The following is a 72,089-nucleotide window of genomic DNA, read 5'->3' as shown; positions in this document are numbered from 1 at the left end:
TGTGTAAAAACCTATCACAGAGAAGAAAAAGACAAGAAGAGGTGAGGGTTTTCTCTGAAAATATGCAAATTATATTCTCATAAAATTCATAAAAAAAATTTAAAAAAAAAGATAATTATAAACGATCTATCCTTATAGAAGGAGATCGAAACTCGAAAAGGTACAAAGGGTAACCTAAAAGGTAAATACTATTTAATAATTATTAAATATGAATGCAAAAGGTGCATAAAGTGAAATCTTAAGAAGGGAGAAAAGATAATTTAATTAATGAAATTAAATTAACATTTTTCTCTAACACCCCCCCCCCCCCCCTTAAGATGAATAACAATGCAGTTACAAATGATGCAATGCTAAAAGCAAACTTGGGTCCCAGCAACAAGGTCTAATAAGGTACCCAATCACAACCAAATCTCTATGAAATGGAGAAATAGAGAAAACCCAATGGGAAAAACTCTACTCCAAAAAGAGATCGATAAGTATGCACAAATGAAACATGTCATGAGAATCTCTCAAGACCATAAATACAATGAAAGCCTCCATGATAGAAGCTTGAGACTCCATGGCCTCTCTAGAATGGCAAAACTCCTATGCTGATGAACATACCAATGTGGATCCAATCTGAAGGAAACAAAGGTAGTGGACAAGGATGATAAAACCCATGTATGTAAGGTGCAGTTGGAAGTCCTAGTTAATGCTCAAAGGAGAAAACATGAGAATCCTGAAATGGAATCTCCAATGAAGGTGGAATAACAGGTGTGTTGAATCTGTCATCTGAGAGGAGATGTGTGTCCTCTGATATATCTTCAACAACTACAATATATTTCTTGATGACTGGAACTGCAATAGTAGGCAATGTTGAAAAGAAATCATGTGCAAGAGATGGAATCTGAATAGGAGGTGGATGTGTAGAAGTCACAACACTGGTCTTAGGAATAACACATAAGTTCAAGTGACCCGACTTCACCTTAGTAGAATCTCATGAAAAAAGAGAGTTAGTCCTTGATAGTGGAGATGGTGGACCAAAACGAGAAGGAATATAGGTGGGAAGCACGATGAATGGTCCCTGTAGCAATAATATTGTCTATCTCACTATCTCTGATGTGCACTAAATCTTGTGCAAACTCAACTCTCTTCCCTATCCCACTATGTGTATTCTGATAAATAGAGAGAAGGTTAGAGGACAAAGATGGAACACAAAGTACATCATAAAATGTACCATCATCAATGTCAATAGAACCTTTCCCACATACAGTCATGTAATAATGTTATTCCCCATCAAAATGTGTGGAGTAGGAGAAGCCTCAAAAGAAGAGAACAAATCCTAAGAAGATGCCATATGGTGTGAAGACCTAAATCCAATAACCAACCAGAAGAATGAGGGATAATAGTTGTACATAGTGCATGACCCTTTCCCATATCTTTACCATCTGACTGAAATGATGATGATGAAGAAGATCTATGAGAAGTAGAAGCAATATGCATGTTGCTCTTCTAAAGGAGATCTGTCAAATCTAAAACCTATTTGGCACAACCATCTAACTTCTTCTCATAGCAACGTGACTCATCATGATTCGGCTTATTACAATAAGTACATTTCAATCTTTTTGGCTTTGGTTTAGCCCCTTTAGGAGGAGGTGGACATGATGAACTATGAGTGCTAGAATCAATCTGAGACTTTGTAGAATGAGATTTTTGAGTTTTCTTTGTACCTAAAGATGGTTGAGCTACCAATGCATGACTCTGTGAGCCTGTGAGAGAATCCAACTGAGAGAGCTTAGCTTGCTCTCGAGTCAACCGATCACAAAAAAATTCAAAGGATGGCATGGTAAATCTATTACCCAAAGCATCTTTGGTAGAATAGAAGGTAGAAGAAAAAATCTAAAAGTTTCCACGAAGCTTTGAAAGAATCGGGTAGATACACTCAGTGTCAGTCTTCGTTTTCCCACAACCCCACAATAAAGATCTCAGTTGCTTGAATTTCATCAAGAAGTCCTCAATGGAGGGAAAAGGGTCTGGTATAAGAGAGGTAAGCTCCACCTCAATCCAAAGTGCCCTAAACTCATTCACTGTACAAAACAAGCCTTCAAACTTGGTCCACATAGCTAGAGGGGAATTGTACCCATCAAGATGAAACTGTAGATTGTCAGAGACCTGTAAGGAAATCAATCCTATTGTCTCATCCATCTTGTTTCTGTGTTGCATGACCTCAAAAGGCCTCTATAAAACTGGCTACACTCCATCTAAACAAGACCACAAGCCTTTTGACCAGAGAAGTCGTGTCATTAAGGTCGTCCATGTGTGATAATTATGAGGGGTCAAAATTTCTAGAGAAGAAGAGGTCTCGACCATTGTTTTAGAAGGTGTTGAATTATTTTTGAAAAATAGTCTAGTTTACTGATGTAAATAATAGAAACAATAATACAAAAGACCCCCCACAATACAAAAACTAAACCCCGGCTGTTAAAAGGAATGTGTAAATGAGATAAGAGAAAAAATCTACAAACCCCCCTTTAAAATCTAAATAGAGAAATTCTTTTGTGACATGAAAAATATTATGGATATCTGTCAAATCATAACCGCCAAAGTGCTAAATGAAGAACCTCCTTTGAAACCAAGATCAAGATCAATCTACATGAGTGCCCCCAACAACACTACTTGAACAATGAACAAATGACAAAGGAAAAACATCTGTCAATCAAATCGAAGCTATAATAGACAATAATCTACATAGCCCCCCCAAACAATGGATAGATGGTGAACATCAAAAAAACATGTACCATTCAAGGATGCAACTGACACATGAGTTTATACGAGTGACCCTATTGACACTACTCAATCATGCATTAACAAGTTGTTGATTGAAAATATAGGCGTCAATTTTCTATAAATCTAATCAAGTATGGAAGCAAAGGAAGAATTCACACCAAGAGGCATGATAGATCCACAAAAACAATGCATCAAGTAAGAAAATAATGGCAAGATCCATGCAAGGAGAGCATGATCTTGACCTATCTCTAAATCATGTCCAACCTTTGATGCCATAACATTTTGATGTAAGCCTCTTCTTGTGAACCTAAGTAGAATTCGTGGCATCTACTCGAAATAATTGAATGGCATGATAAAGATAGACACTGAAAATTCCATCTTGGAAAACTCGATCTTCAATACCTGCAAACAAAAAAATACATTTCTTTTCTTAGCAGCCTTAGCTATGATACCATGTAAAATTTTTGCTATAGATCTAGTTAGGAATTGAAACAAACATGCAGGGAAAAAATACTGAAGAAATACATAGCTGCCAAGAATAAAATAATGTATTGATTACATTGTATTCTCCATAAAAAATCATTACACTATTGCATGATTTATATAACAAATCAATGCATGAACTTAGGAATATGAAGCTAGTGCTTAACTTTTTGAAGGAGTAATTATGATAAAATTAACCCAGTTGTCTTTGAGTTTAAACATGCAAAGAAGACTAGAGACTATGGCATCATTGTTCAAACTAGAGCTCACTGCTTAAAATGTTGAGTTACAATTAATAACATCAACAACCCCCCTTAATTCTAACTAAGGAATATAGATGAGATAAGAGTGGAAAAAATTTTGAATCGTCGTCATTGCACTTCCAAAAAATGTCAGATCTATTCTGTCAAACCCTTATTCTCCTTTTTCTCCAAATACTGAACAAGCTACAACGAATTTGACTCTAATACCATGGAGGATTTAAGCAATATACATTACAAATCCACAAAGCTCTTGAATACGTACATGTAAGAACCTATCATAGAGAAAAAAAAGACAAGAAGAGGCAAGGGTTTTCTTTGAAAATATGCAAATTGTATTCTCAAAAATGAAAAAAATACAAGATACTTACAAACAATCTCTCCTTATAGAAGAAGATCGAAACCTGAAAAGGGTAACCTAAAAGGTAAATACTATTTGATGATTATTAATTAATTATTAAATATGAATGCAAAAGGTGCATAAAGTGAAATCTTAAGAAGGGAGAAAAGATAATTTAATCAATGAAATTAAATTAACCTTTTTCTCTAATAGTATATACATTGAAATTAATCAATTGGACTAACAAATCATTTTTTTTTCAACTTAACAATTTAGTTTATATATAGAACATGTGGTGATTCTTAGTAGCTTTCAATTTTAACTATGTAAAGGTTGTTATCGAGACACTTTTATCCATGGACATTTTGGATCATGCTCCATCATCCATCATTCAAATGAACAAGAGAAAAGAATATATTATAGAGCCAAGCTTTGACGGATAAAAAAGTACCATTAAATAAATGATAATTTTGACACATCAAATTTTAACTTTAGCTTCTTTCCAAACAAGTGCATTAATTTTGATGAAAATATCTCTTAAGAAAAAAACATTTTAATCTTTACACATTTTCTCAATTTTATTTTTTTTGAATCGGTAAGAGGCCGAAGCCAAGATTAATTATTATGTATTATTATTAATTATTATTTTATTAAGTATGGGTAGATTCAAATCCAAGACCTCTTCGATAAGAGGCTCAGAATTTACCATTGTCTTGTAGGCTCTTGCCTCACATTCTCTCAAATTTGAGACTTTCTTTAGAATAGAAATAAAACAAAGGTCCTAAATTCTTTATATATTAAAAGCTTTTTTTTTTATCAATATTTCCTTGAAAAGTTGGTTTAGACATGAGATGTTTCAAAGTTTTGTACTAGATATTTTGAAGAGATTGTTTAAATTATAGAAAAGTTAATTCATAATGGGAATAATTTATCTTAAATATTTGAACTCTTTGATATTCAAAGAATATCCTTACATATCTAAATATCATATATACATGAAAAGGGGAATGTTAATTTATCAAATTTTCTTTATTCATATATAATTTGTAGTAGTATCAAGTTTTGAAGTCATCTTTTAAACTAGAGTATTATCGTTTATCTATTAAATGAGAAATTGTCAAATCCTTGTCTTTTAAGATCACAAATATTGTACTTATTATCATTAATCAATATCTTTACACTTGAACAATAAAATAAATAATTCAATGTATCAAAAAATGATAAGACAAAGATTAGATAACGAGAGAAAAATCAAGCAAGACATTAGGAAAATACATAAAATAAAAATTGGAAAATATGAATATGTGCTAAAATAGTCTTTGAGGGTTCAAAATATGTTTGAGAAGAAAGAATAGTGAAACTAATGCATACATAATGTCTAAATGCAAGTCAAATATTTCTCTTCCTAAAGTTCAAAAAGCTAATAAAAATTACATCCTAGTTAACCTTGAATTAATGTTATATGACCAAGTCATTAGAATATACATAAAGATAATAAACAAAATTTCTGGGTGCACATCTTAGAAGGTTTTGGACAAAAAAAATTAAAAAAACTTTATAGTGCTTCTTGCAAGAATGTTAAAGATTTGAAAGTTTAAGACAAAAAGGTTCATTCCCTCCAATAATGTATACTTTTTAGAGTTTGATCAATATAAAATTTGAAACAAAAAATATTAAATTTATTCCAACCATACATTTAAGCTTTTAGTTATCTCACTATTACATATTACTCCCTTGCTATAGATATAAAATATTGTGTGAAATTATTCTAATAATTTATTTCCTTCTCCTCATCCGAATAGGCAAGGACTCATGCTCTCACGGAGCTCTTGTCCCAAATAGTTTTCTCTTAGGAACCTGTGTGTAAGCCGCCTTATGTAGAAGGTCCACATTGTACCCTTGTTTTCAAGCCATTTGGTTCGTTTTACATAATCTAGTTATAAATCTCTTCATCCATCTCAAGCTACCTACTCAATATTTGCACATTCAAAGATACACTATTACTTAAAAATCAAAATTGTATAATGTCTGAGAAGCTTAACTGCAACGATGGCGAGAGTTAAATATTTCTTGAATTCAATGAATAAAAAAACCCCTATTTAACACAAATTGAAGATTATTGATTTACACACCCACATAAACTTCTAAGATGGTTATCCAACCATAGCCCATTGATAGTTTGCATCAAGGGGCACGAACCAGTAATCCTCCCCTAGCATAGGAAAAATGGACAAAAATGGTGACACATAGAAATTGGCCTCATTGCTACAAGGATCCACCTTATATGTGTTACTCTCGATTAAACCCTTCTTTCCATTGCTCCATGTCTCATTTAGGACATGAAGTATTCTCCACATTAAGGGTGTAAGTTTATCATGTATTCACATTACTCTTGGGTTGATAGCATGAATGGAGGTGGTCTCATACCAACATCCATAAATAACTCCTTTACTTCTTCCAGGTCACTATTGCTCTCCATTAATTTTTTCATTTCCCATGTTACAAAGTGTTTCCTCTTCTACAAAATTATAGCACAAATTCTTTGCACTCACTACAAAACCCCAACTAGAGGAGTGTGGGAGATAGAAAAGAGAAGAAAGTGTGTTAAATAGAGGGACGCATGTAGAGGAACAAGGGATTGAAAGAAAATGGTAGATAAGAGAATAAATGATAGAGTTAATGTATATGAATACGAAAAGTATGTGTGTCAAATGCAAGCGATGGTGCTAAGAACTAATGTGTATGATGAGTTGCAGGAGTTGGGATTGCAGTTATTGTTGTGATCTAATTGGATACAACTCTTCCACTATAATATTTGATGGTGATAGATATCACAATAATTCAAACCATGATCAGTAAATGGTTTTATGGTGGTTATTTTTAGGTTTTTTTATAATTATTTTCAGGGGACCCATTGTTGTTCGCATGTGACCTCTACAAAGATTTGAAAAAGAGGCATTGTTGACCATGGTAGCTTCAACAAAATACCTCAAAAATTGTGTAAGATAGAGAGATAACGTGGGAGAGTAAAGAAATAATGTGTAGTTGAAAATTGCAGGGATATAATAAATGGATATTGGAAATTGATTCTTGCAGCTCAAGATCAATGTAGAACTCACGGCAAACCATGATCAACAAACAATTTATTGGTAGTTGTTTGTCAATGTGAGACATTCTGGTTGCAATCAATCTCAAAGGGAAAGCCTATTAGCTAATGAATTTAACAAATAATATAATATATTAATTCAAAGTGTTGATAGATACTTTTATTCAAAAATATAAATTAGCATTTTCTCCTAAAGGAGGTGCTTTGTATCTTATTTTGTGTCTTCTATTGCATTTCCTCCTTTTCTGTTGCTTTATTCTCCTTATTCTCCTCCTAGTACTGGGTTAAAGACTTTTTGCTTTAATTCCTAGTATATCGTTTCAAACTGGATAGTTGGCGAGAGACTTTGTCCCTTATTTAGCTATTCGGATTTTATTAAAAAAGGATTGATCATAAGAGACTTTTGGTTCTTATTATCAATCATGTAAATTAAGTTATAATTGATGGCTTAAAGTTGTTCTTATGTCAATTTCTAAGTTACTGGTATTATTGTAGTAGTACATTCCTTTTGTTAATTTATAAATAGTAGTTGTTGCTATAAACTTATCCCTGAATAAAGAGAAATTGATTTAGAGGGCCAACCATTTATTAATTCCAATCAAATCTCTATTGTAGCCACCTATAGTAAGAAGGGTGTCTTCCCCATTACTGAGAGGAGAAATTTATATCACTACAATGTTGTCTAAAGTTTCCATTTTGTAAATTGTAGTCTTAGTGACTTGCACAAAATTTAGCCACGAAGAGTGTTGACATTTCAAATTTTTAAAAAAAAATCAAAAAAAAAATCCTACCTCACAGGATGGCAAGAAACTAGTCTGATGCCATTGTAAAGAACCCAACCAATTCCAACTTCAATTATAGTGGTTTGACATTTTGTCAAACACTTATCATGCAAGCTCTAATACCACCACTATAAGAACCCTAATGGCTCACTTTGTAGCTATGTTAAAGAACATTTTTTAAATTTTTAATTTATTTTTTTGTATTTCCAAATTATATAGAAGTGCTTATGCAAATAACATGAAATGAAACAACTGATAATGCCAACACAACACAAATCTAAGAAGTACAATTATAACATTTGTAAATTATTACAAATAATAATTTATTGACAAATCATTCCTTTATAGTAGTAGAACAATGGAATTCCAATGCCACATGTAATTGTAGACTAGAACTTTAAAGTTGTTGCTGTAGAGATTGACGCTAGGAAAGTTGGCTTGCAAATGACCAAAAATGACTACCCCAAATTGCTAAATGTATGTTCCAACACGCACGTGGATGTATGAATCCAAACGTTCACTCAGCTGATTTAATCGCAACACTCCAATTTGCCTTTTAATGACAGTAATAATAAATACAAATCAAAATGATAGAGACGCCAAGTAGTTACGGAAGATATCTTCAAACAAATTCAGTTTCAACCCTCTTTCTTGGATGCCATTACTAGATCAATTGCATTCAAAATCGATATACATCATCAATTTGGTCACTGCTCCGAATCATAAATTTAACACAAATTGTATTTTTCAATAGGTCAAAGTGCAACTACAATGGAGGAATCAATCCTCTAAAATCCAACGCCAAAACCCTCAAATCCTTCACCAAGTTCATAAAAATGCAAGATAGCAAGAGATGAATAAATCAAAATTAGAGGCTTATTTTTATAACCATTAAAGCCAAAATCTTCTTTAACACACTGACGACTTCAGTACACTTTTAACTTAAATGCAAACTTTGTTTTTGGTTGCATATTTGAATTTGTAATAATATAAAATAATAATCATTTAATCCAAAACTTTTTTTAAAAAAATTGACATATGCTCCATGAATTAATTAAATAAATGATCCTTTCTAATGATGACTCAACACTCAACTCAATGGAGATGTCTTGGGTTCGAATATACTCGAGATTAATACACTAATAATTAATCTCAACACATAATAAGAAAAAGAAGAAGAAGAAGAAAGAATTAATAAATGTTAAGGTTGTAGCTTATGTCGGATTGATTTTATCATGAGATACATTGTTGATGGTAAATCATCTTTAAGATAAATATCTTATATATATATATATATATATATATATATATATATATATATATATATATATATATATATAATATAATATTTATTATATATTATGTATGTAATATTATATATATTATATATATTATGTACATTATATATTATTATATAATAATATATTACATATATGGTTAACATATTAATATTACATATATGCTTAAAGATGAGTTATACATATGGTTATTTATATTATTAATATATTAACTAATGATGATTAACTATAGAGACATGCCTCTTTTCATATTTATGAGTCTTCAAATTTGCATTTGGAAAACATCAATCACATTGGCAATGTTAGTACATTTGCAGAAAATGGTCCATGGCCTAATTGCAAATGCATCAAACCATATTGAAAACCAATTGGCAAGGATTAATAAGGATGTAGTGTGGAACAGATGCCAAGAGATAAATATCATGCGCGTGAAACCAAACCTTTCCACTATTAGATAGGATAAGATGAGAACATACTCTAAATTTTAAAAAGAAAAAGAAATTTAAAACATTGCCTTTCAATGAATAGTAGTGTGATATAGACTAGAGAAGCAATATTGGAAAAATAACAGTGAATAAAATTTGCAAAAGGTGCAGCGTAGATCTGGTCTAGCATCCAAAAATTTGCCAAGACAAATATGATTAAATAATTTGTAAAGGATATAAGTGGAATTGGTCACTATGAATTAATGAGTGGCATTATGGAGCATTGAGAGCACAAAGAAGAATTGTCAAACGACACAAATATGGATCATGGTGAGGAAAAATTCAAGAAGTTTGAGGAGGACACTTTAATTTTTTTTAAGTTATTAGGGAAGATTAATATGTTGGATGGTATTCTTATTATTGGCAATGGGTATAAAACTCAAGCAAGAACACAAGGACCATCCCGAGCAAATTGAATAAAAATAAAATTATGGATATTCATCTACAAGTAGAAGTGATGTTCTTTTCAAAGATATTGAACTAGACCATTTGATGGTTCAAACTGATTGTGTGGGATTGTACATTGCAAGGGAAATAATAAACAATGCTTCATTCCCACTTGAACCACCTTTAGAAAAGAAATGTTACATTCTCTAATATCTATGGACCCTCATGTGCAAATAAGTATTCTCGTCTTTTACATTTATCTACTTGTTGTATCTCTCTCCTATTTGTAATTCTATAATACTAGAAGAGTTATTTGCCTTGATATTTTCCTTTATGCTTGAGGATATTCTTATAGGAAAAGAAGGTTGGTACTTTACATATGCTACCTAATATTGTGCAGACTCAATCTAATGATAGTAGCTCCAAAGACCCTGATGATCAAGATGGATAAAGTGTGGCTCTTGAAGAAAAAATCTTTTGATGATTGAGATTATGAAATTCTTCTACATTAAGAGGGAGTATGACACTTCTTCCAAAGTAATGCAAAAGATCAGAAGATTGATACTCTGAAGGGGTCTAAAAAATACATGTGTGTGACTTCATGGGCCTACCAATGTGTATATTATGAGGAAATAACAACTTATCACTACATGATGATTATACATGAAGTCAAAAGATTGATATTAGATTCAAAGGGAGGTTCAATAGGCATACTTGGGCGAGGAGAGCTTCTAATGAAGTAACTAGAGGACCTGACTTCCTAGAATCATTGTTTAGAGGGAGAATTTTGAGGTGCAATCCTTTGTGAATGATATCTTCTCTATAAGAAGAAGTTCTGAGTGAAATTCCTTGTAATGCATTTTTATATGAGAGGGAATTGAGATGAAAGCCTTTGTACCACACTCTAATTGGGTTCATGGTGGTTACTATTTCACATATGATATATAATGAAAGGTGATGATCTTTCATTGACATATATAAACAAAAGGTAACCATTATAAGATGACAAACTTATAAATGGTAGACCTATTATTATGACAAACTTCATTAAATTGTTGTCCTAGATTGTTGGAAAGCATTATAACGAACAGATAGAACGTAACCATTGTAAGGTGGCGATCTTATAAATGGTAGACCTGTTATCATGGTTCTTTGGGCCAGATTTTGCCAAACACCATGATAACCAACTTGTTATGGTTGTTTGGGCCGAAATTTGCTAAACACCATAGTCACTACTATAGACCACACTTAAGGTGGTGTTTTTAAAATTATGGAACTACTTCAATTGTGTGTTATGAAAGGTGAGAAATTTAGCTTCATAGTGAATTGAATATCATATTGAGATAATATCTCTTCTTATTCTTGAGAGCATAATGTGTACTATAAATCCTCCCTAGCTAAGAGGGAGTGTTAAGGTTGTATCTTCTTTCAGATTGATTTTATCATGAGATACCTTCTTGATGGTAAATCATCTTTAAGATAAATATCTTATATATATTATACATAATATATTATTGTATAATAATATAATCATATATTACATATATTATTAATATATTAACTAATGATGATTAATTATAGAGACATGTCTCCTCTCATATTTATGAGTCTTCAAATCTGCATTTGGAAGACATCAATCACATTGGCAATGTTAGTACATTTGCAAAAAATTATCCATGTTACTCAACAATAAAAACTCTAGGCTTTGACCCATTACCTATAATAATAATTCCCAAAAGAGTTATCCTTTAAATATGTCATCTAAAACAAGAGTCACACCTATGATTTCTCCATGTGGCCAAATGCACTTTCCTAAAAGTCCCTCTCAACCATCACCAAACTTTCCATATATAGTAGGTGCATGAAACTAAGCCCAAATGAAGTCCAATATGAGTCAAACAAAGACCAAACTAGAACATACTGAAATAAGAAGAAGACAAGACCCTCCCATAAATGAGCCTCTACCTCAGAAAACCCTCTATCCACAATAATAGGTTAATCCCTCAAACTTCAATGTTAGCAAAAAATGGGGGCATTACACTAGATATTGTTTTGCTCAAAATTTTGCAAAATTATAATTGGTTTTGTAATCAAGTAATATGATTTTTTCCTATATTCCCTTTACTCATTATCATCTATAAATAGTCCTCTTCTGATGCATTTTGTTGCTAGTTGTATTAGTTAGCACTTTGCATCCTTCATCTTAACCATAACTTGTCCAATACCCATTGAATTGGCAATCCTTTTCCCCATTAGTCCATAATTGTTGAAGCACCTCTTGAGCCTAAGCAAAACCACTGCAACTTTTGTTGCATAAACCGCATTCGCTTGAGGTGATCTACCAACTTTGTTTTTGACCGAATGGCTTAAACATCACACACTAAGGCTTTATAGGCTAAAAGTGTTAAATAGTCAAAGTTGACTTTATTTTCCAAGTTTAATTTCTTGCTTAGTGTATGATGTTTAAGGATGGTTGTCTTTTACTGTAACTTGGTAGTTTCTGGTGAAGCTAGTCTCACAACATTATTGGAATGCAACTAGTCAATATACTTGTCATGAAGAGCAGGGTTCTTTACTTGTTTTCGCACCATAGGACTCACAACTTTTTTTTGAATTTGCCAATGAGAATCTTCTGAAAATCTAGAGAGTAACTTCTGCCACTTACCTGACTATGTCTACGAAAATGTTGACTCCTTGTTAGGTTTATGAATATTATTAGGTGTAACAGGTACATTACTGATTGGAAACAAGGAATACTACAATGATGGATCAAATGTTTCAATAACAAAAAATAGATCTATTTCATACTCCTTATTAGCATTCTTACTCCTTGGCATCTTCTTTATAGCCTTACGTGCAAATGAAATTTTGGTTCACTGCTCCCTGACCACTTGCTAGATGATCCCAATGACCTCAACAATGCATTAGCATCATCACCAAAGGGCCAAGACTCACAAGTGCCCTCTATAATCCTTGAATGTGCTTGTAAAAATATTGTTTATTCCTATTATAAATCAGTTTACTTATGTAATAAAACATAGTTTATTGGTTGAATAATCTGAGTTATACTTGTGTGTTTTTTATACATGCAAGCTTCATTTTTTCCTATATTATTCAGTTATCAATTTTTTGCTGAGACTTTAATTACTATCAAATGTGAGTCAACATTTTACTCACTACATGCTATAGATGTCGATCTATTTCTATGTACCCCAATGATGGATCCCTTCCAAATTCTCATTCAAATAAAAGACATTTTGAGGATGCAGGGCCAAGTCAAAAACATCCCAAGAACATCCTTTTTCCTCATTTCTTTCAAAGAATGGTAGACCTACAACCTAGTAATTGTTCAAAATATTTTAAAGTAAAGAAAACACAAAAGAAAAGTACAAATATTTGATCTAGAATTGATTTTATTCTCTTTCAAGTTAAGAGTAATTTTGGTGGAAAATGAAGGATATACTTATGTCTCCACTTAACTCCTAGCCAACCATATGTATCGGATGCTTGGTATCTACATATTTTTGAAATTTGAGAACATGAATCAACAAATGGGTTCAAATTAGATAATTGATGGTTAGCCATTAGAATGTAGAATTATTTTTTAATCCTTTTGAAATACCCCGTGCCCTCAAGAAAATAGCAATCTAAAATTGGAACATAGAACTAATACTATTGCAAAATCTGATGAGTATTTGTATCACAAGAGTGGATCCTGTGGCAGTGGATATGAAATATTTTGCACTTTTATTTATTAGTTCCTGCCAAGGCAGGATACTATAGCATTCAGTGAAATGTTACTTTCCAATTAAAGTATCCAATCATTTTTTATTTTTTTTTCAAAAACTTTTCACTCTATATAGTTCTAAAATATATTGATATTTTACTAAATTTGAAAACAAAAAAATATTTATTTCCAATCTTATTGGTTGCATCCTTGCTATAGTCACGAGTTAGCTTTTGTTTTTTCACTTCAAATTTTTTTTTTCGGTTGAAACTTTATAGCTACCATTAGTATGATAAGACAACTCACTCAAATGAAATAAATAAGTTTGACAATATGTAAGAATATCTTTTGCTACCATTAATATGATAAGACAACTCACTCAAATGAAATAAATAAGTTTGACAATATGTAAGAATATCTTCTTCATGTTTTGACATATGTTTTCTTGAAAAATTAAATTAAAATACATTTCCCCTTAACTTTGAACCTTTTTGCAATGTAAATATCTAGAAAATCTAGTTTTATAATGTGAATTAGTTTAACAAATAAAGGACTAAAGCTTTATATCATTTTTTTATATCTTTATTTTTTTAATTACAAAAATAAAAAATAACATTTGATAAAAGTCATAAAATAGTAATATAAACATATAAGTGTTAGAATAAAATTCTTTTGTAAAAGTCGCAAATTGAACATTGTAGATTACAATTTAATTTTTCTTAAAGGAGAATGTGAATACTTGAATTATATAAGACTTAAGCTAAACATACATAAGCATTAAGCTATCAATTGACATTCTACTAACATAGCTATATTGCATACATTCTTAATATTTTAATACGTTGATCTTATAAGCTTTCGACAGGAACTTGACGCTATGCGTCCTTGTTATTACTGTGGACAAAGACACAAATCACCAAATACACACAAGACAATAGCAACTAAATATTGCAAATGACAGGGACTCCAACTGCATGCGACTCTCGCTTAAGTATATTTTTTGAATGTTAAATAGAAAATATAAGTATTCAACTTGAAATAATAATAGCATCTCTCTCTTTATCTTTTGATTATATACATGTACATAAAATATTATTAAAATTCCATTGACAACACTTATACTAGTTTTAGTTGTTCAATCTATTTGCAAATCAAGGAAGACCTGTAAAGATTAAATTCTTTAGACATATGTGTATTTTATGACTCATCAATAAAAAGCTTCATAAAAAACTTTGTAGGATAAAGATTAAAGAATAATACATGATTTAAGATTGAAACGTAAGGCCATTAAAAGCCTTCTCAAGGTATTTGGTATTTACTATTCTTCAGATTGTTAGTTTTGTTAGCTTTGGACAGTTGTTCGTCAATTTGCTATTATTTAGCAAGTAATTGTTTTGCTAACTAATTGGTTAGATTAGAAAAAAATATTTGTTAATTAAGACCACTTTTGGAAACAACTAAAACCGACTTGGTTAGGGTTGTTAAGTTGTTTTAATCTCAACCGTCGATTGTAAATCAATCTCGGCCGTTGGTTTACCAACAGTAGTATAAAAGGAGGTTAAGGGGGCATTTGGAGAACATGAAGTTTGAAGAAACATTTGCAGTGCTAGCAAATGAGTTTGTAAGTTTGCAGTGTTAGCAAATAGTCTTACAATGTTAGCAAGGGCACAGTGTTAGCGTGGAAATAGCAGTGGAGAATATCAGCGGGATAAATTAGGAGGTCGGAATTCTGTCAATAAGAGGCAAGGAATTTTGTATCTCTTGATTTGCTGAAGTTTAATATAATTTCTCATCTGTAGAATTGATTTTTCCAAGGACAATTTGTCCGAAATTTTTATGTTCATTGTGTTGCGCATTTCTTTTCGTATTTTATAAGTGAAGTTGCAGTTGTGTTATTTTTCGATATTCGCTGGAAATTTATTTTCAGCAGTTTAATAATCGTTTATGATAGAAGATTAATAATCAGTGATTGCAATAGTTAAATTTTTCACACAGATTAGCAGTGATTGCATAGAAAAGCTGCTTAAACTTTGCAGGAAAAATAATAATAGGTGAATAATATTGAAATCAAAGGCCATTAAATGTCGTCTCAGGGAATGCTTCAGATTAACAGTGTTTGCATAGAAAAGCTGCTTTAGCTACACATACCAGAATATCGTTTCCTTGGCAAAACAAAAAATAAATACAAATAAAGTACAATTATGCTATATAAACCACAATTCCATAATAATCATGTTTATATCTCTCCAAATTGCCAAGTTTGAACAACAACACATAAGAATCCAATTACAGCAATAAGTGTACCAGTACATAGAGCTATCCGAACCCAGAGAAAGGAAGTGAAAGCATTTAACACAATCGCTTTCCATAGCCAGAACCATATAATTGCTGTTAACGAGCCGAAGAAGGCTCCCACTAATACTTGATCATAAGAATGCAGGCCCTCTGATACTCGCAACCATGCCTTCAATGTGAGTAAAACAAACAAGCACAGGACTTATCAGATTTCAATCAGGTACATTTATCTTAAAATCTATTCTTTCTGTTTCCATTTTTTAAGTAGAGAAGGGGATGACTGAGCAACTGTAACAGATATATATGGACAGTTAGATTCCAATAAATGTTACAGAATATGCAACCATCTGTTTCGTAACATGCACATACCGTTTCCTCTTAAGTGAGCTTATATTTGTAATAGAAAAGGAAAATTAAGTGAAATTGTGTGAAACATATATATTCCCACGCGCTTCTTGTAAAGGCACGAACAAAATAATACAAAATAGAAGATTTGTCATAGTGGTTGTACTTTTCCAGCTGTTTGTTTCTACCCTACAAACTCCAAGGGACCGCAAGTCATACATCCTTGACTGGCATAGATTTGTTAGGAAGCAAAATTAGTCATGTATCTAAGTGCTCAACATGCTTGTGGAGACCAGGCAAAATGATGGATACCGAACCTATCTTTCTGTCTATAATCTTATGACATTATTGGGAATACGATTGAGATATCTAGAACCCTCTAAAAAATGAACAGCACAAATAATACCCACAGCAATTTATAATGAGAGCATTGCTATGATGATGGTTGAGAATGCAGCTGACGAAACCTTTACACTATTATAGTGAGAGAACTGTTGCGATGGTTGAAAATAAAAATAACAAAACCTTTGAGTTTCTCTATCTCCCACAAGTCCTACAGAATTGTATACATATCTTGCTTGGCACTCATGTACCTACATCCATGGGAATATAAAGTGATGCTCAGCTGAGAGGATCAGAAAGAAAGAAATGCACTCCTACATAAAGAATTGGCAAACAAAAGGGCTCACCATGCCATCAATGTAGATAAAAATGCGGTGGTTAAAACTGAATCTAACCAATTCCATGCCCCAGATAATGACCTTCAGCCTCATTTTATTAATAATTTACCTTACTGGTAAGCCTTGAGAACATTTAATTAGTGAACTCTACTATTTTGTAATTCGAAACAGCATGCATTTAAAGTAAGAAAATTGTCTGCTTACCAAATATGCACCACAAATTAATATTGCAACAACACACCCAATGTTAAATGCGGTAAGGCCTTGCCAATAAATCCCTGCAACAAAAAGGTCCAGGCAGTCTATCTTTCAGTTCTTCTGATAGCATATAAAGAAGCCACTTATTCTTTTCTACAAAGAAAACTATTTGTATTAAGGATAAGGAGGTCCATTGCAAAAATCCCAAATATACAGTGCTTTTAAAGGGATATTTACAACAGTTTCTATAGTAGAGTAAGGATACTTAAGCATTCATCTAGATGCTACTATCAACAATATATACATGTTCAAAATGCTAGAAAAGTTGTTTATAGATAGCAAAAACAAAACAAAATAAGAGCAATGAGAAATGTGCAAAGTGGTGTAGAACTTCTTCAATTGTTGGGGTCAAGAGGTGGATACTCCTCGGAATTCTAGACTCTAATGTAGCCTTCTCCCGGGTTTATTAAAGGAGAGTTCCATTCAAAGAATGTACAAGAAAAACTCAAAGAATGCATGTGGACAGGATATTGGGGAGGAAAAAAAGAATACTATATTAAACATGTCAATCTCACATGACCATACACAACAGAATTAAATGAGAATGGAAAACAAAAAGAAAGAAATAATGTTAATGACACAGATAATAACTAATTCGCATCAACTTAGATGTGAAACAGGAAGATGGATGATACCTAAAGAAGCATGGGCGGATAGAAGGTGTAAGTGGTGAAGACAGAATGGCATTACATCATGAGCATTCAGCAGTCAGCTGGCAAGGATATTTCAATCAATTACATCGAGACAGTAAACATGAAAATATTGAGCGATCTGATTGAAGAAGAAAAGAAAAGAAAGTTGCAGATTTCCTAATCAAGATACACAGTAGAAGATTCAAGTGGCAGAAGGAAAAAGATATTTAGTGGGCACCATATTTTGGTCTTCTCATGCTTATCTTGTAATGTCCCCCACTTAGCTAGTCTGGATGTATGTTGTTGTTAGCCCGTTTTTTTTATGGTCTCAAGGGCTAACCAGGACTTCAAAAGGGATCCTAAGGTTATTTGGCCTAGACAAATTTAATTACATGCCAAATGGAGTTTGTTTGTTGGGTTTTCAAAAAGACTTACTATTTTTAGTAAGCCAATAGGGGATGCAGTGCCTTCAATTTTCAGTGACAGGATGTGATGCATTTTGTTGAGCTCTTTCCGATGAGCTATTATATGTGGGATTCCGAGTTTATTTGGTATATTATTTTAATGTTTGAAGTTATAACAATAAAGTGACTATTTAAATTAAATATTATAATATTTCATAAAGTCACTTTATTAAAAAATCGAGATCTCCCTTTAGAGTACATACATGGGCTTTTGTAAAAGGGAAAAAAAGTAATATCCCACATTGGCAAGATGGAAGCATAGTTCTAGTGAGGAAGGATTAAAAGAAAGAGGATAGCTCTCTTTCGGGGAGGGCTTGGAAATATCAAAGAAATTGGATAATATTTTGGAGTTATTTCTCAATAGTTTGAAGGACGAAATCCCTTCAAGCTGGAAATCTTGACGCCATTGAAATAGATGGTCTTGAGATTCATTGAACTGGTTTGGGGTAGTGCCTGGTCAGCATCGTTTTGAGGACAACATTCATTTGCAAATTTGGTACCAAACTGGTGAATTCGCAAGTCTGCTTGGAAGCACATTGGAGGTCATAAGTCCATCATTCCTAGTCCAAATCACATGCTTCCGACTTTGTTGCATTGCTAGAGCCTGGGCATTTCAGAACAGGTCATTTTCGGCAGCCATTGTTGAAGCAAAGACAGTTCGAGGGTTGCTAAACTGGACATTCATCATCAAATTTTGATCAACAGCAATTGTATCATTTCCAGGTTCTTCTACACCCGATTATAATAGTTAGATGAATGTATGGGTGTCATAATTGTAAAAGGGTTTGCATATTCAGTCACTGTGTAACAGTCATTGCATTATAAATTCAGTCACTTTTTGTACACAGCTATATGAGGTTTGTATATCTTGAATAGAGGATAAGTGTATGTGACATTCATGATCAGTCCATAAGAACTCTTTACATGGCATATTTGTAGTACTGTTTAAGTGCCAAGATATTTGTCCTTGCTATTCTTCATATCATATTGTCATTTGTTTGGTAGAGAAGCATTTTAACATCTGGACAAGAACTCAGAAATTTCAAATCAGACTTTGCACACCAACTATTTGACAAAATGTCGTTGAATCAAAAACTGAAAAATTCAAGGCAGAATTAGTTGGGTATGTTACAATGGTATCAAAGCTTGTTTATCCTGCCATCCTAGTGGGTACAAACACAATGAACAGGTGGTGATATGACAAATTGGAGTGTTCAACCTTTAACTCATCACTATAATTTAAGAAGAACCAAGGCTCGTCTAAACACAGGACAAGAGGAACAGGGTAATTTAAAGGATCATATTGACACAGGTGAACAGGTTATTGGCAATATGGGAGACAAGAATGCTGGAGATCCTGGAAAGGAAAGATTCTTACAGTTATTAGAGACCTTGGCATAGGGACAGCGATTCGCAGAACAGAGGGCACAGGAACAGAATCAGAGATTGGAGCTTATGATGCAGATGATGGCTCGTCAAATGGGGTTGAATGCTAACATGAGTGGAGGAAATAATCAAAATGGTAATAATCAGAACGGGAATAATCAGGATGGGACACAAAATGGAGGTGAACAAGTTGGGAACAATTTAGGTCATCCACCCCAGCAAGCTAAGACAGTGAGTTCGAGGCTTATGATTCCCACCTTTCCTCCTAGAGCTCCGGAGCAGCTGGTACCAAAGCCCTAGATCACTAATATACAGGATCAGCTGAGGAGAGATTGAGAAGCTGGAGGACCAGACTTTACTACTGCAATTACCTTTAGAGAGTATATGGATGTACGGATGAAACATATGCCACATGGACATGACAGGAACCAAAACTATGAGCTACGGAAGAAAGTAGAGAAACTTCAGTTACCATATTATGATGGCTCGGGCAAGTCTACAACAAGAGCTTGGGTTCAAAAGCTTGACACATACTTTCAATTGAACCCTATGCCTGAAGAAGAAGCTATTAAGTACGCAACAATTCATCTGGATGTTTTAGCACACGAGTAGTGGCATCATGGTATGGTCACTATGGGTCATGCACACATTACCTCATATGTGGAGTTTACGGAGAGACTGATTGAACATTTTGATAGGAAGGATTCAGAACTCCATTTCAAGGAGTTAGCTTAGCTTAAACAGTGGGGATCACTGGAAACATACATTACAAAGTTTCAAAAACTCGCAGTGTTAGTAACAGATGTATCTGAATGGAGGATATTGGTTCTATTTATGGATGGGTTAGCTGATCTGTTGAGAGGATGGATTAAAGCTCTCAACCCTCCCACTTTGCAGGAAGCCATTAAGAAGGCTCGGGACATGGATTCCTCTTCAGCTTCTAAAGAGTAAATTCCAAGCAAAGAATTTCCCTTTGAGGAAAGATAAGGATAGGAAACTATTTCAGAGAGAGGCTCAGCCACCTAAAGAGGAAAGTAAGAGGTTGGATAGTGAGACACTTAATGATCTCAAGAAGAAGAAGCTTTGTTTTCATTGCAGGGAACCTTGGGATTTGTCACATAAGTGTCCATTGAAGGCAAAAGCCAAGCAGATGGAGTACTTTTCCGCCGAAGAGTCAGTGGATGGAGATTCAGAGCAATCATCAGAATCTGATGGAGATGATGATGGTTCTTCGTATGAGGAAGCACGAAATGATACCACGATGGCTCAATTGTCTAGTCTACAGGAAGCCGTCACTTTTAGAGTTAGAGGGACTTTGGATGGACAGAGATTTGTAGCACCCATTGATACAAGGGCAACACATAACTTCACTCATGAGAAGTTTGTGTCACGTAGAAGGTTACATACAAAGGAGCATAGAGGATTTAAGGTGATGGTTGCCAATGGCTTCAAGATTGATTGTATCAAGAAAATCTCCAACTTGCAGCTTCGTTTGGGAGATTATGACATGGTGGGAGATTTCTTTGTGGTCAACATTGGTGATCAGGATATGGTGCTTGGGATGAATTGGATGAAGTCTCTAGAAGAGTTTACATTTAACCTCCAGAAAATGGAAATGAGGTTTGAGGCAAATGGTAAGAAGATAGTGCTCAGAGGTTTGTCAGATGGGAGACTTCAAGTGGTGTCACTCAAGCGAATGCAAAGTTTATTTAGGACTAAGCAACATAAACAAGAGTATCCACCTGATGTACAAAAAATAATAAACAAACATACTAAGGTGTTTGGTGAGATACCTCTAGGGAGACCCCCGAATAAGGGAATCGAGCATGTTATTGAGTTAGAGGAAGGGGCTAAGCCAGTTATCATCACACCTTACCGCCATCCAAAGAGATATAAGGATGAAATAGAAAAAGCAATCAAAGAGTTGATTGACATGGGGCACATACGGCCAAGCAAGAGTCCTTTCGCTTCTTCAGCAGTATTGGTGAAGGAGGATGGTACAATGAGGATGTGCATAGATTATAGGGAGCTGAACAAGAAAACAATCAAGAACCGATACCCCATCTCGCGCATTGATGAGCTTATTGATGAATTGCACGGTGCACGCTACTTCTCTAAGATTGATTTGAGATCCGGCTACCACCAGATACGGGTTAGAGAGGAGGATGTGGAGAAGACAATTTTCAGATGCCACTATGGACATTTTAAGTTTTTGGTCATGCCCTTTGGGTTGACTAATGCCCCCGCCACTTTCCAATCCTATATGAATAGAGTGTTCATAGATCAGTTGAGGAAGTTTGTGTTGATATTCTTTGATGATATACTGATATACAGTAGTACTTGGGAGGAACATCTGAAGCATCTTGATACAGTGCTCAGTATTCTAGAGAGGGAGTCATTATATGCCAAGATGAGTAAATGTGAGTTCGGGATGACAGAGTTGCTCTATCTAGGGCATATTATTAGTGCAGGAGGCGTTCGGGTTGACCCAGACAAGATCAGGGCCATTATGGATTGGCCACCACCGAGGAACACTTCACAATGCAAGGGATTTCTTGGGCTTTGTGGGTTCTACCGCAGATTTGTGAAAGGATTTTCACAGACAACAGCTCCACTTATAGACTCGACACGAAGAGACAGTTTTGAGTGGTCAAAGAGGGCTCAGGATTGTTTTGACACGTTCAAGGAGCTGATGAGTTCATGTCCCATTTTAGCCATTCCAGATTTCACCAAGCCTTTTGAGCTGCAGTGTGATGCCTCGGGAGAAGGCATAGGAGCTGTCCTCATGCAGGACAAACATCCCATTGCATATGAAAGTAGAAAATTACGAGGTGTTGAGAGAACTTACAACATCTATGACAAAGAAATGCTAGCAATCATGCACGCGCTAGCTAAGTTCAGTTAGTACTTAGTAGGAAGCCAAATTCACAGTAAAAACAGATCATAATAGCTTGAAACATTTCCTTGGACAGAAGGATCTTAATGACAGGCAACAGAAATGGGTGAGTAAGTTACAAGCCTATGATTTCGACATAGTTTATGTCAAAGGGAAGAAAAATATTGTCGCTGATGCTTTATCCAGGAGGCCTCATTTGCTTGTTGTTGGGATAGTCATGGATGATTGGAGAGAGATAATATTGGCAGAGTATGCCAAGGATAGCTGGGCATCTAGCGTTATTGAGGGGACTATTCAGGATAGTCGATATACTATTGTAAATGATCTGATCATTTACAAGGGGAGGATTTATTTGGTACCTGGGTCTGCTATGAAGCAAAAGATCTTGAGAGCATTTCATGATTCACCATTAGCCGGACATCCAAGATTCTTTAAGACATATCGACAAGTGAGAGAGCGTTTCAATTGGAAGGGGCTCAAGTCTAAAGTGCTACAGTTCGTTAGGGAGTGTCCAGTGTGTCAGCAGAACAAACAAGAACATTCCTTTCTAGGCGGATTACTATAGCCCCTACCTATACCAAAGAAGTGGGATGGCATTTCCATGGATTTTATCACAAGCCTTCCAAAGGCACAGGGTCGGGATTGTATTTTTGTTGTGGTAGACAGATTAACGAAATTTGCACATTTCTTTGCAATTTCGTCTACATATTCAGCAACACAAACAGCAGAGCTATTCTTTCGAGAGGTATTTAGATTACATGCGATGCCACGGAGCATAGTTAGCGACAGAGACAACAGGTTTATGAGCCACTTTTGGCAAGAGTTGTTAAGGTTGTGTGGAATAGAGCTCACTCTGAGTACCAGTTACCACTCCCAAACTGATGGGCAGATAGAGATAATGAACAAATGGGTTGAGGGGTACCTTCGAAACTACATTGCAAGATAGCAGAAGGCTTGGGTGAAGTGGCTACATCTAGGGGAGTACTGCTATAACACCTCTTTCCATATGTCTATTCAAATGTCCCCCTTCATGGCATTGTACGGGTATGATGCTCCTAATTTCTTGGATTTGTTATTTGGGGACAGTAGGGTGCCTAAGGCCAAAGATCTTTTGCAGAAGTGTCAGGACATTATGCGATCCTTGAAGGAAAATTTGCAAAAGGCACAAAATCAGAAGAAGCAATATGCTAATCAGCACAGGATTGAGAGGTCTTTTGAGGTAGGAGACATGGTGTACCTCATGTTACAGCCGTATAGACAATCCTCTCTCAAGAAGAGTGGAGCAGAGAAATTGAAACCACGCTACTATGGACCATTCAAAGTAATTAGGAGAGTGGGCGAAGTAGCTTATGAGTTGGAGTTGCCTGCAGACAGTAAAGTGCATAATGTGTTCCATGTGTCACGCCTTAAGAAGGCATTGGGGCACAATGTGGTGCCTTCAGTAGTATTACCACCTCTTGATGATGAGAGGAAGCTTATCTTGGTTCCCGAGGCTATACTTGACTCCAGGGAGAGGGTGCTTCGCAGGCGGACTATCAAGGAGTACCTAGTGAAGTGGGGGAACCTACCAATTGACAATGCGACATGGGAGGCCGAGCAGATTCTTCAACATCCTGAGTTGAGATTGCTTGGGGATAAGCAATTTCAATAGGGGCGGACTATAATGTCTGTTTACCGTACTGGGTAAAGAAATCAATGCACAGACAATAAATATGAATAGCAGAACTTCCTATTATTATTCGCATATGCCAAAACAGTACATTATGCTCGCTAATATCTGATGATTACAATGCTTCCCGAAGGGGGTATAAATACTTTCCGAAGAACCTTCCCGAAGGGGTCCGTTGGCTACATGACAATTACCAAAGGGCCCATCGGCTACATAACAAGAACTTCCCGAAGGGACCCGTCGGCTACATAACAAGAACCTTTCCGAAGGGACCCGTCGACTGATACACAATTTCTACCAACGACATCATCCCCCCCAAAAAGAAAAGTCGTCTCCTGACGACTACAGAACAAAACTCAAACAACTAACTACAACAAGATAGATTTGCCACATCACTTTCACATTCGTTCTGTGCCTGCGCAAAACTGGTTTCCAAAACACACTGTCTCCTTAGTCAAGCTGACCTTTATAGCCACCTGTGCTACTTTCTCTGCTTCCAACTCTGGGTACACCGAACTGCCTTCAACTGGATGATCAACTCCTTCCGAGCTCTCCCTGCATCCAACAAGACAACTTCACGGCCAACACCTATTTCCAGTGCCACCTTTGACACACACTGTCCATGCCTGTAGCAACTCCAAGTCTCATCAACTGGTCACACTTCCCACGACTGATATCTGCAACGACTGGGGGTCCAGGGGGCAATGCCCCCGGTAGGGTCGAGGGGCAGCACCCCCATGGGGTAGGTGCGCTCCCTGTCACAATATAGGGCGGGGCTGCCAAGACCAAATTAGCACTCCAAAACCCACACAAAACTGCATGGAACACACTATTTCTATCATTTTCTTCTGATCCCACACTCTTTCTAACAACCGTTGATGCTTCTCCTTCCTTTTGACATCAAATGCTACTCATTCCGAGCATTCTTGATTTGTCGACCTTTTTTTTTTTTTTTAATACAAAACCTCCTTCTGCGTTACCAATGTACAGCTACACCATGATGTTGTACTGTGTTTGCTAAACCACTATCCTGAAGATCAATGTTTTCACAAATCCGTATAGTGGTGTTTGCTTTCAATCTGCACATTGCATCCCAGTTGGTAATTTTCATACGCCAATTTGCAAGTAGATTACAAAATCCGTACGCTAAAACCTTAAGAAAATTCGTACTTTGAATATGCTGAAAAATCCGTACAGTGACCTAGCTCCAAAATCCGTACTATGATGAAAGAATCTGTACACTGCTTGCTAAAACCCGTGCGCTGGCCACTCCTTTTAAAATCCGTACATTGCATACGCCCTCCAAAGTCTATATGTCGTACAGTAATCAGATTTTATAAAACCTATGATGAATTCAAAAAATCGTACGGTGGCTGGAACCTGAAATCCATACGCTGCCCACTCACAAGAAATCCGTACGCTGTTAAATCATTAGAAATCCGTACACTGTCTCCACAATCCGTACAACTGTGAAAATATTCGTACAGGAATTGTCTTGAAAATCGTATGGTAGCATTTAAAAACCATACACTGCTTTCTTATTATAAAATCCATACGGTGAACCAATAAATTCTGTACACTAACTTTGAAAAAGCCGTACGGTGACTTATTTCATCATTTTATTTTTATTTTTTTATTTTTTTATCAAAAAATTTTTCCAAATTTTTTCAACTTTTTTGAAACATGTACAATATTTACATATATACAGCACTTACAGTCTTCTTCTCTCAATTGTTCGTCCATGGAGGTGCATTACTTCTTTCATGGCAGACATTCAACTTTGACCTATTCACTACATCGAACACTTCCTTTCCGTCTAGCATCCATAGTTTTATTGCTCTGTTATTGCCCACTTCCCGAATTTGGTATGGCTCGACCCATTTAATTTTGAACTTGCCTGGTTTGATCTCATTTCGGTCGTCGTACTTCAACACCCACTGTCCGAATTGAAACCTGCTACGCCTGTTCTGTGTCATCTCCATATCGCCCAGTTTGTTCCCGAAGCTCGTTACCATGGACTCTGTCAGTTGCCCCTTCTGTCCGTCAATAACACATTCACACTATACTGCTACAACTTTTATTGAACCCTTCCTCTTTGTTGCCTGTGCAGATCGGATCGTGTGTCTTCCTTGCTGCTGCTACCTTTCTGCTATATCTGTGGTTCGACGTAATACTTTCTTCCTACTCGGTCGTACCATGAAATCTTTCTTTCTTTTGGGTTTGTATTGTGTGTTCTTCCCTTCAGCTTCAGCCGTACTCGCCTTTCCTTCTTCGGCTTCTCTATGTTGCTTCAAACATTCATTTTCTTCTTCGGCTTCTTTGTGTTCCTTCGAACATTCATTTCCTTCTTCTCCCTTACCTTCGTCGACCCTTAACATATTACAGCTCGGAAAGAGTTCGTAGTCCTCTATCTGCCAATGGTAAAGACCGTTCACTGAATCTAGATCGTCGTCTGTCGATCCTCCTCCCAACCGTAGGACTCCCTCCTGATTTGGTTCCATATTCTGCCTCCTTTTATCCTCTTCTTCGGAATCTAACGATAGAGCTTCTTCCTCAACCATTTGAGTGTGTAGATCGATGACATACTTCCGCCCTCTGCTTTCAAATGATAAAGTATTTTTCTTCCAATCGTGCTTCACCTTGGCTTGTATCAGCCACCCCTGACCCACAATGGCATCATATCCTCTCCACTTCAGTGGGATCATGACGAAATCCAACAAGAATGGTTGTGTTCCAATCGTTACTGGTTGTGCTGTTAGGACTCCCAATGGCTTGATTCCATGTTGATTGGCCGTTAGCAGCTGGAATGTAGGCAGCCATAATGTCGGCTGTCCCAACCTTTTCCAAGTGTTTTCAAGCAACACATTGACACCGGACCCTCCGTCTACAATCGTTTCCGTCAATACAGTCCTGAGAATTCCCATTTTGACGACTACCGGATGGCGTTCGAATGAGAGAGCTAACAGCATCGGATCTTCTGCACTTGCGCCACTTTCCTTCTCCTTTTTCTCTGTTGTACTTGCTCCCTTCCATGTTCTCCTGGTAGTTTAGCAGCGGGAACGATGTTTGTGAGTGCTGATCGGAGATGAGGCATAGTGAGCAACAGATCATTTATCCGGATGGGTACCTCGGTTTGTAATAGTTGTCGTACAATGTTTTGTTCTGCGCAGTTCCGTACGGAGGTACTAGTCATGTCCTTCAGGTGTGCCGTTTCTACCTGCATTGCTCTCTGGATCTCTGTCTGTGCTTCCTCTAGTCTCTTCTTTTCCTCCACTGGATCACAGTAGAGCTTCGCCTGCTTCCGAGTGATTGCCAGAACTTCTTCCTCGTTCATCCCGACAGTAATCAAGTTTACTCCGGACTTCGGGCACTTAGCATCGTCATGATCGCCAGGTCCACACCATCTGCATGGCAAGTTCGGTGTGTTCGCCTTTGTGCACTCTCGGGCGAAGTGACTCCACAAATTGCATGCGCGGCATTGAACTATCGGCCGACCATTCGCATCATACTGAATTCAACTCCTTCCGCCATTATTGTTGTTGCTGCTATTGTTGTTGTTTTGACTGTGTCGATTGTTTCCATATCCACCCGATGTGGCACCTTCCGTACTGGTGTTCCCGATCCCTCTTGACGCGAATGCTTCTTATGTGAGGAACACTTGCTGTGGTGCTCTTGATTTCAAGTTGAAAGGGCATTCCTTTACCGAGTGTCCCGGAATTTGGCAAATCTCACAAAATTGATCTTTCGAGCAGGATCCCTTCGTATAGCCTCCTTCCTTGCACTCCGTGCACCATAAGTCATTGCCCTTAGTCTCCTTGTTCATGTCTTTGAACTCCATCATCCGAAGCATGTCCTTTTGAAGAGCACGGACTTTTTGGCTGCTGCCTTCATCGTCACTACTATCTTCTCTTGAAGGCTCGTTGTCATTTGAATCGGATGAGCTGGTCTTCTTCTTCTTCTCTGTCTTTTGTTCACTTTTGAGGTTCAATGCCCGATTGTATGCTTCAGTATAGGTCGATGGTGGTACGATCTTCATCTTTTTCCGTAGCTTGGGGTGAAGGGCTTCAATGAACCATCTTTTTTGGAGCCCATCCGCCGGCTTATTCTCCATTTTATTGATCAAGTCCTTCAACCTTCTGGTGAAGACCCATATTGTTTCATTCTTCTTTTGCTTGGTATTGAATATCTCGACAACAATCTCGTTATCATCGCGCAATATTTGAAATTCTGCGCAAAACTCCTTAATGTTATCCCAAGTGTTTAACTTTTGCAAATCTATGTCAATAAACCAATCAATCACAACACCCCGTAGGATGGCTGGAAACTGTCGGACCCATTCGTTGTATCTATTATGCCATTTGCCCTCCAAATTGTTTCACATGTTTTATAATGTCAGATCGGACCGGCGGTTCCTTCATCAAATTTAGGCAACTTTTCTTTTGGTCCTGCCATTATTACTAGATGTTGTGGGTTTTGTTGTGTACCTGCGCTATTTTGCACTCCTGCGCTGTTCTGCACACCCGCACTGTTTCCAACACTCCCGCTGTTTTGCACAGCCACGCTGTTTTCGACACCCGTGTTGTTCTCAACACCTGCGCTATTTTCGACACCCACACTATTTCCAACACGCGCTGTTTTCGACCATCGCATTGTTTTTGACAGTCGCGCTATTTGGTGAAGAAGGATTTTTGTCAACTGAAGCTGTCTATTCCAGAAGTATATCTCAGATGAACAGTTCACTCCACGCTCGTGCTCCCTCAGCACTCCGAGTCGTGCGAGTCGGTCCCCTTCCGTCTAGATTCTCTTCCCTCATTGTATGTAAGTTCAGAAACTCCTCCCTTGCTTCTTCCACCAAATCGAGCTGCTGTCGAGTCTCTTCCAACAATTATTCAGTGCTTCTGTGTTCGTCGGTAACTTGCTGAAATCTCTGTTTGCGTTCAGCCTGTTGTGCCAAAATTAAATTTTCCTGCGCTGTGCATAATTCATCCTTTTCCTTCAACTTATTCTTATTCTTGTTCAACTGATTCGGCATTTAATCTTCATCCGTCTGTCTAAGCACCAGGTCCATCGGGCAATGGCGCCAAATGTTTACCCTACTAGGTAAAGAAATCAACGCACAGACAATAGATATGAATAGCAGAACTTCCTATTATTATTCGCATATGCCAAAACAGTACATTATGCTCGCTGATATCTGATGATTACAATGCTTCCCGAAGGGGGTATAAATACTTTCCGAAGAACCTTCCCAAAGGGGTCCATCAACTACATGACAATAACTAAAGGGCCCATCGGCTACATAACAAGAACTTCCTGAAGGGACCCATCGGCTACATAACAAGAACCTTTCCAAATGGACCCGTCGGCTAATACACAATTTCTACCAACAACAATGTCCCCCACTTAGCCAATTTGGATGTATGTTGTCGTTAGCCCTTTTTTTTATGGTCCCGAGGGCTAACCAGGACTTCAAAAGGGATCCTGAGGTTATTTGGCCTAGACAAATTTAATTACATGTCAAATGGAGTTCATTTGTTGGGTTTTCAAAAAGACTTACTATTTTTAGTAAGCCAACAGGGGATGCAGTGCCTTCAATTTTCAATGACAGGATGTGATGCATTTTGTTGAGCTCTTTCCGACGAGCTATTATATGTGGGATTCTGAGTTTATTTGGTATATTATTTTAATGTTTGAAGTTATAACAATAAAGTGACTATTTAAATTAAATATTATAATGTTTCATAAAGTCACTTTATTAAAAAATCGAGATCTCCCTTTAGAGTACATACATGGGCTTTTGTAAAAGGGAAAAAAAGTAATATCCCACATTGGCAAGACGGAAGCATAGTTCTAGTGAGGAAGGATTAAAAGAAAGAGGATAGCTCTCTTTCGGGGAGGGCTTGGAAATATCAAAGAAATTGGATAATATTCTGGAGTTATTTCTCAATAGTTTGAAGGACGAAATCCCTTCAAGTTGGAAACCTTGACGCCATTGAAATAGATGGTCTTGAGATTCATTGAACTGATTTGGGGTAGTGCCTAGTCAGCATCGTTTTGAGGACAACATTCATCTGCAAATTTGGTACCAAACTGGTGAATTCGCAAGTCTGCCTGGAAGCACATTGGAGGTCATAAGTCCATCATTCCTAGTCCAAATCATATGCTTCCGACTTTGTTGCATTGCTAGAGCCTGGGCATTTCAGAACAAGTCATTTTCGGCAGCCATTGTTGCAGCAAAAATTAATATATTTTCCATACAGTGTTGTACTGTACGCCTGCTCCTAGACAGAGTACGGACCTGCACCAAGGACAATTTGGGGGTTGCTAAACTGGACATTCATCATCAAATTTCAATCAACAGCAATCGTATCATTTCCAGGTTCTTCTACACCCGATTATAATAGTTACATGAATGTATGGGTGTCATAATTGTGAAGGGGTTTGCATATTGAGTCACTATGTAACAGTCATTTCAGTCACTATGTAACAGTCATTGCATTATAAATCCAGTCACTTTTTGTACACAGCTATATGAGGTTTGTATATCTTGAATAGAGGATAAGTGTATGTGACATTCATGATCAGTCCATAAGAACTCTTTACATTGCATATTTGTAGTAGTGTTCAAGTGCCAAGATATTTGTCCTTGCTATTCTTCATATCATATTGTCATTTTTTTGGTAGAGAAGCATTTTAACATCTGGACGAGAACTCAGAAATTTCAAATTAGACTTTGTACACCAACTGTTTGACAAAATGTCATTGAATCAAAAACTGAAAAATTCAAGGCAGAATTAGTTGGGTACGTTACATATCTGTTTGCTAGCTATATTAAGATAATATCTTTAATATCTTTATTAAGATATTATCTCCTTAGTTAAATACTTTCTATAATGGTCAACTACTTGTCTGTAGTCCATCTTTCAATCTAAATAGGAATGTTTCCTATCCTGTCTCTTTTGTCTTCAGTCCAGATAGGAATGTTTACTATCCTGTCTTCAGTTTTGTTTCTAATTTCATCTTTAGTCTACGTTGTTTCTAAAAAGAAACAACGTCCTTGTAATTCTTTATAAGGAACACATTTGTTTCTCTGTTAATCAATCAATCATCCGGAAATCCATTAATTTGCCAATTCTTGAATCTTGTAACATGGTATCAAAGCTAATCTTGAAAAATAATTATAATTTCTTCGTGAAATTATTTGTTTAAATTTTTTCAAAAAAAATTTAGTCGATTTTCTCTAAATCCTGCCTACGGTTTTCTCCCTGAGAAATCTCAAGCTAGGGTTTATTATCCAAAATCGGTTTATCAAACATCTAAAAAAAAATCGTGGTCATTTTTTAAAAGAAATCGCAGATTTTCTTGGTGACAAATCGCAGTTTTTTTGTATCAGGTTTAGAGATCCGCGGCCTGCACTCACAACTGGTTTTTAAATAAACCGCTCTGTGATTTCCAAAATAACATGTCTGCCAACATCCACCACCGTTTGGAAGGTCACCTCTAATTTTTTGGCGTCGTCTCAGCCTATAGTCACACTCTAGGCAACAAATCAGCCTTTTTTTTTCCATAAAAACCACTTTTCTTTCTGCAAATCCGACCTTCCATGCCAGCTACTAGGGATTTTCCTAAAACCCTAACTTTTTGGCTCAAAAAACTTTTCTGATCAGGTATCCATGCTGGGTTTTTCGAGATCTCAAATGGGTCTTCATTAGATTTTTGTGAGTGCCTTGTTTTTCGTGCCTCTATTTTCGAGCCTACAAATTTGAAATCCGACTTAAGATTCTTTCTGGGTTTTGTATGAGTTCTTCTGGGTACCTGTTGATTTTTTTTGGGTCAGCTAGGAATTTGCCTTGAAATCCGTGCATGTTGAATTTCAATCTTGAAGTTTGTACCTGAATTCTTCGAAATGGCATCTTTGACTAATCTGATGTTGGAGGGTAGTCTACGATTCAATGGCCGCAATTATAACCACTGGAAGCAGCGCATGTTAACCATCTTCGAGTATCGTCATTTGGATGAGCTTGTTCTAGGCACAAAGACTCATCTAACCTCCGACCAAACCAACACAAGTTGTCGAGCTTCCTGCTCAAAGCGAAGTTGCATTTTTTGCCTTCTAAATTTGTTTCTGTTTTTCTGGGTTTGTTGATTTTCTTCTTAAAAATAATTTCATGTTGTTTGTAATATGCAAGGTTGCGTAAGATTCTGGGTGTTACCCTTTTTTTTCACAAAAACGAAGTTTTGTAATTGCAATCTGTTTTGAGTCATAGCACTCTTCTAGCAAAGCTTCTTGGTTTCAGCATTTTGTAGATCCAGAGAGGGTCTCAGTTATCCCAGAATGTTCCGACATCCATACGTTGACCATTAAGAGAGGGTATTAAGATAATATCTTTAATATCTTTATTAAGATATTATCTCCTTAGTTAAATGCTTTCTATAATGGTCAACTACTTGTTTGTAGTCCGTCTTTCAATCTAGATAGGAATGTTTCCTATCCTGTCTCTTTTGTCTTCAATTCAGATTGGAATGTTTTCTATCTTGTCTTTTTTTTGTTTCTAATTTCATCTTCAGTCTACGTTTTTCTTTTAGAAACAACGTCCTTGTAATTCTTTATAAGGAACACATTTGTTCCTCTATTAATCAATCAATCATCTAGAAATCCGTTAATCTGCCAATTCTTGAATCTTGTAACAAGCTATCCTTGAGACCCATAGGTTGTTTGGCTTGTGGAAATTATTAAAAAATATTATTCATTCATTGATTGGCAGATCAGTTAACTTATTAAGCGGAAAATTTCTGATGCTGTGCTGTCCCTTAAAATGGTTTCGCTGCGGCAATTGCTGGTTCTCTTTAATTTCATTAGCTGCAGAAATTTCCGGTTGCTAATGATGCTGTCTCTTGAGGTCCTTTTAGCATGTAAAGCTCTTTCTGTGGCCTCAATTCAGCCATACTTGCTTAGGAAGGCAAGAGATTATTCCACATTGGTTTTCTTTAATCCCATGTAGGTTTTGAAGGATTAGGTTTGCACTTTCTTGTTTGCAATCTTGTGTTTGGTACTGAATTTTAACTGCTTTCAAAATCTCATAGAGGTTGTCCTTTATGTAGCCAAGAGATGGTATTTGATCGATGGTCTTTAATGTGAGAGGAAGTTGGCTGACAAGGATAAAGTGTTTGCGACAAATCTTTAAGGGATGATGATTGAAGGCATAATATGAAAATCCAACTATGGAAAGAGAGGCCAGGCATGCTATCAAAAGCATTTAACATTGCCAATTTGGTGACAACGAACTGGGAAGACAATACTGGAAGTCATTGTGCTCATCTATTAAGATGCAGGCAACTAGCGAATATAGGGTCTCCTAACCTTGAGTTTCTTTGGGGACTTTTGATCATTATTTAAGCAAAGCCCAACGTAAACCATCACAGTGTATTTGGTTATCAGTAGTATTTTTTTGCTAACAATTTTGGCAAGCCAAAGTCATGCCACATAACGAGTTTTGTTGGAGATTTGACATTGCCAAGCAAACCAAACAAAGCATTAGATTTTGTTTGGTTCTTTAGTGGGCTGCCACACATCAAATTTTGGAAGAAAAATCAACAGCTACCATAAAAGTGTCCTCGTGTTAGGCACATGTTTGTATATCCAATGGTGGTGAATATTAGAGCACCTTTCATGTTCAGAATAGAGTCCTTTGCAAAGAGAGAAAATCCTTGCACGGAATATACCACATTGGAGGATTTGGTAGTTGGTTGCCGGGATAGACGCAAAAAAAGAATTTTTGTATTATATGACATATCAAGGCACAATATGAGGACATTGCATGACAAGCTCAACAGATTGATGGTCCTTACTTTATCACCTGGGCATGTTTCCATTGATTGGACATTGCATGGCCATACTCGAGATTGATTAATTCAAAAGAATCATTGTAAGGGCTGAGGCTGAGCCGGATGCTCCAATATCAGAGATTCTTGTTCTGTTGTGCAGCAACTACACCCATCCAGAGTATCAATTATTGCTGTTGCAGACCTCACAAAGATCATTAGGCATTTCCAGATTGATCCAAATTGTGGAAGTACCATATTGAACAAATGGTGTCAGGGGTGACCAAACAAGTTAAAGATATCATCATAAGTGTATGCTGTTTCACTAGTCTGCGAGTGAAATTCTTGGTTTGTATTCTGAAGTTCACAGCTTGGTTCAGTATAACAGCACTATACATTTTAGCATTGAGTAAGATATTGTTGAATGAGATTGCAATTCCTATTGTATAGATTTCCAGTCACATTAGATCTAATTCTGATTAATTCAAAAGATTTCATTTTGTTTATGCATGTGTCAGCAATACTTGAAGTTTTTACTTTGCTGTTCCAGTTTACATGTTCTAATAAAGGGAAAAATAAGATCATAAAATCGAGAATCCGTATTCGGAACATCATAATCTCGCCTCACTAGATAGCATACATCATAATGAGGCCACATCCATGTCTACAGCATGATTGAGTATAAACCACTTCTAAATAATTGTCCCAGATGGCTGGTAATGTAGGCAACATAAGATGGTAACAGAATCAATAGGCTAATGCACAGTACAGAGCATTGTAATGTATGAATGTAACTTTAATTATGTAACTCTAGTGATAATGAAAGGGCCTCTAAATAATCTTTGTGAATCTTGGCTATCTGCAGTAATTTCTATGAAGAATCGTTCTTTTGTTTTTCAAAAAAATCTTAATTTTCTTGCCAAATTTATGCACACCGTTAGAAATTCACATACAATCTTGGTGAATTAGAGCTAAGTACATTGATTACAATGGCTATCCTTCATTTTAAAAAAATCTTACAGAAAAGAAATTATTAAATATGGCTCACCATACAATCAAATGTTATTTAAATTGTGGGTCCATCCGTATCCACACAATTGATTGGCAAATTGCATCCGTATCCACTTCTGTTCTTTTTCCATAATACTGAAGCAGGGGAATGAGGGTAGTAGTGCAAATTCCCTCCATATATTCTTCTGTTTTTTTTTTTCAGCGATACTCAAGCAACAGAATGAGGGCAGTAGTGTCCCTTGTGGAGGTTGAGGGGGTAGTGTTAGAAAGTAAAGTTCACCAAGATAACTGAGAGGGGGGGGGCGAGTCAATTATCAGAAAAATATAAATTTTATCAACCTTATTAAACCTTAAGCATGTGAACAATATAATCAACAACCATAAGAAGATACACATACACAATAACACTAGATATGTTAACTAGGGAAACCCTTGATCAGAGAGAAAACCCTGTTGGGGATGGTACCCACAAAATGATGTACTAATATAAAAGATCCTTGTAAGGGGATGGACTCTGTTAGGAGTCAATGAAATACAATCAGTGCATATCAGTTCCTGTTAGGAGATTCCAACCATGTTAGGAGTTGTGCCAACCCTATTAAGGAGTTGTAGAAGGCAGATGGACCCACTGTCCAAATAGCTTTAGGGGCAAGACCAACAAACTCACTATCCAACTGATCTATATATTATTCCTTACAAAATAATAGAATGAGAAAACTTGAACTCCTTCTTTGTCCTCTTGACCAGACCAAATCTCTTCATATCTCAATACCAGATCTTCGAACTCACATCACGCTGATCCCTTTGATTGCTTACACGCATTTGCCAACTTCGCATATCACTTGCACACTTCTTTACGCTTGCATACTCACTCAAATCCAGACTTTATCACAAGGAAAATAACCTTCCTTTTACCATGTACTCGAAATAATTCTCTAAGTCAGCCTTGAGGCTTTCCAAATTAATTACAGTAGGACCTCATTAAGATATTACATCTTTTTGTAATTACAAAACACTGTCGACTCACAATAAATACTACTTCTTACACGTGCGACCTCTGACCTTGCGCACTCGCTGATGTCATCATCAAACTATCTTCTATCATTGTTTAACTTCACTCATCATGATTCTATCCCTATTAAGAGACACAATCCAAACATCAAAAACCACTTCTCATGTACTCTGTCTGCACACTATCCTTTGTAATTCTTGAATAACTCTTGCATGACTTCGCCTTTCTGCACACGCACTTGACCACTTCATCTAAACACAATGTAGAACATATCCTTAATTGTGCTTGACCTCATCATCAATACACAATCTGTACGACCTCGTTCTTTGTCTACTACTCTGTCAGACTTTACAAAAACAATACTATGTTGACATCAATGAAAAACACAATCATGAATACAATATGTCAATCTTGTCAACTATATAGCAATGCTTAGGATACTCCCCAAAGGAATACCATCAGCATTCATGCTAACAAGCAATGCCTCCTAGTAGGATCCGAGGATAGCAGCCCAAAACATCAAGTAAAAATCTACTGTTGGGAAGGTACTGGAACACGCAAACTAAACATTTGTGAAACCTCACATCATATCAAGAAGACACTTGAAATGGCTCTACTCCAAGCCACGATTCAATCTACACTGTCTATCTCCTCCCCAACCTAATAGTTTTGATTTCTTTCAGGATGTAATATGCATTGTGCCATTTATAATCTTAGGCTGGCCTGGGATTTCTTTTTGATCATTGGATCTTAGGATATCTGTCATTTATCAAAAACGATCTAATGGTCGAAAAGTAATTCCATGCTGGTTGAAGATTTAAATCACACTCGCACATTACTGCCAGAAAAAAACTCAAAACTATCAGATTAAAAAGGAAATCAATGGTGAGAAATGAAGATTGGTGATAGGGCCCAAAAAAGCATACAAGAATGTAATATTAAAATCAAATATGACTTATAAATCACACGTATAAATCACTATCCAAAAAGAAATCAAAACCATCAGGTTAGAGACAAAATCAATGGCGAGAAATGAAGATTTGTGATATGGCCACAAAAAAACATGCAAGAATGTAATATTAAAGCCAAATACGAATTATATTTGTAATGGTATCATAAATTTTAGGCATTTAAGCTCCAATAATGGATTTTTTATCATGGCAAAGCAAATCAATTTAAAAGTTAAATAAAATAATTTTTGGGTTGTCAACCAATGTTGAACTAAGTTTTCCTAACAATGTTGCGATTTAGTTCTCCTCATTGCTTGTCCTATCTGCAAAAGATTTGGGTCATAACTCAAATTATTGCTGTTTGGTGAAAATTTGACACTTAAAATCTGTGTACAACTATGATTATTATTTACTGAACCCTTGATCATATGAATGATGTAAATTCACTTCATGAAACATGCAGACTTGTCTCATAATATCTGATACCACTGTAATTTAGGTCTTATAAATAGGCCTTGAAACAATTTTTCCAAACCCGAAATCAAGTGTATGCCAAAAGTTCGAACATTTTGAGCCAATTTATAAACAAAATGACTTGTGGTAGAAGTAACATCATCAATGAGGGAAAAAACCATATTCATGATCTAAGTTATATGGTACTTCACATTTTTAAGTGCTTAAACTATAAATCAAACATTATAAGTTTAAAAATTTGCTGCAGTGTCAGCTAAAAAGCATTACTGTGGAACTTTTATCAGTGGTTATCAAATAATTTGCTGCAGTGTCAGCTAAAAAGCATTACTGTGGAACTTTTATCAGCATCCTATGTCCAGAGGAGTACCATTTTGTCCTCTTCAAAATCGTTTAGTTGTAGAACTCGTTCTCAACACTATTAGCAATATTTATTCGTAAGAAACGATTCCCTGTTGTTCAAATCATCATTGTTCAATGTTTCCTACTTTGTAGTTGTCCTCTAGCTCTAACCATAAATGTCTCATTTTGCAGGAATGAAATTAGCCCATGGAATAGGTTGCTGGATATGCCCGTGTACACCAGCCATATCAGATATGGATGTGGCCACACATACAGCAAAGTTACATATATCTTATGCCTGCCAGCACATGCCATATCCAGATTAGACAGTGCTCTATTCATTGCATGGCCATTTAGCCAGTCATATCCAGTTTTTATCCAGATGTGCCCAGGGTACATTCATTTTTCCTAAAAAAAGAAATGAGAAAAGCTTGGAAAAAAAATCAACCCATCATACTGTTTTCTCCCGGCTTTGTTGTCGGGAAATTTTAGACAGTTGGTCTACAGGAGGGAGTTACACGGGTGCGACAATTCACCTCGCACCCCCTCGGACACTATATGTAAGCATTCTTCCTTTTGATTGAGACATGGTTGTACGCAATACATTTGTGTATGGTAACCAATCAATGAATATAATACTATTGTGTTCTCTTTTCATTTTGTGTTAAATACTTTACTTCATGTATGCAACTAATCTTTGTTACTCCATGAGGGTAAACATTTGGCGTCGTTGCCTATCCTAAATCTGGGAAGAAGGAAACAATGGCATACAAAGAATAGAATAAATGGGAATACCTTTCTCAGAGACTTTGAGGACTACCGACAACAGAGTGATTGAGTTGTATGAAGGGGGGCATAAACTGATGACGAATTTCTATATTTTGTTCCAGGCAAGTATTGAAACTTAAGTATGAAGATAAGTCGTGCATGACAAAGTTCCCGAGGACACAGTTTGGGACGCATTGAATGTGAACCCCGCTGCAAACCGATTGTTGCATCAGTTCCCTTGACTGTTCGCATAAACATTCCATGCGCAAGCAAGGCAAAAGGGAGGAAGCGGAGAGGAAGCAGAGCAGGAAATAAGCTCTCAAGAACTTTCTGGAACGTAACCATAAAGAAGCGGAGGATCACAATGAAACACGACGAAGGTCTAACCCATGAGCCCTAGGTCGTGGGAATATGAGTGGAATGTGAGTGAAAAGAGCATTGAAACTCTGTAAGGTCGCATAAGACGACCCATGATGATGTACAGAGACTATATATAAATAAAAGTGTTCTTGTTATTTATGATGTGTTTTAAGCATTGATGCCAAATCAATTGAATAGGAATAGAAATAGAAGAGAACAAAATAATGACGATGTCCACGTAGCACATCAAGCATTGATCCTCACACAACAAGTCGAATGACAGAAAAGGCTCAGGCAACTTGTTGACGGGTACCACGGAGGGTGACCACAGTGCCACTGGAGGTGTACTGAATGGAGAGCACGGTTTGCCTAATTGTCCGCAACTGAGAAGTACGGAGGATTTACTAGAGGAGAAATGAAAAAGGTTGAATCTGATCTAGGAAACGAGGGAAGAATTTCTAAATTGGCGTACACCACGGGTAAAGAATCCGAATAGAAGTGAAGAAGGAATTGGCGTGGCTCATGGATCTGAAGGAGCACAAGCACAGGGTGACCACTTTGTCCCTCACACCGTATGAACGAGTACAATTTGAGAATCGAACAACCCTCTTTTCAGAACCTATCACACCACAATGTAACGCATCGATGCAGTCAGCAGCACCACCGATAGTACAAGGGGTGGCACAACTAGCAATCATGGTTGGGAACAAACAAAAATTGCCCAAGTTTATAGGTCAAGCAAAAGAAGACCTAGTATGGTACTGCCGTACATGTGAAACAATTTGGACTGCTAATTGCATCACTGATCAAGATGAGTAGATCAAACATTTTCCTGCCACATTAAGGGAAGGAGCCATTGACTAGTATTCCGAAGTGGACAAAATTGACTTGATAGCACGGGCGGCAGTGAAAAAAGAGTTCCAAACAGAATTCAAACTACTAAGAGATGACAACAAGATCCTTGTTGAGATGTACAACACAAAACAATGGAAGAATGAGTCGGTTAGAGCCTACGAGCAATGACTAAAGGAATTAATGGGGGAAATGGAATCTGCCCCAACCGATGAACTAAAGAAGCGGTGGTTCGTCGAAGGACTAAAAACTTCCCTCTAGAAGAAGATGAATATCGTACCCTCGACATCGTATGATAATGCATATAACCATGCAATGGACCTGGAAAGTGAATGTAAGATTTCCAAGAAAATTAAGTCCTTGGACAATGAGTCCTTAGAGGAAAGTAGTGAGGAGGAATCAAGTAAGAAAGTACATGCCTTACAAAAAGACTTCAAAAGGATGATGAAGGAACTTAAGGCAATGAAAGGAGGATCAAGCAAAACCGAGGAGAATGAGTTGTGGTGTATGGACTACAAGGAAGCTGGACACATGAAAGTGTCTTGTCCGAAGAAATCCTTTTGTGACATCTACCAGATTGCCGGACATTCCACCAAAGAATGCCCCTATAATCTGAGGGTCAAACACCAACAAGTGTTGTTCACACAAGAGCAACCTTCCACATCTAAAGCCAGCAGTTAACAAAATAATAATAATACTGCATCATACGGCGGCTACAGAAATAACCGACGGGGTGGCAGAGGAAATAACGATAACAAAAACAACTGCCCTTGGATCCAGTATGATGCAAAGGGAAGGCCACTAATACAATGTAAAAATTGCAACCAGTGGGGGCACTTTGCCTGGGATGCCAAAAGAAGGAAACTCCACAGAAACTGTGTAAGTCGTGCAGTCCGGAGGACCACGAGGAGGCTAACTGCCCGAAGCTTGGTTGCAACCTTATTGATGTGGAAACAAGAGATACAGAGGAAGACATCTTGGCAATTACACGAGCACAAGCAAAGACGGCCACGTATCTTGACCCTCATATGGAGAAATAAAGGGTACTCAAGGCGAAGGCCGAGATTGATAAGGAAGTCCAGGCCCAAAGGGACCTAAAGGATACCTCTAGTTCTTCTACTCAAGCCACAACAGTACAAAATATCCTAAGGCAAATGATGCAATTGGAAATACCGGTGAAAGTCCAAGATCTATTGGAAATGATGCCACATTTAAAAGCAGCCTTGTTTAACAACCCAACTATCCCAATGGGTACATTGGGATGGACGGAGGTTCCTGGCAGTTTCACAACAGACCCAATGATACTTATCGTTAACAACAAATGAAACCTGATAGTAGTGGAGATGGGCATCTTGGGCACCGTGGTAACGAACACAATTGTTAACGATGGGTCAAGGGTAAATGTCCTACCCAAAGAGACTTGTAAGAGTTTGGGCAAGCCAACACTCTGGCTGCCAACCTTCAACTTGTTGGGGCTGACCAACATGGCATCAAACCCCTCAGAACGTTAATGGCGCAACAAGTAACGATCAAGACACAACCCTTCACATTGGACTTTGTAGTAATCCCTCTCAAGCGGAAGGGATATGACGCCATCCTCAGGAGAGGGTGGTTGGTGATGGCTAAGGCAAATCATAACTAGAAGAAAAATATCCTGTAATTAGAGAGGGGGGAAGAAAGTTTGTGATGGACCTCAAAATGCATATGGTGGGAGAGGAAATAACATCTTCCTCAAATTCAGAATCTAACAATGGAAGAGATGGAGCCCGATGACAAAGAGGTATTAGAGTTGGAGGATGATACAAATTCTATGGATGGCCTATTCCATTAGCAAATGAGTGATTAAAAAGTATTCCCTTTGTCATGTAATGTGCTCAAGATTGAGGAAGATCCAAATGAGTTCCCTCGGGAATACAAAGAATACAAGGAAGGTTAGGAACAAGTCGAGAAGAGTCCTGTCAATCATACAATGGGAGGCCATTGGAATGGTTTATTCTATCTAGAAATTTAGGCATTACTTATTGGCGACACCATTCACTTTTTATGTGGACGACCAGGCCCTCATGTACCTAGTCAATAAACCCATTATCCAAGGAAGAGTGAGTCAAAGGCTTCTCTTACTTCAAGAGTTCACATTCAAGATCATTGTATGGCCAGGATGTAGTCATGTGATCATCGACCAACTATCATGTATTAAGTCTAGCGAGCCACCTATTGGAGTAAATGTTGACTTTCCAAACGCATATGTGTTTCATATTATCGTACTCCCTAAATGGTATAGAAGTATAGGGGAGTATTTGTCTACAACTCGATTTCCCCCCTGGACATGCCTCCAGAGGAACGTAGGAAGTTCGTTCTCAAGAGTAGGACTTCCAACTAATAAACGGACTATTATATAAAATGGATCCAAACCAAGTGTTGAGGCGATTCGTGATGGAGGAAGAAGTACCAAGTGTGCTTCGCGAAGCCCACGCAGGACCGGCAAGAGGACATATGGGTTTTGATACGACAATGAGGAAGGTACTATTAGCAAGCTTACGGTGGCCAACATTATACAATGATGTGAGAGAATGGGTCGTAAAATGTGATACTCGTCAACAAGCAAGAAAACCTCTGGAGAGGGACTTTATGCCACTCAACCCTTCCCATGCCCAAGAACTATTTGAAGGATGGGGGTTGGAATTTGTCGAACCTCTAAAGGCTAGTCATGCCTAGCAAAGTTGGTATATTGTAGTGATCATTGGGTACTTAACAAAATGGGTTGAAGCATGCGCACTGCCAGATAACAGGCACTAAGCACCGCAAAATTCATTTATGAACAAATAATAAGGTGTGGCATCCCCATTCAATTAACGAGTTACAAAGGTGGTCATTTTGTCAATCATGTCGTTAAACTCCTAACCATAGAATTGAAAATCTTTCATAAAGTGTCGAGTCCATACTATCCTCGGAACAACGGCTAGGCTAAAGCAAATAATAAAATCTTGGTGAGAGTTATTTATAAGTCTCGTGGAGTTGAAGGTAAAGACTAGGAAGAGAAATTGCCTTTGATGTTGTGGGCCAACTGTACTTCCTATATGGTGACCATGGGGCAGACACCTTTCCAGCTCATGTATGAACAAGAAGCAATGGTACTTGCAGAATTCATGGTTCCTAGCCGACAGATAGCTATTGATAATAAACTTGGCAGACATGGAGAGTCTAAAGGAGAGACTTTATGCCCTGAACAAGTTGGATGAGAAAAGGGCAATGGCTCAATGGGCCACAGACGTGGCACAACAACAAAGGAAACTCTGGCACGACAAACACCTCTAACGGATGAAGTTTACAACAGGTTAGTTGGTATTAAAGTTTAATGGGCGAAATGAAATTAAGCTTGGCAAATTTAAAGTGAAATGGCTAGGTCCCTATAAAGTTCGAGAAGTTGCAGCTATCGGGGCGATGAAGTTATGGACACTCAATGTCAAAGAAATCCCTCACGCAATCAATGGCTCGAAGTTAAAAGTCTACCATGAAAGGTGAGGAAGCCAGAATCACTCAGAATGGCATGGGTAATTTAGTTTTAGGATATATTGAAAAATAATAATAATAATTTACAAAAAAAAGTGAGGTACCCACGAAAGGGTAGAGTCCATGGACATATGGCCCGTGGAAAACAAGAGTTCGCGAGTAGGTGGTCCCGTGGACATGTGGCCTGTGGAAAACAAGAATCCGCAGGTAGGTGGTTCTGTGGACAGCAATCAGCACCACCTGCGAACAATGCACCCACCCCGCGGGAAAGGCCTCTAATTCTCATGGAGAAGTGGAGAAAAGACATGTTTCTAGGCCGAGGCAAGATATAGATGATCTACGGAACAAACAAGACAACTAGACATGGACAAAGTATGAAGGTCCATGAGCAAAGCTCAAAGCTCCCATTGAAAATCTTTGTTAGAATAATGTTTATTCTAAGGTGTAGTAGATGGGCATTTAATGCATACTCCAGAACTTTCCACTTGCCTCATGAAGCTTCTATCTTTGTGCAATATGTGAATTTAAAAATATATAGAAATCTCTAGATTGCTTCCTTTTTTGAAGCTTCTCAAGAAGCCTCTAGAAATATGTATAAGCTCTATAAATAGAGCATTCCTCTTAGCTGTAAATGCATGAAGAAAAATTACAGTGCTTTAATGATAAAGTGTGCATATTGGATATATTGAATTTTGTTTTGCTACTCTATTTTATTTAGCTCTGTTTTTACTCTTTATGCTACTGTTTTTTTTAATTAGTTCATCATGGTATCAAAGCTGTTTTAGTTCTTTGGGCTGTGTATATATGGTGCTTTTGGTATGAATGAATACTTGCAAGTGTAAAATTTGGGAGTGAGCAGCACCAACATTTCTTGTGACAAAGGAAGAATATTACAGCAAGAGAAAAGAGGTTTTTCTTCAACAAATTGGTGAGATTTTTTCAATTTTAAGTCTGGGTGCTCAAGTTTTTAAATATCTTTCATTCTCATCCAAAAAGGAGAGAATTTAACAATGGAATCACTTGGTGTTACTCTGCCCATAGTTAAATTAAATGGAAAAAATTATTACAACTGGGTATCTCATGTTGAAATCACTTTAACTCTTCAAAATTGTTATGATATTGTGACTGGTAGTGAACAAAGACCCACAAATCCAGGAAAGGATCAAGATAATTGGGATAAAAGGGACAAGAGGGCAGCAGCACTAATTAAGCTTCCACTTTCAAAAGAGGTTTTTCCGAAAATTCGTAATGAGAGAAGTGGAGTCAAAGTATGGGAGATTTTGAAAGATCTATATCAAAATTCAGGTGATGTATAGATTTTATCTCTCACTACTGAGTTATATAATATGAAATTATCAAGCTCACAAGAGATAGTCCCACATTTAGGTAAGTTAAAGGAAAAGAAAAATGAACTTGCTTCTCTTGGAAAAGATATAGATGATAGAGATTTTGTGCAAATTATATTACAAAGTCTTCCAAGATCTTATCAATCATTTATAAGGGGCTTAGATACTGCAGATAAATTAAAAAGTATTAAATCTGAAGAATTGTGTGCTAAGTTAGTTCAAGAAGAGAAAAGACAAATTAAAGAAAAAGAATCATTTGATGGTGAATCTCAAGCATTTGTAATGAAAGGAAAACAATATTATAAGAAGTCACAAGATAATCAATTTAAAGAAAAAAATTGGAAGTATGAAAATAAGAGTGTTTCATCTATAGATCATAATAGAAGTAAATGAAAATGTCATTATTGTGGTAAATGGGTCATAAGGCAAATGAATGTTTCAAGAAGAAGAGAGATACAGAGAAAAAGACAAATAATTCTCCAAAATTTGGTGATTCTAAAAGAAATGCATTTTGTGTTGTGATGGAACCTCAAATTTTTGCAAAATTAAGGCCTCCATTTATATACTATCTCTTCACTCAATTTTACCAGCATATGTTGAAAAAAGCTGGAATCTGAAATCTCTTAGTGTGAATTTTATGATGCACTCTCGAGTAGATCTTGGAATATTTGGGTATCATCCAAAAGTAGCACATCCACAGAGTTATTATCCGAGGCCCTATCATTCGCCCATGACAGGTTTTATAAGGTCAAAAATGATTGATAGAATGGTAGTGTCATACAGATAGCTTTCAAACAGATCTCAAATTGGAGATATTCCACAGTATTTGTCAGAGGATCCTAAATTAGTAAAGCTGGAAGTTACCAATCAAATTTGTCATAGGACCAAACAAATTCCAAGAGTCTTATGCTTGTGAATGGCTATTGCGAATAGCAAGCAATGGTAAAACAAAGTGAAAGATGCATATATTCTACCTATTATTATTGATTCAGAAATCATATAAAAAATCAAAGGAGGGTTTATGCATAGCCTGGCATATAACGAAAGTTGGACACTATAATGATGTGCAAGAAAAGAATACATTTCAGTTACCTATGCATGATATTGGAATCACTGATGCAGATGGTGCTACACTCTGCTTGTCTCAGAAATTTCAAGATCCTGAATGCAATCAAAATAATAATATGCTGATTGTAGCATTCTGGTCAGTAACTATGTTGAGCCTGGGACCTTGCAGGATGGTATTAATTCTTATATGGTAAAACGTCAATGCATAGATGAAGTGTTGTGTATATCACAAGATTGAAATGTTACGAATGTTGAAGGCACTGTTCTCTGTTGGGATCATACACGGGGATTCGAGGCCTGACAACTTACTTATTCGCCACAATAGTGATGAATTCTACAAAGAATGTAATCCAACAATGATGATAGGGTGCAGTAATGTTGATAGTGTTTCTAGGGATTCATCATTTTTTAAGTGCGGCTCATAAAGTTATAATTTGTGCAAAGTATCGAATCAATCTTGTTCCTCTACGGCAACAAAAATATACAGGTTGAATGACATGTTGCAGGTTTTTAGAGGATCGTGTGCATGATCATGGAAGCATGTGTGTATAAACCTAATGGAGGCATCCAAAGGAGTCAGAAAGTCCGCCCTACGATTCTATATCATGCACCTCGTCGAGCTTTCCGAGAGGTCTTCATCCATCATGTTGGTTCACAAAGCAAGGAAGAATGAGCAAACCCATGAATATTGAAGAATGAAGACATGCTAGACTTAATCCACCATCGCTATTTGCAAAGATTGAATGACCCGGCACGAGGAGAAAGGATGTAATCTTGACTATTTTATATCTGATTAAACTTTTGGTTTTTGCGTGGGCGAGAAGCCTCGAGTGACAAAGAAGAGTTTGGCGCAAGTCACCCCGTCTGTGTATTCCCGCACTCAAATGCCCAAAGGTATACTTGTCATCATCCGGGAGAAGCTTCAGCGATTTGGTTTCTACGCGGATATGAAGTTTCAGCAATTTGGTTTCTTTAGCAATTATTAAATTTGGATTGGTTATCATATAGTAAGGGGAAAGCATGAAAAAACCGATCATTATTAAATCATAATTATGTTAAAATTACATGATCGGTTATTTGTTGCAAAAGGGTGCGATGGTTAACAATGCCCCTTCATCCATTATATATATGAGATGTAAAAATCAAAACGGGAAGACTTATGACATTATTCATTATTTCATATTTTTAATTTTTACCTATTGTATACATTATGATATATTATATTTTTTCAATTGGCGGAGAAATGGATTTTTGAACTAAGCCAGTGGATTTGAGTTAGTGAGTGGATTTTGTGCGGTCTGGATATGTTCACAATAGATGGATCTTCTGTAAGGAATGTCTCTATTGTGATTTTATTTTCAGCATTATTATTTATTTTATATTTCGGAGTTTTAAATTATTATTAAGTTGTGTCCTTTGTAAATGTTTTTTATTTATTTTCTATAAAAATTTTAATATTTGGATAAGTGGATTGGATCATTATTGCATTTTAAATTTGATAAACGTAAATATTGTGAAATATTTTATTGTTTCCATATTTATGTCTAATTTGTCTCCACAGGAGTTAAAGTGCATTTTAGAGTCATTTAAAATTGCGTTTATATAATTGATCCATCGCATTTGAATTATTAAAATTGTTTATAGTTTAATATATTGAACTTTATAAAGTTGTACGTTTCAACTAATAATTTTGACTCTATTGCCCATCTAATCAAGCACTGGTCTTTTGCTCTTAATTCATAATCCATATGCTGGCAACTGTTTCATTTCTTTCCATTGAAAAATTAATATATTCATTTGTTGCATTAATTTATATTTATACTTTATTTAAAACATTATTTCAATCATTTGCTTTTGTTCTCAGTTCATAAATCACAAGTTTAAAGTTTTCCTATATTTCTTGCCATTTGGAAAATGTTTATTGTGTTCGCATTCTAATCGATTTGTTTTGAGTGTCTTAGATTTAAGTGTTTTATCCAAGATTGGGTACACCCGCCTCCATCTTGCAGAGCCGGAAGCGCACGAGATTTAGATCACATTGATCAATCCCGTCAAGTTGGCCTCAACCGGTTGGATATCCCAACATCGAGCAGGCAAGGCTCGTAGGATTCAAATTTGCGGTTTTGGGAACCAACATGTTGCACTTAAAGAAAATAATACTTTCAAAGATGATTGGGTTATTGATTCTGGTGCTACACAACACATGTCTCATAATGAGAATAAATTTGAATCAATAAATGAAAATAATATAGAGAAAATATATTTGGGAGATAATAGTGCTTTAGAAGTTAAAGGGACTGGTGATGTCAAAGTTGATAATGGTTTATTCAAAAATGTGAAGTTAGTCCCTGAATTAAAAACAAATCCACTTTCAATATCTCAAATTGCAAGTCAAGGACATAAAATAGAATTCTACAATGATAAGTGTTTAATCAAGGATGTCAATGATAATTATAGAGTTATTGCAATTGGTAAAATGGAGAATGGATTATATAAGTTTCAAGAATTTACTTCTAAATGTGGAGATAAACATTTGTGTGCTATTGCCCAATATGATGATATGAGCAGGTTATGGCATGAGCATTTGGGGCATGTTAATTTTCAAAGTCTCAAGCTTATGGAGAGATTACAAATGGTGCATGGGCTTCCAAAGATATCATTAAGTCCCAAGGTATGTGAAGGATGTGCAATGGGAAAACAACATGTGGAAAGTTTTCCTCAAGGTAAATCATGGAGAGCAAAATCTCCTCTAGATTTAGTCCATAGTGATGTAATGGATCATTTTAAAACACCTTCAATTGGAGGATCAAAGTATGCTCTCACCTTTATAGATGACTATGGTAGAAGAATTTGGGTGTATTTTCTACAAAAGAAAGATGAAATTTTTCACAAGTTTAAGGAGTTTAAAGCTTTGACTGAAAAACAAAGTGGAAAGTGTTTAAAGATAATAAGAACTGATAGAGGGATTGAATACATGAACAAGGTTTTTTTGAATTTCTGTAAAGAACATGGCATAAAGAAGGAATCAGCTATCTCTTATTCACCCCAACAAAATGGGGTTGCTGAAAGGAAAAATAGAACTATAATAGAAATGGCTAGATGTATGCTTCATTCTAGAAATCTAGAAGCTAAATTTTGGGCTGAAGCAGTTCATATTGCCGTATATATCTTGAATAGAACACCTACTAAGGCAGTTTTGAACATAACACCAGAAGAGGCATGGAGTGGAAAAAAGCCTGCAGTATCTCATTTTAGAATTTTTGGTTGTAAAGCATATGCTCACATTCCTGATGAAAGGAGCAAACTTGAAAGGAAGAGTGAGAAGTGCATAATGGTTGGATATAGTGAGGAATCAAAAGGATATAGGATATATAATCCCAAAACAAATGAAATCTATATTAAAAGAAATGTATGGTTTGATGAAGATGTTAAGAATGATAACTCTCCAACATTATCTTTCTTTTCAATTTTGATTGATGAAAAAAATTCTACTTCTCCCAATAGTCAAAGTCGAGGTGTGCAAACTACTACATGGGAAGAGACCCAAGTTGAAGAATCAAGTGAAAGTGATGATGAAAATCCAAGGAGATTTAGAAGCATCCAAGAAATTTATCAAGAAGGTCCTAGAAATATATTTGCTAACTATGTTCTTATGACTAAGGTGATGCAGGTTGACACTCCAAGCACGTATGAAGAAGCAAAAGGAAAAGATGAATGGGAAGCAGCTATGCAAGAAGAATACAATTCTTTGATAAAGAGTGGAACATGGGAACTAACAACACTTCCAGAAGGCAAAAATGTGGTTGGTTGCAAGTGGACCTATAGAACCAAGTTCACATCAGATGGAGCTATTGAAAAATACAAAGCAAGGTTAGTGGCTAAAGGTTTCTCACAACAAGAAGGTATAGACTATACTGAAACCTTTGCTCCAGTAGCTAAGATGACTTCCATTCGTACAATAGTTGCTTTAGTTGCAAAGTTTGGTTGGAAAAATTTTCAAATGGATGTAAAAAGTGCATTTTTGCATGGTGATCTAAAGGAAGAAATTTACATGCAACAACCACCAGGATTTATTAAATATGATGAAGAGAATTTGATGTGTAGATTAAGAAAATCACTCTATGGTCTTAAGCAAGCACCAAGGGCATGGTACTCAAAAATAAATAAGTACTTTCTAGATGTTGGATTTAAAAGAAGTAAAGTTGATCCAGATGTGTATGCAAAATATAGTGATGATAAAGTTGTTATCATTGTATTGTATATGTATAACTTGATTATTACAGGAGATCACACACATAATATTGAGATAACAAAAGATCAACTCAAACAAGTTTTTGAAATAACTGATTTAGGACTAATGCACTACTTTTTGGGTATGCAAGTATGGCAAGAAGGAGGAAGGATCATGCTTTCTCAAACTAAGTATGCTCTTGATGTACTAGAAAAATTTAATATGAGTGATTGTAAACCATGTAATACACCATGTGAAGTAGGATTAAAGTTGAGTGCTAACTCTACTCAAAAGAAGGTGGATGGAAAACTGTATAGGCAGCTTGTTGGAAATCTTTTGTATCTTACTATAACTAGACCAAATATTGCATATGCGGTTGGTATTGTATCCAGGTACATGGCAGATCCACACATTGAACATTGGAAAGCAGCTAAAAGAATATTAAGATACATTAAGGGTACTTACCAGCTTGGCATTGAATATAGATATGGAAGAGAGCCTACTTTAGTTGAATATACAGATTCTGATTATGCAGGTGACATTGATGATAGAAAGTCAACTTCAGAATATATCTTCCATCTTGGATTGGGACCAATCCCATGGAGCAGCAAAAAGCAATCAACAGTGTCACTTTCATCTACAGAAGCTGAATATATTGGTTCATCAAAGGCATCTCAAGAAGCATTGTGGCTTAGGCGGTTACTTGAAGAATTGCATCATCCACAAGACTCTCCAACAACAATATTTTGTGATAATCAAAGTGCTATCAAGCTAGCAAAAAATCCAATATATCATGCAAGGTCCAAGCATATAGAAGTGCATCATCATTTTGTTCAAGATTTAATTGAAAGTCAAGAGGTGGAGCTACAATTTTGTGGAACAGAAGATCAAGTTGCTAATGTATTTACAAAAGCATTATCCATAGCCAAATTTACGAAATTTAGAGATCTATTGCAACTGAAAGATGTTTCTGCTCTCTCCAAATAAACATTATGGGGGGGTGTTAGAATAATGTTTATTCTAAGGTGTAGTAGCTAGGCATTTAATGCATACCCCAGAACTTTCTACTTGCCTCATGAAGCTTCTCTCTTTGTGCAATATGTGAATTTAAAAATATATAGAAATCTCTCGATTGCTTCCTTTCTTGAAGCTTCTCAAGAAGCCTCTAGAAATATGTATAAGCTCTATAAATAGAGCATTCCTCTTAGCTGTAAAAGCATGAAGAAAAATTACAGTGCTTTAATGATAAAGTGTGCATATTGGATATATTGAATTTTGTTTTGGTGCTCTGTTTTATTTAGCTCTGTTTTTACTCTTTATGCTACTTTTTTTTTAACTAGTTCATCAATCTTCATTCACGCACTGAAATATTGTTCCCCACGGCAGATGCAGGAGGCCATGGAGAGCAAAAAAAGCCCACAGAAAAGATTGAAGCAGGCCCGCAAACAAGATTGAAGCCCGCACAACACACGACATGCCACGCCATGACAATAGAGGAAAAGACTTGGGTTCTGCAGACGAAGCCTAAGAGACTTGTGCCAATCCAATGTGCCCACAAAAGACATAGGCACCACCCTATAGACGAGACACAAAGGACAACACCCACGGAAAAGACGTACTCTTCTGCAGACGACACCAACAAAACCAAAAGAGCTTCGTGACTAAAAAACACAAAGCCCCCACAGAAAGGTCACTCATTTTACCCGCAAACAACATAGAAGACTGCGGAAGGACATATCATAAAGGAGAAACATTGACAAAAGCCGTGGAAAGGCCAGTAGAAGGAGATCCCCGTGAGTCCCTACGGAAATCACAAAGAATTGCCAAAGGAAGAATAGCCCCCCCACAGAAGATCATCAAACTCGCCTTGGATACAAAACTTCCCCACGGCGAACACTGACTGCAGAAATCCACTATAAAAGTTTGGGGTCGTGGTAAAACAAAATCATAAATGGAATAAAAGCTTCCACGTGGAAGATAAGAGCAGCTATTGAAAAAGGGAGTATTGAGCTGTACTCATTATCATTTGTGATCTCAAGCCCTAACCATTTTCACATAAAGACAAAACCAGAAACGGTTATTATGCACTCGGCAGGCAAGAGGAGGCATTGGGCAGATCAATTGGAAGCAGACAGTTCGAGCATGAACAAGAAAGCAAGAGTTTTATCATCACATGTTCAAGTTGCGGGCCAAATGCGAGAGGCAACCTCCAGCAGCAAGAAGAAGAAAGTAGGTTACCATGGTGAGACAAGAGTTACCCCATGAGGTTAAACAGGCTTCCCTGCTGGGAACGAGGGCTCTCTTTATTGAGATTGTGAGATACTGCAAACCTTTGACCTGTGAGTCATCAAAGATCGCAGACTTGCCCACCAGCAGGGCTGGAGCAAATAATCTTATCAGCCTCCAAAACAGACTCTCTCTGTTCATTTGATGCAAAACAAAGGTGTCTCCAAGGCCATTGAATCAAGACTAACAAATATAAGCACACATTTGACAGGCGTGTTTTTGTTATTTTGGAAAATTTGGCATGAATTCTGGCTTGGTAATGCTACTTTGTTAAGATTAAGCGTGCATGAAGCATCTTCCAATGTTAATAAAGTCAGCTTATCTGTCTACTTTCAAATTTCAGTATCACAAATCCCATCCTCACACTCTCTCAGTATCCATATTGATAATTGAATCAATATGCTATTGATTTAGGACATTGCCTCTTCATATATGCTGCACTAGTATTTCCGTATACCACACTTAAAAAATAAATAAAAGATCATCATTGTTTTTATTTTCAGTTGCAAGTACATTGCTTTTATTTTCAGTTGCAAGCAGGCTACTTAGAGGTTTCGTCTTGTCAAGATAAATAAACTGTGCTATTGTTCAAATCATTAGACCAAACATCTGGATGCTACTCTTGGGAGTTTAAAACTTTTGCTACTCAGCAAGTAGTTTTCCAATCTGATAATATCATTAATTCCGAGAAAAGAATCAAATCTCAGTTGTTAGTACCTAAAGAGTAAAATATGAATACAAACTAATTGAACTCTATATGTAATATGTATAGATAAGCTTTTGTGGAGAACTTACATGATAAAGCTGCATACAATGTAAGATACCCCAAGCTCTGTGCATGTGAAGATGGCATCCCTGGATCAGCCTTCAGACCCAGGGCAGAAGGGGGGCGGTTCTGTTTAAAGATATGCTTCAAAAGTTTTGAATTACTTGTATTAAGAATACTGCCTGCTACGGCCCATATGACTGCGGCATCATGTCTCCAAATTATTACGGCAGCAAAGATTCCTGAAACTACCCACTTGCTCTGCATCATTTGTGAAAATAGTTATAACAAGGTACAGACACAGAAGCCTCAAATATGCAGCATAACAATGCATTAATTCAACAACATTCTATAAACTCTCAAATCAATAATGAGTTATTCCAATGGAAACTTTAAACCAAGTACAAAGGCCTGGTGGACATCAAAACAGTCCAATTGTCTAAACGTATGGCTGGGGCCAGTGAATTAAGTTGACCACAGGTTGGAGAGAAACCATAATCATCACAAAATTAACACTTCACGCACAAGGCCTGTGAATGGAATTTGAAGCTCAATAAGCAGAGTAGTGTTTTCCAGAAAAATAACACATTCTATGTATTATTCTAACTCCACTCATAAGCTAATTAATGGAAATTTAAATTCTGGGAATTAATTACTGTTAATTCATTCAGGTAAGGCAATGATGGTTTGACATTCAGCTTCAATTGGTAATGTTACAAATAAAAATTAGAGTTTATTTAAAGTTAAAAATTCAAATACTGGAAAAGTAGTTAGGATCTTCTACTCTTTACAGTCTTAATTAGCAGATGACTTCTTCTTTCGGTGCTACCCAAGAACATGGGCATAAACCTTCTAATCTTGGAGACACGAGGCAAATGATAAAATGAAAAGTGAAAAATACAGAGTTTGATTTGATTTTGGTGTGATTAAATCAATAAACTTATATCAACGAAATATTGGAGAAGCAAGCTCATAGAATGCAAACTACTACACTGGATATATGTGGAGAAACACTCATAAGAAAAAACTCCACCACAAAGAGACCCAGACTTGTATTTCTCTCCAAAGCTGGGAGTACAGGGACGTGGTAATCTAAAAATTAAGGAATTCAGTTGGGGAGATACACCTTTACAAAGATTACAAGGCAGCTTCATGGAATTCAACCTAGTCAAGGAGTTCTTTTTCAAAGAAAAACTTCTCAAGAGTATGTATTTGTGAACATTTTTGTAATGTAAATCTTAAAAAAGTTTATTATTAGTTGCTTTCTGTTAGTTTTTAGAGGACTGCTGCAAATGTATTTGCACTGCCATAATTTTGGTATGTGTTTTCCAACTACAGCGTCCTCTTGTATTTGTATGAGGAATAAACCAAGAGAACAGACATGTCCTTTCATGGGACACATCTATTCATCAATATTATAATGGCAAACTTAATTATAGTTGTGTGTGCGTGTGTGTGTGTGAATCATTGTAATTATATTAATTTCTCTTTGATCTCATAAGTTTATCCAACTAAAGCTACCAAAACATCAACACTACCTCTTAGCTAGGGAGGATAAATACATGACACATATTACACTATAGGTAATATTAGGTATGGCAAATTTTAAAGATATCTTTGATCAGAAGATATCCACCATTTTGATATCATAAGTATTGATTCTCTAGAATATCGACACAAGATATTCACCAAGTATTCAAAAGGTTTGATATCACATCGGATATCATGAGTATTGGTCTCCTAGAAATACATGATATTCACCAATTACTCAATAAGGTTTGATATCATGAATATTGATCTCCCAGAATATCAATGATATTCACCAAATACTCAAAAGGCTTTGATATCACATCTGATATCAAGAGTATTGGCCTCCTAGAATATCAATGATATTTACCAAGTGCTCAAAAGGTTTTGATATCAATAGTATTGACCTCCTAGAATATCAATGATATTCACCAAATACTCTCCAAGTAATGGCCTTCCAAAATGTTGAGATGCAAGACATTCACCATATACTCAATTTGTATCTCATAATACAAGTTATTGTAAGATCGTCACCTTACAATAACTTCTGCAAATACAAGTGACATCATTTGAAAGTCGTCACTTCCTCATGATGTATACAGGGATTAGGCCCATTAAAATCATACAGTCACACACATAGCCTTTCGAACTACCTCTGAATATCAATCTTCAAAGCTCCTCATCCAATGTTGCCTCAGATCCAATGTCAAGTGTCAAACTCCCTCTGAATTTGATAGTAATCATCCTTTTCCTACAATAACATTCTCAGAGAAAAAGGTCAAGGCACATGCTCTCTTATAGTACATATAGAAATAATAAGGGAAATGCTCAAGGATAACAAATAATTCTGCATAATAGTATTAGATCATTCCGATAAATTATAGATAAAAATATACTATGAACATATGCATATATTTAATCTTCCACATATATACTTTTAATCTATATTTTTAATTTATCACATTAAATAATCTAAGGTAATCATTTTCACCAATTAATAGAAATAAAGAATTAATACTTACCTCCAACATTACCTTAAGCTCATAAGCTAACTATTCCTTTAATCACCCTTACTCCCAACTAAATGGTGTGACTTGTCATTGATGTAACTCTTGACGTACTAATTTCACTTGCTATGCAGTGGTTTCTCTTTCCATATGAGTCGCTATCTTTTAGTATTTTGTCGATCACACTTGGACACCCTTGTAACAATGGGTGGGTTAGCCACCAAGCCGTCATTTTATGTTTTGTATGATCTTGTTTAGTGGGTCAAATCTTTTTGTGTACATTGCCATCGTGGCTATATGTGTTGCCACCATGCTGCTTCATGTGTTTGACCCGTTTTAACACTCCAATGATGTCGTAGTGGCTATCGTGGACACTTCTAATCGTTGAATAAATTCAATGTGAAGATATTCGATTGCATGTATATCCTGTTAAATTTGTAGTGGACCACAATGGTTCTCGAGCAGTTGGTATAGTTCATGATGCACTGGGATCCATGTTGCTCTTTCATATGTTTTATTAGTCTCCCTTCATGTGGGGTTCAGGACTCCTTAATCCTTATTCCACAATCCTTATATTATTGTCCAAGATGGATCCTCCTTATAAGATTGGGTCCTTGATACATTTTGAGGGGTGGCAAAGAGACTTTGACCTTCCTCACAAAGCTCATGTGGTCTAGAGATATAATCTTCCTTTGTTTATATGCTTAGTCTCAGCCTTTCTCTCTCATCTTCTCTTCTGTCGTACATCCAGATTCTTCTCCACATACAAGCTTGGGGGCATACAGCTTTGTCTAATACAGTCGATCACCTATAATATACTCTTCCTTCTGGAAGACTCTTTGGGAAAGGGTGGTTTGCAGTAATGCTCCCATCCATTTTTTCGCAGTCACAGGTATAATATGCCTGAAAAATTACTTCCTCTATGCCATTGGTTCTTTCATTAGACTTGCACCACCTTGAATGCCCAATATTATCGCTGGTGTGTACCTCATTCAAGGATGACATTGACTGTATATATTACTTCTTCACATCTATGGTTGAGTGCGTGCAAACTATGCAATAGCTCGCTCGATTTTATCATGGTGCTCTCGTATTTCAACACTTCCATTCATGCATAGAAAGAGAGATAGAACTTGGCAAAACACCTGCCAATCGCATTTATTAAAAGTCTCTTAAACCTTTTTTACCAAATTCATTTTGTGCAAGTTGTGCAATCATCATAGTTACACCACCCTGGGGGACGGGGGGACGGCGAAACGAGGGGACAAGTTTCCGGGACGGGGGGACAGAGGGGCCTTAATTTGGGGACAGCGGGGGGACGGTGGGGGGACGGCGGCAGGGGACAAGAGCGGTGTATATATCTATGCATATGGTATTTAAAAATGTTAGTTATGAAAATATGTATTGCAATATAGGATGTAAAGATGTAAAAGAGTGAATACTTGAAACATTGCATTGAATTGGAACATCGAACATTAAACATAAATAGTCGAATTTGCAAATAGTGAATAGCAGGATGTCCCCCATCCTCGGTGGAGGTGGTGGAATCTAGTGGCACCGCTGGGGACGGGGAGACGGAGTCCCCAAGTCTCCGGTGCGTTGAAGTCTCCGAGACGTCGGGCAAAAAGGGGGGGGACGCGTCCCCGTGTTACTATGGCAATCATTTATGTAACCAAATCTCACAAGCCTCTAGGAAAGAACACTGCTTTGATACCATGTTAGTTTTTAGAGGACTGCTGCAAATGTATTCGTACTGCCATATTTTTGGTATGTGTTTTCCAACCACAGTGTCTTCTTGTATTTGTATGAGGAATAAACCAAGAGGAGACATGTCCCTTCATGGGACATGTCTATTCATCAATATTATAACGGCAAACTTAATTATAGTTGTGTATGTGTATGTATATATATATAAAATCATTGTAATTATATTAATTTCTCTTTGACCTCATAGGTTTATCCTACTAAAGCGACCAAAACATCAACACTTTCCTATAGGTTGGTTGTTCAGGAAGTTATTTTGAAAAAGCTTTATAAAAGCCATATTGTAATACAAAGAAGACAACTTAATGTTTCAGCTATTATTTATTTTTATTAAAATTTAATATTTACCATCATGGTTTAGATTTTCCAGAGATTTCTATGCTCTGTCATTTCCAACAAATCTTTAGACTTTAGAAAATAGATATTTTTTCTGGTAAAGCATTGCTTCCCAAGGCTTGAACCTACGATAGAAAAAAATTTATGATAGCAGTTTGTATTGGGATGTCTTGTGTAAGTATTTGGCTCTTGATCCAGAAATTGTTGGTTTGGTCCATTCTACTTAAGCAAGCATCGAAGTGGAGCTTGACATTTTAAAAGCGCTGCAATACGAGGTATGTGTCAAGGTAGGGAATTGTGAATGGAAACAATTTCTGTACTATGACAATATTTACCGTACTTTAAAAAATATAGAAAGTGTTTTCGGGCTGGCCACATTACTGCAGATTGTAAAGTGCTCACACCAAATTCTTCCAAAATTGATACATGGTGGAAAGGGATTTGTCTATTGATTTAACTGTGCAGTGATATGTGCCTAAATTCTCCAGTGATTCAAATTTCAGACAGCCCGTCCCCTTTGGATTCATCGAACCAAAATCAAAATGGCAGCCTTTTTAAAAAGACTAGAGACTCATTTGTAGGTGGCGCCTGCCTCACCATCATTCCCTCCAAGATATACTGATGTGGCTCAGTATACAGTTGTGGCAGCTGTTGTGCCAACAAAGGAAGGTGTTATGATGGATATTGCAACGTTGGGGGTAGTTGTGGTGGCTCTTCTTCTGTGATCTTAGCGGGGAATCAGAAGTCTTCTATTACTCCTGTTGTAGCTCTTAAGTAGTAGTTCGAAATGTTTCTAAATCTGACAGTGTGAACTTTTTTTACATTAATAGAATCACCGTCTTGGAGCACACTCCCTTATCCATCACTGGGATGGAGAAAGTAAACAGCATGCGAAAAGTTCATGCAGTCCAATTCAAAAACATTGACCATTTTTTGACCGTGTGGGAAGGTTTGTACAACGCATAGTACAGAGGCATGCTCAAAACACCGATATCGCAAAACCATTCCATAACAAACAGAAAGTGTAAAAGAGCACTGATATATTCATACACATTCAGAAACAAATGTTTTATCGTTTTCTCATGCCAAATACATTTGCTAAAAGAGGAACAAATATAAGACACGAGCAAAGAGTTTGATCTTACTTCGGATTACTCCCATTTCTCGGCGAGATTAGAAACCGAACAAAAGGGCCTTAAGGACAATGGCACAAAGCTTTTTTTTAAATACCGGTCGCCTGGAACCTGCACGGTTTCAGGCCATAGGTAAGTTTTTCGTGGGTAATGCTATTATGATTCAACTATTCAACAGAGGTGTGAAAGAGGCAGTAAATTTCTCATCTGAAAAACACTCCATTTTGGAGTCCCCTCCGCACTTAAGGGACCAGAATAAATTACAAGCAAAAAAAATCTGTATAAGCTAAGCCCACAATCCTCATTCTTCCAGTTCTCTTTTCATTCTGGTGATGGATCACGGGGTGTGATTCGAAACGTTAATGTAGAAAACTCTCCCGCAATGGAATTTTGAAGTCCACAATTTCACGGTATAAAGTGGTAGACGATTTCTTAATGTTAAGCCTGCTTTCCTACGAACAAACAACTTCTATATGCTAAACATTCATTTCAATATGGTGAAGGTCTGTGCAGTCCATAAAGGAGGCACAAGTTTTAATCAGGAGGGGCTAGAATACGTACACTTAATTTGAACAATAAATTAAAAATTTTTCCCTTTGAACTTCTACAAGTGATGTCTTATAAAGCAAATTAGTGTCTGTCTTGGCAGCTGAATCGCTCCCTTCAGTGCTGTCATCTTGCAAAAACAGAATAGTCCTCTTGTCTAGCCAAATCGTAAAAAGCAAGCAAGCCCTGAAAAATACAACATATCTGACAGAAAAATAAATTGGAGAAAGCCAATACAAATCTGTTGACGTGATGCCCCATTCCTCTTGACGATGTTGCCGAAGTTGAAACCCCATTTTCAACCATGGGTTCGATTTCCATGGATGCTTCTCCTTCAGAGCTGCTCCTCATTTTTAAGCTGATTCTCCTGGCGCTCATGACAGCAGAGTGTACCATTAACAATCTATTTGGTATTCTCTGCCTGCCCAGATCATATTTGACTTTGGAATTTTCTGAGATTTTGCACAGGGAAGAAAGACGGGGCACATTTGTTCTGTTTGTTTTCAGCCCTTTGGAAGAAGCCAGCATCGTGGACTTCATATACATTGAGGACATTTGCAGTGAGCATACCGCTGTGTATTCACGTGGCTCTTATTCATTTGTCAGTAGTGGCGATCGATACGAAGTATTATTCATTTGGTTGCTGGAATATGAGTGGAATAGAAAAAGGAAATTAGAATATGTTTTATATTCGCTCTTTGGTAAGCTCAATCGAAATTGAGAATAAGAAGACACATTCTAATTTTGCTTCTAAAATGAGCATATGTCTATGCCAAAAAATATCTGTTATTGGAATAGGCCATTTCCATTCCCATTCTCATTTTCCATTAAAATTAATTAATTTTTTTTTTTTTTTAAATTTTTTTTAAATTTGAATTTTTAATTTTTTTTAATTTTACTTTTTTTTTGAATTTTTTTGTTAATTTTTTTTTTTGAATTTTTTTAATAGCATTTTTTAAAATTATATGTATTTGTTTAAAAAAATGAAAATAAATTAACCAAAAAAATAATAAATTAAAATTAAAAAAATAGGGGAAATGTTTTTAAAAATACAAAACTTAACCTTATTCGTATTCCATTTTTGTACAACCAAACAATGGATTAACATATTCCCAATCGAATTCCAAGTGCACCAAACACGATTGGAATTGCCCTTTTCTATTCTCATTCCCTATTTCCATTCTCATTCCATTTTTATTTTCTAATTTTCTATTCCTATGCCAACAACCAAACGGGGCCTTAACAATCAAATTTAAAAGAGGCTTCTTCCCTAAGTTGAAAACACATTTCATTAAAATATGTATTTGAATTCTATTTTTTCAGGATAGCATGAAGTATGATATCTTGTTTGTAAGAAAAGTAAATGAGAGCAATGAAAATGAAAATAATCTAAAACGAAAGAGTGTTGTATGTGAACAGGTTCTCGCATGATAAGAAGGGTTTGAAAGTCAATCCCCTTCCATGTAGGTATGTTGGTAGGAATGCCAAAAGAGATGCAATGCTAAACTAAAACTTTCCAAGCTTCATCCCCAGTAATGGCATGAATGATCCATTTGGCACAAAGAGCAAGCCCTTGCTTTGGAGTGGAAAGAAGGCCAAGGCCTCCAAACTCCTTGGGGAGGCAACAATAATCCCAAGCCACTCTATGGAAGCCATGATAGTCAAAGCTATAAGCCCAAAGAAAGTCACAAAGTAATCTCTCTAATTTCATATAAGAGGCTCTGGGGGGGCCCAACAAGAGGAATAATAAACTTGTGTAGCTGCCAGAACCTTTGAGCAAATCTGGAATTTCCCCACAAGAGAAAGGGGTATTATTGTTACTCCAAATTGCCTAGTGGTCAAGTAACGAGCTTTCTGTGAGCAACTTCTCACCATCTGAGACCTTAAGGAAGCAATTTTTCTATGGTTGTGACAAATCCCTTGGGTGTGACGGGTTCCCTTATAAATCCTACAAACATCTTTGGGAAGCTATTGGTCTAGACCCGCACAAAGTTTATCTTGAAGCCTATCATTCTAAGAGTCTGGAGTTATTATTAACAAAGGAAACATCAAATTCATACCTAAAGCTAGAGATCCCAAATATATCTGTAATTGGCGGCCCATTACCTTGTTTAATGTGTCTTATAAGATTATTGCTAAGGCAATTTCTCTCAAAATATGCCATCTCCTGCCCTTAATTGTGCAACCAAAGAAAATTGGCGTTATTAAATCCAGGTATGTTCTTGACAACATCATTGTTGTTTGGGAGGGCATGGAGTGGGCTCGTAAGTCCAATTAGTCGTCTGTGTTTTTGAAAATTGACTTTGCTAAAGCTTATGATAGGATTGAATGGCCTTTCATTTTGGCTATGTTTCAAGCTCTTGATTTCGGCCCCACTTTTCTTTAGTCTATGGAAATGCTTTTTGGAGATGCTAATGCTTGTATTACTATCAATAGCTCTCAATCTGAAGCCTTTGGGCTCATTCATTCCATCCAACAGAGTTGCTCTCTAGCTCCAGCCTTATATGTTCTCGAGACTAAAGGTTTTGGATACTTGCTAGCCCACTCTATTTCTTCTAGTTTGGTGCATGGCATTTTCTTACCAGATTCCTCCTCCTAGTTGGTCAATGGCCACTTTGCTAATGATTCCTTTCTCACTCTTTTGGAGGATGAGGAAAACATCACTAATGCCTTGCAATGTTTGGATACCTTTTGTCAAGCTTCTGGTTCAACTATTCAAAGGCACAAAATGCTCTATTATCAGCAATCTTTTCTTCCAACACCGCCATGGCTTGACCAATTCTAATGGAAATGGGTCACTCACAAGGAGATCTTTTGATTTCTCGACATTCATTTTGCCTTTCAAGCCTCACCAGTTGATTTGTGGAACATTGTACTTATCAATATTGAAAAGAAGCTTGACTATTGGCTTACTAAATGCCTTTCTCTTGTGGGGAAATTCTAGATTTACTCAAAGGTTCTGGCAGCTACGCATGTTTATTATTCCTCATGTTGGGCCCCCTCCAAAGCCTCTTATCTGAAATTAGAGAGATTACTGTGTGACTTCCTTTGGACTTCTGGCTCTGACCATCATGGGTTCCACCAAGTGGCTTGGGATTATTGTTGCCTCCCCAAGGAGTCTGGAGGCCTTGGGCTTACTCTTTGTGCTAAATGGATCATTTGTCTCATTACTGGGGATGAAGCTAGGAAAGTTTTGGTTCAGCATTGCATCTCTTATGACGTTCCTGCCGACAGACCTAAATGGAAGGGGATTGGCTTTCAAACCCTTCTTATCATGCGGGAACCTATTCACATACAGGGCTCTTTTGTTATCAAGAGAATTTGGAAAGCTAGGGAAGCTGTCAAGCCTTGGCTTTGTTGGTCTGTTGATGGGTTCTTGGATGGACTCTCTTTGAATCAACATAACATATGGTGGTCTCCTCTATTTGCCACCCAAGGTATCCCTTTGGCCAAGACTCAATGTGCTTGTGCTCTACATTTTTTTAAACATGGCATCAAGACCCCTAAGGACCTCTTTTCTAGGGTCACTCTAAGCCTCAAATCATGGGAAGATATTGCAAGTTTAGTTTTGTCTTGCCCGTTCAAATCAGCAAACTTTTGATCTGTTGGTTAATACAATTCTAGATCATTTACTTCATAAGGTAGGTATTCAGTCTGTTCATCCTTGGTGGACTTGTAGACACCTAAATTTGATTACATCGCTTTAGTAATCCTATTTAGTTATCTCTAAAGGCATCATTAATTAAATTCTTATTTAATTAATCTTTTGCCATCCCTAGCTGATTAATTTAATTAATCATCTATAGTCTTAATTGATAAATCAAATAAACCTATTATTTATCAATTAAATCCTATTCTTCTATCTAATTCCAAAAATCCCCATTTATTAAATAAATCTATTTGATAAATAAAATCCTCAAATTCAAAAACCCCTAACCTATCTCTAATCCTCCATTTAGCCTAATCCACCCCATCCACCCATACTAATCAAGCTTAGCCACTAACTCACCCACCCTCATTAATGCCATCCACTTGTACATCTCTAACATCCCTAATCTAATCCTAAACCCAAGCCTAATCCACCCCTTAATGTTGTCACATTCCCTAAGCAAGTTTAAGACTTTCCTAAACCAAATCAAAGTCCCCCCTCAAAAATCCCAACCACCAAGTCATGAGTGCTCTTACAAACCATAAAAGACTCTTACAAGCCCACTCATGACTCTTACATCCATCTTCCACACTCTTCCCTCTTCCACACTCATTCCTCTTACATCTCTCTTACATACTCAACCCCACTCATCATGTCTTTAACCAACCCTTTACCCCACCCTCTCACACTCATCCTCCTTGTGACAAGTGTCACCTTCCCATTGGTGCTAAACAAGCACAATCCATGTGCTCCCCTTTGAGTGCATCTTAGCCCTCCTTAACCATCTCCCCATCCTTGCATCTAAGCCCTCCATCCCTCTACCCCTCGGCCTATAAATTGAATCCCATCCCAAGCCATTTCAATCAACAATCTTTGAGCTAAAGTTACCATGCTATTTTGAGAACCAAAGCCATCAATCTTACCCTTATAATGCCAAATTGAGAGCTCACAAAGCTACCAATTTGCCATTACCCATCCACCATTGAAGCAACTTTGAGCATTTTGAGCATACATCCACATCAAAGGATGCATCTACAAAATCAAGGAAGCATGGAGTGCTTCATCTTTTGAGGTTTGCATTTCTTGTTTGCTTTCTTTGTCTAAGCTTATATGAGAATTTAGTTTTAGTTTGTGAATGTTTCTCTCATTGTTAATGTTTTTTGCACACTAAAATCTTGTTCTACATTTTGGCACGCCCGGTGGGACCCCGCTATGGGTCATTCCTTAATCTTTTTCAATCCATATTTTGCTTTACAAACTAACAATCTAATGGTTTATGTTGTTTGAGTTGTTGCAAGGTGTGTTTGCTTGTTTTTGCAAGTTGAAGGACGCACTAGAAAGCAAGATACACTCTTTAAAATCCAAAAATAACCAAAAAAAATAAAAAATTTTGGAAAAAACTCGTGCCTATCGATTCCCTTTGCGTAGTGTCGTCTTCGCCTGTCGTCTCCGCAGCTTGGCGTCTCCGCTTGTCGTCTTTGCAAAACGTCGTCTGTGCAAACTCAACCGTCGTCTCCGCAAGCTCAACCGTCATCTGCACAAACTCAACCGTCGTCTCTGCAAGCTCAACCGTCATCTGTGAAAGATAAACTGTTGTCTGCGCCTGCACAACTGTTGTCTGTGCGAGCTCAATCGCCGTCTCCGAAAGCCCAAACTGTCGTCTGCGAATTTTGGCGTCTCTGCCTAGATTCTGTCGTCTCTGTTGTCGCTAGCAGTCAAACTGTCGTCTCTGCTGCCATAATCCGCCAACTGTCGTCTCTGACGCCACCAGCTACCTTCTTCATCAAACTGTCGTCTGCGTAGATCAGCGTTTGCGCAGATTGGCGTCTCCGCCTGTTGTATTGTTTTCCAAGATTTGTCGCCTAGTTTTTGGCTGTCTTGTCCAAGTCATTATCTTTGCATGCTTTCAAAACTCTAACAAATGAACCTGTATGTTTAAGAACACAAAAAATCACTAAAAAAAAAAAAAAAAAGTATAAATCAAAATTTGACTTTTAGTGGTTCCATAGGATTTAGACCATTCTAAGCAATTTTACGCATAGGAAAAACAACAAAAAAAGTTTTAAAAAAAATTTCCATAGTTAAGCTTTCATTTTGGAAGATTTTGGGTAACTAATCAAATTGTTTTTTTGTCTTATTGCAGGTTGGAGCAACAAACTTAATCATGTTTCTTAGGTTTTCCTTGGAATGAACTTGAATGTTTAAGCATTTTTCTTTGAATGAATGTTGTTTAAAAACACACTCTTGAATGCCATGGATAAAAATCAACCTTTTATTGGAATGCATGCTTAAAACAAACAAACTCAATCTTGAATGCAAAGAATCAATGAATCAATGCAATATCTCACACTTCCAATTTGGGCTTAAAACACTCTAACACAATCTTGAATGCCTAACAATCAATGAACATTACATGGTTTTGATGCATCTCAATGACGCTTGCATTTCTTACGTTGACGAATTCTCGATTTACATTATGTTGACGACGTTGTCAAGTTGGAATGAACATTATATGCCATAATCATGAGTGTCTTCAATCATAGCTTACAAAATCTAAATCATCAATTGGAAAAGAACTCTACTTTTTAGCCCAAGGTCATCCAAGTCTTCTCTCCCCTTGTCGTCTTTCAAGGCCATCTTGGGTGCATAAGATTAGGATCCAAAACCTTCTTTTCCTTTTTTTTTAAGAGGTCTGCTTGAGGATTTCATCACCCCTTGGACGACCTCAACTCCAGCGTTCCGACGGAGTATAAAGATCGGGAGGTGAATCGAAAGACACCTCTCTTGGGATCAAAATTTTGTCACTCGGGCTAAGCCTCAAGGAACTTTATACCCTTGAGAAGTGAAAGAGGAGAAGTGGGTTACCGCTCCTCTCGGCTGTGTGACATCTTTTTGGTTTCATCTACGGATATGGGCCTCACGTACCTTGCGTATATCGAGGACTCCCTAGCTAAACCAAATTTCATCCTTGTAGAAAGCTTCCTAGGATGTTGGTGTGTTTGATGTGCTTGCTCCAAAATTTTATCTGCTTGTTTGTTCATAGCTTTTGAATGAATGTTTGCCAACTTTGGTCAAAATCCTAGAAAAGCAGAAATCTCCCAGCTCAAGGCATACTTAGCATAGTCACTGCCTCATCAGAAGATCATCCAAGCTCCCTTAGTTCTTTGTTTTAGAACAATCCCAAATCCAAAGTCCATCCAAATCATCTCCCCCAGCCAGCTAGCAACCCAATCCAAAATCACACCCAAGCCTTTAAAGAGTTGTTGTCACTCTGCTAGAATTTGCTATCCAATCAATCCTACCAATCAACCAATCTCACCAAGGTTATCCCCCTGACAGAGCATTGTCTAGGGTAACCTAGCTTTGTCACTTGTATCCCTCATCACCTTGAGCTAAAGGTTGGGATTCACAAGTGGTCAATCTCATGTCATGCCCATAGGATCATTAGTCTATCCTTAAAGTTGACACAATCTCCACCAATCCAGTGCATAGGAAAGCAAAACTCTCACTTTTTGACAGCATGCCCTTGAAAGTCTTCCATCCACAACAAAGCCAAAAATCTCCAGCCAATCCTCCTTAGGTCTGTCATACAGCTTTGACTCTCCCTAGGAAATCTTTCATCAACCAATCCAAAATCTGAGCTTAATCCAAATCCGACCATGAGCTTCCGTGTTCATCCATATGCAAGACCCCATCCCCATCAAACTCATTTTCAAAGCATGAAGTACCAATCCTATCATGATATATTCGGTCGTATTGTCTTGGCTCCTGCAACCTCCTATTCCAATGATGAGGAAGATCTTGTCGACTATGAAGGGTATCTTGAGAGCCTTAGAAACATTCCACCAACCATCCCCCAAAATCCAAGAGTTATTCCAAACTATCTAGTCATGCCATCTGATATCCCAGCTTCTCCTCCATCACCCAATCAACCAAGCTTCCAGTCTTTCACCCCCATCACACTAGCTATTCCTGTCAATTCACCTCCACCTCCGACACACAAGTCTCCAAGGAATCTCCCAGAGGAAATACAAGAAAAACAACCTCCAGTAGTTGATAAGCCATGTCATCTAATCCAACCATGTGAAGTAGTCAGTGATGAAGCCTCCCCATCCATAATATCGTCTCCATCTCCCATAGCTATCATCCCCATACCATCCATCAAATTGCTTAAAATCCTTCCACTTCCCACAAGCACCAAAATCCCACCACCTATCAAATCCCTCCAAATCCTATCCACATCCCCTCCAAGCATTTCCCAAATCTCCCATAATGACTCCTATGCATCCATCTTTTACTCACCCATCTCCACTACTGAATCTCCCATCTATCCATCCACTGCCTTTGAAGAATCCATCCCTTCACCTCCTATCACACCATCCACCCCAATCCAATCCTATCAAGATCCTACCCAAAAGCATGTTGACATCCCCCAAAGCATAAACGAAGATATCATCGTACCATGTCTTCCATCCATAGTGCAATCACCATCCCCTCCATCTCCAAAACCTCAAGCCATGCCTCCTCTACTACAGGATATCTTTTCATCCCATCAGCTAAATCAAGAGCCTATCCTACCATCTCCTCCACTCCATGCTTCCATCTTACCACTTATCCAAGCTATTCCACCATCTATAATCTACCCTCTTGGTTCAATTACATTCATCCATGGTGGCCTCCTCTCAGCAGAAGAATTAAGAATAGTATCTCCCTGTTGCAGTACATCTGATAAAGCACTTCCACCATTTTCTGCAAGCGAAAAGTATCTTTAGCTAGTTCAAATGCTCAATCGATGGCATTATCAAGGTCAAGGTTTAGGACCACAAGAGCAAGGAATCATAAAGCCTATTATTGCACAAAAGAATCTAGGATTTCATGGTCTTGGATATGTATCCAAAGGCTCACCATCTAAAGGTGTTGCTACACCACACCCTCAAAACAATCCTATCTCCAAACCCACCATGCTAGCCTCCCATCACTCTTTCAAGAAATCTTATGTCATCCCCCCTCCACCATCTTTGCAACCCAAAACAACTTACCATATCCCCCCTTCATCCGCTAAATCCATTTTGGGTCCCTATGTCCCAAAATCTACCATCCTCCATCCTCCTATCAGCCGTCATAAAAATCCTATTCCATCCATTCCTATGCAAGGTCAACAAAGGCACATATCAGGGCACATTATCCATCATCATCCCCCTACATGCTCTTCCATATCCTCTTCATCTCACAAAGCTTCTCCTAACCATCTTCCCAAAGCTTACCACAGTAATGCGAATGCCAACTTCAAAATGCATAAAGCTAAAAATCCACATCCTAGGCAATCATATGTCTATTCTAAAAGACATACTCCAAAAAGGAAAAATCCCATCAAAGAATGCAAAACAATGCAAAAGCCTATGAAACGAAAATCCAAAACCATGTGGATCCCAAAGAAAAAAGTTGAAACCCAATGCATAATGGCATCCACCATTGCTAATCCTCCATCCAGTGACTCATGTCCCCCATCTTCTAACTCCATCTTGGGTGCCTATATCCCCAAGCGTGCTTCCACAAATCCACCATCAAGCCTGCATCTACCATCTATTCCCCATCTGCTCTTTTCACACCTGTCCCAACATGTGCCAATGTTGATCCTGCAAGCATCCTCATCTCATGCTCCTTTCCGACCTTTTCATCCCTCCATCTCCTACCATCAATCCCATCTAATCCAATCTATTGCATAAATCACACATCCGGTGTACCAATAGCTAGCAACAAAATTGAACATTCTAATAGCTAGTGAAAAATCCCAAGGAAAAAGCCAAAAATAGCTAAAGAAAGCCAAAATCATTCCAGCTAAGTCCAAAGTCAAAAAATCAAAAAAAATAATAATAAAAGAAAAATAAAGAGTCCACTGGTGAAAACTTGGCAATACAAGCGCCTTGGACAAGTACCATGATGAAAACTTGGCAAACAAGCGTCATGCGTAATCCAGCCATCCCCAGCTTAGCCTATCATCCTCATGCTTTTGGTCACATCTTGTCATCCAGCTCCATCTTCCAATCTATCCATCTATCCTCCACCCTCTAGCTTCCATCTCACACCATCCACTTATCTCCTATAGCTTCTGCCAACCATCACAACTATCATCCAATCTCCCTAGCATCTTCAGCTTTTCCATCCTAGCTTCAATCCTATCACATCCATTGTAAGACCTCCTTTCGCATGTCATCTTCTGACTAGGGGCACTGTATTCCTTGGAGATCTTGTCTTGTCCATCCTCCCTTGACATTGGTATCTAGCTCTAGGCTATCCTCATGCAAACCCAATGCCATCTCTTTATATCCATCATAATCCTAGCTATCTACCATCCTATCCAGCCATCTCATCCTGCTACTTTGGTGATCCTTGGTCACAAAATCTCTCATCATCATTGGGATGCATCCTCCCCAAATCCATATCTTCCGCTATCACCCCATCCTTAGCTTTCGCATCTTGCACAACATCGAACCATCCCGCTATCCTATCATCCTGAGCTTTTGCATGCTTGTAACTATCTTGGTCAGCTTCAGCTTGTAAATATCTTGGTCCGTCAGCTTGTACATCCTCTTTAGCATAGTACCATTGTATCTATCCAGCATTCGTGTCAGTTCATCCTTGATCAGCATCTTGCACACATCGCACATCTTGGTTAGCTATTCCAATGCATCCTTTAGCTACATTTCCTGTCACCAAAGTGTTATCCTTCTTAGTTCAGCTTGCCAGATGCATCACTCATCCAAATCCACCAGCTTAGGTGCTCTCCGATAGGTCCTTGCAGGATATAGCTTTCCTCATGTCTGATCTTGGTCCGTTAGTACCTCGTCCTACCCATCTCGTTGGCAAACGGTTCTCTTTTGGATTTTCGCTTTCTTTTGATTTGGGATCTTCCCTTTTGGGTCTTGAAATATCTTTTCCAAGTAATCTCCTTGTTCCCTCCTTATGGTTGCCATGATCTTCCATATCATGGTATGCTGCGAATGGGGCAATCAGAGCGTAAGGTCTTGATCAGGTCTTTTGCTTGTTTTCTTTTTCTGCTTGTGGGTTACCTAGTGTCGTTTCCACGCTGCTTCCTCTGGGATTCATGTGTGATACTGGGGCAATCCTTGTGTATTTGTTTTGATTCAGTTTGTAAGTTCTCTAGACGGTTGGTGAAAAGGCCTTGATGTTCTTGGTAACCTTGGCAATTAACCAACAGTTCTATAGCAAATCTAGTGCTCAACTACATGGTGGTACTTCTCTTTGAAGTATCCCCCCGCTCAAAAAGCTTCAATGGATTCCCTTCATCTCCATTATCCCCCATCCATATCCAACACCTACCCCAGCATATGCATCAGTATCTCTTTGGATCACTCCTCACAGTTAGCTTTAGGGATCCACCAATCAAATCAACCCACCAAGCCTCATTTTTCGAGATCCACAATCCTAGTTCTAGGGATCTCCGAAACCCATCTTCCACCAATCTGACTCTTTGAAATCCTATTGCATTAGCTTTATCATCCCATCATCCCTCCCCTCCTCCATGGATTCCTTTTATAGTGCTCCGCTCCTCCATCCTCCTCCCCCAATCCTGAAAAGTCTTAAGCTTGCTTTACTGTTGTGCCTTTGATTTCCCTTTATCATTCTCCCATAGTGAGAGTTTGAGCTAATTCAACCCCTTCTCTTTTCTAATCTGTGTCTTAGCTCATCTCAATTTCTTGTACTTTTCAAGAAGTCGTCGAGCCTCATTTCTCTCCCCGCCACCTTCTTGAGGGGGCATCATCTAAGTCTGGTCTCTCCTCTTCTTATCCGAGACTGGGGCAACCTTGTTGCTAAAACATCTTCCTCGTGTCGTCTTCATTCGAACTTCTTTGAAACAGTGTTGTCTCAACACTATGTCAAAGAGGGGCAAAATGTAGACACCTAAATTTGATTACACCGCTTTAGTAATCCTATTTAGTTATCTCTAAAGGCATCATTAATTAAATTCTTATTTAATTAATCTTTTGCCATCCCTAGCTGATTAATTTAATTAATCATCTATAGTCCTAATTGATAAATCAAATAAACCTATTATTTATCAATTAAATCCTATTCTTCTATCTAATTCCAAAAATCCCCATTTATTAAATAAATCTATTTGATAAATAAAATCCTCAAATTCAAAAACCCCTAACCTATCTCTAATCCTCCATTTAGCCTAATCCACCCCATCCACCCATACTAACCAAGCTTAGCCACTAACTCACCCACCCTCATTAATGCCATCCACTTGCACATCTCTAACATCCCTAATCTAATCCTAAACCCAAGCCTAATCCACCCCTTAATGTTGTCACATTCCCTAAACAAGTTTAAGACTTTCCTAAACCAAATCAAAGTCCCCCCTCAAAAATCCCAACCACCAAGTCATGAGTGCTCTTACAAACCATAAAAGACTCTTACAAGCCCACTCATGACTCTTACATCCATCTTCCACACTCTTCCCTCTTCCACACTCATTCCTCTTACATCTCTCTTACATACTCAACCCCACTCATCATGCCTTTAACCAACCCTCTCACACTCATCCTCCTTGTGACAAGTGTCACCTTCCCATTGGTGCTAAACAAGCACAATCCATGTGCTCCCCTTTGAGTGCATCTTAGCCCTCCTTAACCATCTCCCCATCCTTGCATCTAAGCCCTCCATCCCTCTACCCCTTGGCCTATAAATTGAATCCCATCCCAAGCCATTTCAATCAACAATCTTTGAGCTAAAGTTACCATACTATTTTGAGAACCAAAGCCATCAATCTTACCCTTATAATGCCAAATTGAGAGCTCACAAAGCTACCAATTTTCCATTACCCATCCACCATTGAAGCAACTTTGAGCATTTTGAGCATACATCCACATCAAAGGACGCATCTACAAAATCAAGGAAGCATGGAGTGCTTCATCTTTTGAGGTTTGCTTTCTTTGTCTAAGCTTATATGAGAATTTAGTTTTAGTTTGTGAATGTTTCTCTCATTGTTAATGTTCTTTGCACACTAAAATCTTGTTCTACAGGACTAACTGGAAATGGTATCCTA

General features: G+C 37.2%; 1 protein-coding gene across 2 annotated transcripts; it reads right to left on the bottom strand.

Annotated features, from left to right (window-relative positions):
* Positions 1 to 15,853: 15,853 nt before the first annotated feature.
* On the bottom strand, positions 15,854 to 60,010 carry LOC149559789 (lipid phosphate phosphatase epsilon 1, chloroplastic-like). 2 transcript variants are annotated; one of them, XM_089824289.1, is made up of 5 exons: positions 59,605 to 60,010; positions 53,084 to 53,315; positions 17,159 to 17,232; positions 16,800 to 16,867; positions 15,854 to 16,098 (listed from the first exon to the last, which is right to left on the bottom strand). In XM_089824289.1, the coding sequence occupies exons 1-5, from the start codon at positions 59,920 to 59,922 to the stop codon at positions 16,050 to 16,052; spliced, it is 741 nt and encodes a 246-aa protein (XP_089680415.1). In that variant the 5' UTR covers positions 59,923 to 60,010; the 3' UTR covers positions 15,854 to 16,049. The 2 variants fall into 2 exon arrangements, with proteins under 2 accessions (XP_089680415.1, XP_089680414.1); XM_089824288.1 differs by lacking the exon at positions 16,800 to 16,867.
* Positions 60,011 to 72,089: the final 12,079 nt, after the last annotated feature.

The sequence above is a fragment of the Cupressus sempervirens genome, chromosome 4, assembly GCF_028749045.1.
Source record: "Cupressus sempervirens isolate cs-2001-9-10 chromosome 4, ASM2874904v1, whole genome shotgun sequence".
NCBI classification, from domain to species: Eukaryota; Viridiplantae; Streptophyta; class Pinopsida; order Cupressales; family Cupressaceae; genus Cupressus; species Cupressus sempervirens.
Note: the sequence above shows the minus strand (reverse complement) of the source record. Positions and strands in the feature narration are given on the sequence as shown.

Excerpts from the sequence above, each read along its gene's own strand:
- LOC149559789 (XM_089824288.1), bottom strand. The coding sequence starts at position 59,922 with ATGTCCTCAATGTATATGAAGTCCACGATGCTGGCTTCTTCCAAAGGG. Across the intron at positions 53,316-59,604 it reads GGCATCACGTCAACAGATTT|AGCAAGTGGGTAGTTTCAGG; the intron begins GTATTGGCTTTC and ends CAAATGATGCAG. Across the intron at positions 17,233-53,083 it reads ATTGTATGCAGCTTTATCAT|GGATTTATTGGCAAGGCCTT; the intron begins GTAAGTTCTCCA and ends TTTTTGTTGCAG.